At 41.4% G+C, this 60,948-nt stretch overlaps 1 protein-coding gene and 1 long non-coding RNA gene across 10 annotated transcripts; both read right to left on the reverse strand.

The window, feature by feature from the left end:
• Positions 1 to 17,087: 17,087 nt before the first annotated feature.
• Positions 17,088 to 21,842, reverse strand: LOC118565846. Of its 5 annotated transcripts, none has more exons than XR_004932650.1 (5): positions 21,099 to 21,842; positions 20,499 to 21,005; positions 19,725 to 19,859; positions 18,370 to 18,468; positions 17,088 to 18,279 (listed from the first exon to the last, which is right to left on the reverse strand). It is a non-coding gene; the product is annotated as an uncharacterized LOC118565846 (long non-coding RNA). The 5 variants fall into 5 exon arrangements; XR_004932652.1 differs by having other exon boundaries at positions 20,499 to 20,584; positions 21,077 to 21,842; XR_004932651.1 differs by having other exon boundaries at positions 20,499 to 20,668; positions 20,761 to 21,842.
• Positions 21,843 to 29,200: 7,358 nt separating this feature from the next.
• On the reverse strand, positions 29,201 to 46,672 carry LOC110367383. Of its 5 annotated transcripts, none has more exons than XM_036146880.1 (6): positions 46,584 to 46,672; positions 46,118 to 46,237; positions 35,894 to 36,014; positions 35,739 to 35,794; positions 35,129 to 35,491; positions 29,201 to 29,720 (listed from the first exon to the last, which is right to left on the reverse strand). In XM_036146880.1, the coding sequence occupies exons 4-6, from the start codon at positions 35,785 to 35,787 to the stop codon at positions 29,644 to 29,646; spliced, it is 489 nt and encodes a 162-aa protein (XP_036002773.1). In that variant the 5' UTR covers positions 35,788 to 35,794; positions 35,894 to 36,014; positions 46,118 to 46,237; positions 46,584 to 46,672; the 3' UTR covers positions 29,201 to 29,643. The 5 variants fall into 5 exon arrangements, 2 of the variants coding, with proteins under 2 accessions (XP_036002773.1, XP_036002772.1); XR_004932627.1 differs by lacking the exon at positions 29,201 to 29,720 and adding an exon at positions 31,719 to 32,207 and having other exon boundaries at positions 35,894 to 35,982; XR_004932629.1 differs by lacking the exon at positions 29,201 to 29,720 and adding an exon at positions 34,031 to 34,197.
• Between the last annotated feature and the right edge of the window lie 14,276 nt (positions 46,673 to 60,948).

The raw sequence follows: 60,948 nt of genomic DNA on the forward strand, positions 1-60,948 counted from the left end.
CACACATTTGCTCAGTTTTTCTGAAAATGTTTTGAAACCATATATAGGAGTCTTTGTCAATTCTGTTGGCTCACACTTGAGCTCTAAATAATAACAGCCCACATTATGTAGTTCCCCTACAGTATAAACATGCAAAGATTAAGCAGCTGGCTCATGCTGCACGCGGCACGGCGTCTCAAACAGAGCAGGTAGAACCGAGTACCTGAGTTGTATCATTAACTCAGGACAACACTCCACATCAACACTGAACCTGCATGCGTGAGACACAGACAAAAACGACGGTAATTATTTTAAACCGAATGCCTCCAATGAGGGGTTTCCCCCAGTCTGACATGGAAGGGTGTTCTTGCACAGCCTCAACATTAACCAAGGCGGTCCCCAAGTGAAAAAAAAGTTGAAGACCTCTATTCCAAACCATGACTTAACCAGACACAAAGTTAAGCAACATTATCACTTATTATCGTTATCACAAACTTACTTTGTGACGAGGATGAACACAACAGCAAACAAAACCAGACCCGTTCAGGGAAAAAAGCCAAAACCCATTTGTTCTCTCCTTCACCTGCAACGTCACCTGCCAACAGGAGCCTTCACTCACCTTCCCAGCCTGTCTCCAGATTGTGAGAAGGTTAGTAACCGAAGTTTCAGTGACTGTAACATCTCCTGACGCCTCCTTCTGGTCACTAACCTATTGTCTCCACTTCTTGTGGTTCCTGTCCCAGATGCTGGTGATTCACTCTCGGCCTGCAGCAGTTTACGTCTCAATAATCTGTTTGTTTTTTTAACGCTATCTGATCTTGTCTGGCTGAATTCTGGGTTTTCTGTTTCCGGTGTTTGCAGTGGTGGGCTGCATGGTCTTTGTGCTCCGTGGGGCTACTGGGTCTCAGGTTCCTGTCTGCTTGTTTCTGATGCCTGGAGGGGGAATGGTGGTGGTCACTGAGCACAACTCAAGTCTACACCACATTGGCTATATTGCTTCGTGGTTCTCTCCATCAGTATTCTTGTTGTTGCTGATGTTGTTTATGCCTGAGTTTTTTTTTTTTGTTTGTTTGTTACTTTTATCTTTTTGCAGGTGTTTGCAGTGTTCTCTCCCTTGTTACCCATGGTGGCTGTAAATAATTTCTATCTATAGCAGTCGATTGTCTGGTTCTCTTTTTTTTCCGACATGTTTTCTTATGTCTTTCCTTTCTCTCTTCCTCTGTTATTCCTCTTCCCATCTTCCTCTGTCATGTTTGCCATCAATTTGTACCCAATACCTTAAATGCAATAAAACAAATCAAGGTTTGGGCATCAAGGGTGGATTTGTAGGCAAAGTGTCCTTTGGATGCAAATATGTTTCGAATCTCTGCCTGCCTTGAAGCTGGAAATGACAAGGAAAAAATTAAACTACAGACAAATGTTTTCTGATCTACTCAGATTAATGCTGAATTGTTTACAGTTGAAGCAGAAATCTGGTTTTTAGCCTCACTGAGGGAAGATTGGGAGGGACAAGCCCATACAGAGAACTTTAAATTAGGAGATAGCTGCCAGGAAATAAAGGGGGGCTGCTAAACGAACCTTACAAGACGAGTATGAACTTCTTCACTTAGTTCCTCTACATGTGATGTTGAGGAGACAGAGGACACGTTCTGAAGAGTGTCAGAGGAAAAAACTCTCACTGAGAAGAAACGTCAGAATTAGGTGTTTTTATTACAGATAAAGGAATCATTTGGAGGTCAGAGGTCAGACTGGGTGTTTAGGGGAAAGTAGCATCACACAGTAAGAGAGTTCAATGATGCAGCGACAGAGAAGCTGACCTGCTGACAAACTTAACTTTTAGACTACTGAGCAAATGTTTGCTTTCTGATCAGCGGATTCACTTAAATAAAATAAAAGCATAAATATGCTCCAGTTTAAACTTGCCTCCTTCTCTAACTGTTGCAGATAAACATGAACTTGATGTTTTCCTTCTGGATCCTGATGCTGGTTTCACCAGAACTTCCTGATCATAGCTTCTGATTAACCAGATGTTTAAATCCAGTTTAATTGGGGCTAAAATATCCTTTGAAATGTTGCTGATGATCCCTGAAAGTCTTTCATTCTTGATCAACAGATTTGTTCTGTTTTCTTTCTTTTATTTCTAAACCAAATAACCAGCATTATATGAACCATAGCTGCTGTCAGTCCCAGTGGGAGGAAGAGGAAGATCCTTCCTCGTCTCTTTGGTTCTGGGATCAAAGTCTGTCTCTGAGTTTGGAGATGATCAGCAGCTGCTGTGAGACAAATCAAAAATATTTATTTCTACTTGATCATGTCCAAAATTGAGATACAGAAAGTATCATCTAGAAGATGGAGATGTTTGTTCATCAATACAGTTCTCAAGATTGTAACCATCAAAGACATTTTTATTTATATTATTTCTTCTCACCAGAGACGTTTAGTCGACATCTTCCAGAGTTGAAGCCATCATCAGTCTGAACATCACACAGATACAGACCAGAGTCTTCAGTCCTCAGTCTGGACACATGGAGTCTGATTCGTCCTTCTCTGAGGACGTCTTTGTCACTCTGGACTCGTCCTGAAAACTGTTCATCCTGAGACTCTGACACCTCAACACCATCATGGACCTGATACAGGACTAATTCTCTATGATCCGTGATCTGTTCACAGAGGATGAACAGATCTCTCCAGGGTCGATCAGGTGTGGTGGTGAAGGTCCACTCCAGAGTGATGCTGTGGTTCTCCTCTGCCTGATAGGAGCTCTGTGTCACATTCACTACAAATGTTGCTGCTGAGGAGACAGAGAGGGAAAGAGAGGAGCAGACACACTGAGAACTGGAACATGGGAGTCTTTAAACTACATCTCTAGAGCTTTCTGTCCCATGATGCTCTCTGTGCTGTCAGAGCTCTGCTTGATGCTCTTCAAGTCAAACTGCTTGATCAGATGCAGCTGGAGGATTGAAGTGTTCCCTTCACTGACAGACTTTTCACTGATTATTGATGGATTTAGACTGAACAAAGAGAAGATGGAAACTGACCACAGAGACATGAGTTGAGGATGATGAGCAGCAGGATCCTGCAGATCATCTTCTCCCTGTGAGAGGAGACAGAGGAGGAGAGTCAGCAACACATCAGCTGCAGCATCAGCAACACACAACCAGCAACATCTGAACTCCTAATATATCAGTCTGACCTTCAACCTCAGCTCCTTCAGATGGAAACTCCTGAATTCAGCTTCTCTGATGGCTCTGATGGAGATCTGTGTTCTCTGCAGATTTGAATCTGGAACAGTAAAATGTTCAGAGCAGAGATCAGTAACCTTTATGATCAAAAGAAAAACAAGAACAACAAGAAAAGTTTCTTCATTCTTAATTACATTTTTAAATCAGGTGAAAAACCTACATGATCTTTAATAATAATAACTTTTCACATTATATAAATCACTTTGTTGTATAACATTTGTTGCATTGCTAAATAATTACATATTATTTCTATTTCTAATTGCAAATTCAACCTAAAAATGAATCACTCATTTTGCCATGCAACTACTGCAGATTTGAATTACAGTATTTCTGAGTTGCTAAAACACATTTTTTGAAAATTTCTCTCGCTTTGCCAAAACCTTAAACACAAATCACCAAACTTAAGCTACACTGTCAAAACCTTTGACTTGTCTTGCTATATCAAACAATTGCTTCAGAACTACGTTATCTTTACCCAAAACCAAACACTGTTTTCAGATATCACACACATCCAGCTAATGCATAAACACTACAGAGAGGTCATTACACACTACAGAGATAAATGCAAAACACTGCACTCAAAGCAGAGCAGGGGAAAAATTTTATTTATTATGAAGTACTTGCACAATCCTGCACACAAATATAGTCACAAACAAAATATGCAGCAGATCGAGAGCAATGTCTTGGAATCATTCTGCCTTAGGATCACGCTTCTGGGCATGGTCAGGCCACAGGACCTCATCAACGTCACAGGCAATCCTGTCCCTTGCTAAACAACGGGGAAAGAATCCTTTAGCATGACAAATCCAACCTTGAATCGATTCCACTCCAATGTTGTCACATGCTGCATCCATTGACTGAAGGAGATTTTCCTGTGCATAAGGATTTCTGTCATAGACCTTCCACCTCCATGCAGAAAAAAAATTCTTCAATGGGATTAAGGAAGGGAGAGTATGATGGGAGGCACACATTTATAAAACGTGGGTTATTTTCAAACCACTCAGGTATTCTAGGACCACGGTGAAAGTTCACATTGTCCCAGATTACCACGTACATGGGATGCTCTGCCTGCTCATCACCTCTCTCTTCACGTCTCAGTAATGCTTCCTGTAGAGCATACAGAAACGTTATAAGATGGGCAGTGTTGTAAGGTCCTAAAGTCACATGGTGGTGAATAACCCCGTAGCTGCTGATGGCAGCACATATGGTCACGTTGCCACCACGCTGCCCTGGAAACTCTACAATGGCTCGTTGACCAATAATGTTGCGGCCTCTCCTTCTCCTCTTGGTGAGATTGAAGCCAGCTTCATCCAAGAAGATGCACTCATGAGGCTTCTCCATGTAATCCAGTTGAAACATTCTCTATAATACAGTTTTTATTGGTTGCTTTGACACAGCAGTCAACTCAAAACCCACATTTTTCGAAAAAGTTAACGCAGAGGTCTAAACAGTGGCACCAATGGTCAAAATTAAACATTTTGTTTGCAAAAGGCTCCAACTCTGCCAAAACATTTAAAATATGAACCAAAAGCAAAATTTGCCCTCAAACAACACAACTTGCACACAAATGTTTGAGCCCTTCCAATCATTCGTTAAACAAGGGGCAACAAAATACAAAACACCGCCCTCAATGTGAATCAGAGCAACATTGCTGGTTCATTGTATCCAAAGACTGTACGCAGCTTACATGTCACTGTCATTTGTAATCAAATTTGCCTTTTTGCAAAAAATGGATCCAGAAGCAAATATGTTGTGATGCAAATTTTATTGATTCTTCATTCTTTTTTTCCAGATAAACAAATGAAATATTCCAAAAAATGAAAGATTTCAACAGAAAATACTAGGGCTGTTTGTTCCTTCTAGTCCATTCTGTCCTGATGAATAGGCCACTTGGCCTCATCTACGTCACATTCAATATTTTCCGTTGTAATGCACCTAGGGAAAAATCTTCTTGCATGCCTGATCCATCCTTGACATGCCTCTGCATCTATATCTTGTGCAGCAGCAGTCATTGCATTGAGCAAGGGAATCTGCTCATAGGGGCGGTGATCATATACCTTCCATCTCCATGCACTGAAGAATTCCTCTATAGGAATAGATACAGATGTATATACTGTATAGCAGCAATACCTGCTGTCCCATCGAAAAACTCTTACAATGGATGCAACCGTGTTTCTATTGAGAAAAGTTTGGACTCTTTGTCCTGCACCTCTAAGTGAAAGGCCATGATTTACCACATGATCAATCACAGTTGCCCAAATTTCATCTGTAACTTCAGCCCTTCTAGCTACACTGCCACCTCATACATGGATTCCTCTTCCTCATAATCTTCTTCCCCTAAACCATCTACCTCTTACTCTGACTCTCATCTGCCTTAGACCATCCATGCTTGCAAAGAACAACACACAACATGGCACCTTTTACATAAAGCCTGGAAACTGACTGCAAATTGAAAAATTGTGTAAAGAAGTGTCAATCAGGTGTTTCAGTGATTTCATTCTGATCAAGAAGTTTCTAAGAGCTTGGAACATATGGTTTATGTTTTGCTACCACAGCTAAAGCAATGGAGCTTGGACTGCATGAATGACATCTGCGTTAACTGTTTTGCAAAAGGGCGGGGAAAATCAGTCAAACCAATGAAAATGGGTTAACTCATTTGCAGGAGGTGTCTTTTGCTCTGCAGAGATGGTGATGCTGAAAACTGAGAGGTTGCCAGTTTCTTCAAACAGGTCAAAGCAATCTATAAAAACTGTAATGAAAACAAGTTCATTTTTGATATAACGTAAATGACATAGCATTCCAGGCTTCATGACTCTGTATACATGTGCTGCATTACATTCAACACAGTAAAGATGTACAGTAACTCAATAGTGCTGTATAATCTCTGGACATTACGTATTACTTACTTGTACATATTGATATCGTAGCTCTTTTACCTTCTCAGAATTTCTCTCAAATGGTACTCTGTAGGCTTGTTTGAGACTTATCAGGTTGCGTTTCAGGACACGGTCAATTGTGGAGAGACTCACACTGTTGATTCCTTCAAAGTTCTCGTTGTCTTCCTCAACTCGCTGTTGTATTTCTCACAGACAAATGAGATTATTTTGAAGGACCATATTGACAATAATGGTCTCCTGCTGTTGTGAGAATATACCTCTCCTTCCACCGGCTTTCAATTCTAGCAAATAAAACATCTTGTTAGAATTGTACAGACAGACCTAATGCAATGTAACCAAATATGTAAAATACATAAAATATATATTTTTATGTAATACTATTATTAGTTTTACTGTAATACTGCTAGAAAAGGGCCAATTTTTAGAGATGTTACAGTAATTTACTAAGACATTCCACAACTGTACATACTGTACTGTAAGTTTGAGGGACCACAAATGATAGTACACTTACCGGTTGTGTTCTCTGAATGTCCTGACAATGGAGGCCACAGAGAACCTGCTTATATTTGGTTGAACACGTAGTCCTGCTTCCCTCATACTCATTCCATGAACCAGAACATGGTGTATGATTGTTGCTCTAATTTCATTGGAAATGATGGCTCTTGTTCTTCTTCCTCCTCCTCCTCCTCCTCCTCCTCCTCTGTCTCTTCCTCCCCTTCCTCCTTCTCTTCCTCTTCCTTCTCGTCCACATCCACTTCTACTTCCACCTTCTCTCCTGCCCTCCATTGTGAAAATCATACATGCCATTTGGATTTGACATGGCTTCATATCCCCATTACTGATTGGGTGCAACACATTACTGATTTGAAACAGGTGTGTTAAATTTTGAGTGCTTGTGTGTTACCGATGACAACAGTGTGATACTTGTATTTTACTTTTGGGGCTGTGTTGTGCCATTCTGAGTTGAAGTGCACCAAAATGCTACATGTGCTTTTTGAATGACAATGTGTTTACAGTTTTGCACAAAGAGCGATTCCGATTTGCTAGCTGTGTCTAACCACATGAGAAGTGTTTAAAGTTCTACAAACTGTGTGCTTCAATCAATAAAGTGGTTTGTACACTTGCAACTTTGGTTTTGCGAATTGATTTTAGTGTTTTAGCAACTCAGAAATACTGTAAAACACTGATATATTAAAGAATTATTTTTGTCCTTTGACAATGTATTTTGGGAAAAACTGGTTAGTTTTAGACTAAGAGCAACATATATGCCGGTGCCTGTTATTTTGCTATAACTTGTTTTACAGTTTTTATCGATTGCTTTGACGCTGCAGTCGACATAAAACCCACATTTTTCGAAACAGTTAACGCAGAGACCTAAACAGTGGCAACAATGGTCAAAATTACACATTCTGTTTGCAAAAGGCTCCAACTCTGTTAAAACATTTAAAATATGGACCAAAAGCTAATTTTTCCCTCAAACAACACAACCTGTACACAAATGTTTGAGCCTTTCCAATCATTCGTTACACAAGGGGCAACAAAATACAAAATACCACACTCAATGTGAATCAGTGCAGCATTGCTGGTCAAGACTGGTCAAGACTGTATGCAGCTTACTAGGTCATTTGTAGTCAAATTTGCCTTGCAAAAAATGGATCCAGAAGCAGATATGTTGTGATGCAAATTTTATTGACTCTTCATTCTTTTTTTCCAGATAAAAAAAAATGAAATATTCCAAAAAATGAAATATTCCAACAGAAGATACTAGAGCTGTCTGTCGCTTCTAGTCCATTCTGTCCTGACGAATTGGCCACATGGCCACATCTATGTCACATTCAATATTTTCCCTTGCAATGCACCTGGGGAAAAATCTTATTGCATGCCTGATCCATCCTTGACATGCCTCTGCATCTGTATCATGGGCAGCAGCAGTCATTGCATTGAGCAAGGGCATCTGCTCATAGGGGCTGTGATCATATACCTTCCATCTCCATGCAGTGAAGAATTCCTCTATAGGATTTAAAAATGGAGAGTATTGAGGAAGAAATTGCACCATCATCCTAGGGTGTTCCATAAACCACTCATGGAATATGACACCATCATTGGAAATACAAGTACACATAGTTATGTTGACGCCCCTCTGCCCTGGAACTGTAATGGTGGCTCTATGCCCAATGAGGTTCCTCCCACGCCGCCTCACTTTACAGAGGTTGAAGCCGGCTTCATCTACATAACTGAAAACATGACGTTCCCCCTCAGCTTCAAGCTCCATGATTCACTAAAGAACAAAATGAAAAAGCAAAATTACTTTTACGTACATAAAAGTAACCCGAGTTGACACTAAAGTAACTGCATGATGTGCCAAAGCATAAGAGTAGTACTGTAATGTTTCCTTACCTCCACATACTGGCATCTGGCCTCCTTCACAGCATCAGAGTTCCTCTGGAATGGAACTCTGTAGAGCTGTTTCATTGCCATATGGTTCCTTCTGAGGACACAGTTAATTGTGGTCTCACTCACAGTATTTATATTTCTAAATAACCCCTGATCTGCAATCACTGCTGCCCGAATTTTACGCAGCCTAATGTCGTTATTTGCCAGACCCATGTTCACAATGGCTGCCTCCTGGTCAACATAGAAAATTCTGAGTCTACCACCACCAGCCGGTAGCCTTTCAATTCTATAAAGAATACATGAAATGTGGAAAACAATTACATGAAATGTTGGTGAAGATTCTCAGTAATCCAGGTCATGGTCATTCCAAAAAAAGTAAAAAACAAAGCAACTGGACTTGTTTTCCGTAGTTGAAGACGTTTCGCTTCCTCTCCCGGAAGCTTTCTCAATTCAAAAAGTCTGGAGTAATGATGAGTAACAAGCTTTATACCATTACCAAACAAAGGCCTGTAATGGCTTAGACGTCTACGGAAAACAAGTCCAGTTGCTTTGTTTTTTACTTTTTTTGGAATTACATGAAATACTGTATATCACTGCAGATATATATGTATATACTGTATAGCAACATTACCTGTTCTCCAGATGCAACCGCGTTTCTGTTGAGAACAATTTGGACTCTTTGTCCAGCCTCTCTATGTGAAAGGCCATGATTTACTACGTGGTCAATCACAGTTGCCCAATGAAGGATATAGTTATCCTGGCAGGAATAGTGTTTAAGAAGTGTTTGCTGTTTGTTTTGCTGTATTCTGTGGGGAATAATAAATATGGGCGCTAGTATTCTAATAGAAACAGTGTTTGTGTTCTTATTTGTGTCTTGCCGATCTTTTCCGGACCTGAATAAAAATTTCATAAAACAAACACATACAAACAAAGGTCAGGCTTTACTATTGCAGTTTTTTACAGTCGCTAGGACCCATTTTTCAATACTTAAGTCACTTTTTCAAAACTCTTCACACAGTTCTCCAAACCAACTTTCAGCTTGGCACAGCAGTTCATTTCACATTCAAAATGCACTAAAACTACCAAATCACTTCATACATATCTCAAATCAACACATTCTTCCATAACACTAGCAAAGGTTGACAGCCAACAAACACACTTTTGTTGTGCCAGTTCATACGTGACAAAAAGCGGGCATCAATTCGGGACGTAACGGACTGCGTTACCCATGATGCAATGTGGTCAAAATGGCCACCAACTCATGTGGTCAAAATGGCCACCAACTCCCATCACGCAACACGGCAAAATGGCCGCCGATCAAGATAAGGTTGCTATGGTGATGGCTATAAAAGCCGATCACACACGACAATCTTCCTTCTTCCCTGGCTTTTAGCCAACCCGAGAAGACACAGCTGTCTCCGTTGGGGTAATCCCACGCCACGTGTTCGAGTTCCTCGCTGGACCGAGAGTTTTCGACGCAACGGTCATTCCCTGCTTTACATAACAGGAGGTCGACTAAAATAAGTACTTTTAAATTCCCTCTGATCAAAAGACTGAGAGACGCCGTATCTCCCAGTGATCGAAGAGGACCCCGCTTTTGTCTGGCCAACAAAGCGACTGTGAACCCGGAGGAAGAAACGAAGGAGCTTCTCCCCCGTCCCGCTGCAGCCTGCGGACAACTGCGCTCGTCAAGACGCGTCCAGAAAGCCACACTCGGAGCGCTCCGGACCAGCCCCGAGGCAACTCAAAGTAACGGGGTTTTTCCCCTTTTATTTCTGTCTCACCAACAGGGTGTTTAGAAGTGCCTGGGCAGGCGTAGAACTTTGTAGGTGTTGGTTAATGCTTTTATTCCACGACGAAGTTGGAATTATTTTGCTGAACATTTTCTTTGTATGTGCATGCATTTTACAATTGATTTTGCTGTGTTGATTTGTGATCCATCAAGAACCCCGCCGTGGGTTACTGCTTCATTTCTTTCCATCTCCTTCCCTGCTTTCCCCCCCTCTCTCTTTTCGCTTCTTCTTATCAATTTAATCTCTTTGTCCGAGCTCAAGTCGCGGGCTTTGCTTTAAACTCCCAGTTAGCTTCGCCCTCTCGAAGCGAGGCATTATCCCATCAGCGTAAGCGTGGTTACGTCATTAGGACCTCCCCTCATACGTCATCGTAGCAGCCATCTTGGGAGGGTGACGTATATCTGAACTGTAGGTAGCTTAGCTGAACTAGCTTTCGTAAGACATCAAAGCGTCCAGTGAGATTCCCGAAGCTGTTCTGTCTATCAATGCTGATACGTGAAATGCCGGTGTTTCGAGGGCGGTGTTAAACAACTGTGAGTTAAGTTAAGATCTGCTAACCGCTCTTTTTAATCCATTGTTTATTTTGTTTTGTTCTTTATTTCCACATATATATTTTGCATGTTTTAGTTTAGTAATGAGTAAGAATTCCAAAGTTGTTGAATCAGAGAATTACTGTAACAGGGAATTGCTTTTGGTTCAATAAAACCAACGACTGCGGAATAGACATTGTTTTGTGTTCAGTCCAATTCACAGTTGCCTTGGTATTCAGAATTCAGAGCTAACCTCCTTTGGAGTTAACATCTGATATTAATACAGAGACAATATCATTGGATGGTGATAAGGAATAAGGATTTAAACTCTAATTGCAGTTACATTGGGGTTCTCACAGCCTGCTGGATAAACCTCGTCGGCTAACAGTCCGACCTGATCATTTATTCCAGCATAAATTAGTTCATAACAGCAAATTAACTAATGCATTAGTGGTATAAATACTTATAAGCTTATAGCTAACATCACCACCATTTGAACTATATTTGTTATAGCGGAATTTTGAGTTGAATGATTTATTATTTAAATTATAATACCAAATTATAATTAATAATAATAATAATAAGCATATTCAACCAGCTTATGGCATAACACTTTGTCACCCACAAAACAATGACCTAAAAACACTAACAACATGTAGCATTATACAATCTCGGTTAATAATTCACTGCAATAGAGGTTACTGGAATGAATCAGACATGATGCAGAATGCTTCAATATATTTTATGTCTTTTATTTGTTTTTAGGAGTAATTCCAAAATACAAGAATTTGTATTCACATCATCCACTGATACAGATACAATATTAATGCTAATCTACTCGGTCTTCTCCATTTGGCCACAGGTTCTCATCCACATCACATCTTATGTCATCTAGGGCAATACACCTAGGAAAGAATCTTCTGGCATGCCTGATCCATCCCTGACAATCTTCTGCTGATATGTCCAGGCATCCAGCATTCATTGCGTCCAGGAGGGACATTTGATTATGTGGATGGTGGTCATAAACCTTCCACCTCCATGAGGAAAAGAATTCCTCTATGGGGTTGAGGAATGGAGAGTAAGGTGGGAGGACAAGTGACACCATTCTGGGATGGGCTGCAAACCACTCGGTGACTGCACGAGAGTGGTGAAATGCCACATTGTCCCATACAATTATAAATGTTGGTGGATTTCTTCTCTCTGCATCCCTTTCCTCACCTAGCACAACCCTTCCATAGAGATCATGCAGGAACGCAAGGAGACGTTCAGTGTTGTATGGCCCAATTAGTGGTTTGTGTAACAGCAGTCCATCAGTGGATATTGCTGCGCACATTGTGATGTTGGCACCCCTCTGGCCCGGGACATCCACTGTGGCTCTCTTCCCAATCACATTCCTTCCTCGTCGCCGTGTTTTGGCCAGGTTGAAACCTGCCTCATCCACAAAGATGAAAATGTGGGGCGTTTGCCTGCCTTCAATCTCCATGACTCTCTATAATAAATCCACAAGGCAACATAAGCTGTTACAGTAGTAAACATTACCTAAAAAAAATTTCTTTGTGTGTGTTTTGTTCAAAAACAGTTCTGTATTTTATTGTGATCTTACCTGGACATATTGGTTCCTGAGTTGCTTGACATGTTCAGAGTTCCTCTCAAAAGGCACAGTGTACAACTGTTTCATCCTTACCTGATGTTTTTTCAGGACTCTAGAAATAGTTGTGATGCTTACACTGAATATTTGCAAAAGTAATGTTGTCTGCCAAAACTGTGTCTCGAATCTCAGTGAGTTTTATGCTATTGTTTCTGATGACCATATCAACAATGGCAGTTTCCTGCACATCAGTGAGCATCCTTCCTCTCCCACCTGTGTGAGGTAACCGTTGACTCCTAAGCAGAAATGCAGAAGCAATTACACACAAGTCTATTTACTTCTGTAATGTGCAACTCAGTCAAATGCCCTTGCAGAATACAAGTTACCTGTTGGTTTGCCGGAAAACTCTAACAATAGATGCCACTGTTGAGCGTTGCAGATTTGGCTGCACTCTCTGACCAGCCTCTCTCATTGAGAGACCATGATTTACTACATGATCAATTACAGTAGCTCTGATCTCATCTGAAACTACAGCTCTTGGTCTTCCTCTTATTCTTCTTCCACCACGCATACGTATTCCTCGCCCCCTCCCAGCCCCTCTTCTTCCTCTTTCAGCCACTTCTCTGTTTCTGGCTGGGTCCATGTTTACATCACAATACAAAACTATTCAGCAGTTGTCTCCTTTTGTAATGAAATTGAAAGAGTAACACCTGTGTAGATGTTCATCTACAATGAGAATCAGCTGTGGTTGGTCCAATTGTCCACTTATTTTTATAGCATTTAATTTTAAGATGTAAAATATATTTCATTAAAATATTCCTGTAGAAATGTAGCAAATTGCTGTCTTATTCAGTTTTGTATTATGTTATTGTTTTGAACATAAGTTTAACAGTTTTGAAAACAGTATGTAAGCATGTGCAAATTGTCCTGTAGGTACACAGAGTTTTGGCGGTTGTTGTGTCGAAGTGAGAAAAGAATTAATGTAATTTGAAAGATGTAGTCATTGAATGCATTTTGTGCCAAAGCAATGATAAATGATCCACAGTTTAGCCCACATATACTTCTGTTGTGCTCACTGTGTGAAGAGTTTTGAAAAAGTGACCTAAGTATTGAGAAATGTGTCCTAGCGACTGTAAAAAACTGTAAATTCATATTCTAAACACAGTTCAGTTCAAAATAATTAAAGTGGTTAAGATCCAACATGGAGGCTTTAATGAGCTTCTATTCAGAGCAAAGGAGTGTTATTTGTTTTCAGCCACCAACTTCAAGACATTCTGAAAAATAATAATCTTGAACTTGATGGAGAATTTTAGCAAAATGATTTATTGTGAAACATTCCTGTTTCAATGGGTTAAACAGCTGGAAATGTGTTAAAACTGAAAGGGAACAAACCAGAACAGGTTCTGATGATGGCCGACGCTGCAAAGTCTTCCATGTCTTTTTTTGTTTTATGCTTTACTCCAAAATAATAACATATTAAAGTAAAATGGCAGGATAGGTGGCAAAATCAAGCAAAAGCAGAACAATGGCCCAATCTGCTGGGTGACTAATATAACTGCAGCACTTTACTGACAGCCAACAGGTTTAAATCAGAGGCAACCGGACTTTCACCCAGTTCTTTCTGAAGATGTTTGGACACCTATCCAGAGTCTTTGTCCGTCCTGGTGGATCACACTTGAGCAACCTGCAGTTAGTGCACTGATGTTTTTAAGGACATGGAGGCCCTTTCTTCTAGGCGCATTCACAGTCAGTGTCCTGAGTCGTTAGAAGCTATTGTTTGGTGGGAGGGAAGTACTTCGTCACCTGAATTCTGATAAGATGCTGATGTAATCTCTCTGGAACATGTTGGAGGACTGAGCTGTAAACACTGGGGAGTGATGGCTGTTATCTTTTGACCAAGATGTCTTCTTTTACCCCTCTTTCAAACCATCTGTTCTCCCTTCTGGAGACCATCTGGACATCATTGTCATCAAAATAGTCCCCTTTGTTCTTCAGGTGCAAGTGGACCGCTGAATCTTGCCCCAAGCTGCTGGCCTTACTGTGGTGTGCCTCTTTACTGACATTTCTGACAATTCAAATTAGGCAGCCCTAAATCAAGTATGCAAAATGTCATGTGTTAAATCAATATATACAATAATTACATCTCTGTATAGTCTCTTAGTATTTCTAATTTTAAAGAGAAGTGGACACAGGACATCAGCTGAGCAAGGTTCCCTTTTGATGTGAGTGAAAGTTGTTGTTTTTTTCTAAAGAATAATTTGTAAAATACTGGGTTAGACTGCCAACCTGTCCAGGGTGTACCCTGCCTCTCGCCCGGTGAACACTGGAGATAGGCACCAACAACCCCCGCGACCCCACAATGGACAACCGTGACAGAAAATAGATGGATGGATGGATACATTTGTAAAGTAAGATGTCTATTAAAGGAAGGGGGTAGAGTCACATAAGTCTATATATTTCAGCCTAGCTCCTATTTAAATAAATTAAGAGAAAATGTCCCATGGTGTATGAATGTCAAAGTTAATATATTATGAAAGGAGAAACAAACCCTGTGGGAAAACGAGGAAGCAAAAAACCTTTCACTTTCTATGAACTGTGGACAGATTGGTTGGAATGTGAAGCCTTAGCTTTACTGAATGTTTTGTGGGGGGCGGGGGGGGGGGGGGGGGGGGGGGGGGGGGTTGTGCATACCTCTGGCCATAGAACTGAAGGATGCAGAAATCTGATAAGTCACTCATCACTCCTAGTGGAAAATCTTATAAAACCATCAGGATATTCTTCACAACTCCTCCTAAGTCACACAGCGATTTGTTACTGATGCTGAGACTGTAATATATTGGGTTCTGTTTTGGTTTTATGTTTATTATTTGATCAATTGTCCTCTCTCCTGCTTTAGTTTTCTGTTTTGGGTTTGTTCTTGTTTGGTTTCTGCTATTGTTTATGTTCTTCTCAGTTTTTGAGTTCTGTCAGGATCTCTCACTGATGTCTGGTTTGATTTCCTATTGCACACACCAGCTTGGCTCCGCCCAGTTGCTCATTACCTTCCACATGTACATGCCAGTATTTAACCAGAGTTCAAGCCAGACATCAGTGCCAGATCTTCTCGTGTGCCAGTTGGTGAGTTGTATCCAGCACTTTCAGTTTGCCTGTTGATCCTGACCTGTTGCTCTCACGGATTTCTGAGCCAGCCTGTTTTTGTTCTGTTTGCTCCTGCCTGTTTTTGGACTTTTAGTTTTACCTGATCCCTGCTTGAGAGTCTGTTCATCTGTGAACCGTTTTTGACCAGTTTGACTCCTGAACCTGCCTGTCTCCTGTTTTTGTTTTTGATCAGCCTTTAATAAATCTAGTTATCTCACATTCTGCTTGTTTGGCTGAATTCTGGGTCCTCAGTCTCTGGATCATTACAGGGACAAAAACTAGACAAGAGATCGGGAAATTACAAATCTTCAACCGAGTGATCGTCGGCTGGATCAATAAACAACATGGATTTCATTTGTGATGATAAGAATTGACTGCATCCAGTTGCAGTTCCCCCAGGCTCATTACACTGAAACCATGGTGTTCTGTAATTGTACATTTCAGTAGTAATAAAAAGACTCTTGAAACAGAAACCTTATTTTAACATATTTAATCTAAAAGGCAGAGGGATGTTTATAGGTTCAGTACTGGACTCTCATATATAAAACAATCCAAGACAGCTTCAGGATTGGTTGATTCTTCTCATGTTGTCTTCAGGGACACGTGTCACCAAAAGAGCTTGGCTCCAGGGATTTTCACATGTTCATCCTGCCCCGGAGATAACTGTCCATTTGTTTATGCATGCCACACATCCTTGGCTTCATGAGCTATCTGCTGTATCTCTGGTAACTGCTTTCTGCAGCTCCAGCATCTGTAAACTCATAATCCTTAACAGTATAAAGACCAAAAATCTGTTATTACCAATTTTGACTCTTTGTCTCATTTGGAAACAAATGCCGTTCATGTTTTTAGTTTTGCAACAACCAGTCGTTATTTTGTTTTTAACTTAAGTTTCTATTTAATCGTTTCTAGAATTTAAATCCCAAACAGATTAAAAAACAAAGTTTTTCAACACAATAATAATACAGAAAGGAAAATCATTGGTTGCTGACTAAAAATTATTTGGGTGCCGCTGACACATTGACCTGTGCTACAGTTGGATTCACTAACATTTCTTGTTGCTATTATTGTTGTACACAACTGCTTTAAAACCAAAATCACTTATATTCTGTTTATAAACACTTATTCAATAAACTGAAATCTGACCAATGTAACAACAAAATAGAGCACACTTACAGTACATGACCTTTTCTTTTCCTGGGGTCCTCACATCATGTAATATATCCCTGGCTTAAGTCATAAACAACTCAGGTTCTTTCTTTCTGGTATAACAGGCTAACCTGTTCATAACATATGATCTGCACGGAGGAAGTGAAATGTCATATTTGTAAACACTTTATGTTTCATATCCCATCACCTTATTTGGAAAATCTCTTACATGCAAATGTGTATCAGCACACTCAATCTCTCAGGGACTGTCTGTTTAGATATCTATGCCAACTGCCGAATTCTGTAACTAAATTTATTGCACAACATTGTAAACTGCTGTATGGTTATTTGACTTGGGAATGAGTCCTTAAGCTGCTAAAGACTGTACACTCATGGAGAAATGTTACACATAATGACAATAAAGCTTCTTGATTCCTGATTCTTACTCAGCAACCCTCAACCTCAACATGAGTCTTGTCCATTGTGCATGTTGGTTCATTTACTTTTAAAAGTGGCCTGTTATACTCTTTTTAAATATTTAGAACAGGTCCATGGGGTATACCAAACATGTTCATTAAATTTTGTTTGCACAAAATCATTCTCAGATGATGAGATTTCCCCTCCTCAGATTCACTATTTTAAGGTAATTTAAAATGTGTTGTTTTTATTTTAGGTAAATAAGGTGTTACTGACTGCAACCCCCCAACTCAAAGTTTACACACTCCCACTTTATACACATGAAAATGGCTGCAAATAAAAGCGCAATGATACAGCCGTACACCTTTAATTCAGATTCTACCCAGGAGCAGAAGATATGAAAAACGATTTCTAAGTTCAGCAAACATTTCCTACATTTGCCGTCTGTTTAATGTTCCTAGATCGCTCACTTGATGGAAGTGGGACAAACTGTGCATTGCTCAGATGGGTGGGATCTGTGGCAACACGTCTGCCTTTGAATTTGTTCTCTACACCAGGGTATGAGGATAAAATGTGTTTTTCTTTTCTTCCAGCACTGGTCTGGCAGCTTCTTCTTGACGCGTCATCTGGGCAGAACATACTTTTGTGCTGTCTGATGTCCAATGGTAGGCCTGATAAGTCCTCTCAGCGGACTCCCATATTTTGTACATTTTAAATTAAATTAAATTAAATGATATTCAACTGGCCTGGACTAAGTAATGGCCTGTACATTCAGTCATTCACCACACATTCACAAGCTGATGGCTACAATGTAGCCACCATGTCATTAAATCATATCAAGAAGATGTAAACGTCTCTATGATGTACGCAGGAGAACTTCACCCAGATCAGAATCCTCCAAATCCTCATGATGCCCATGACTTTATTTGTTCTACATATCATTGCTAGTTAAGTTTTATCCTCTTCAATATATATGTAATCATCTCCACATAGTACAAGTAAATCCTAAAATTTACAAATGCATCTATATAACATTAGATAGAAAAAATTAATTGTCGCAGGTATATTGCACACAGAAGAGAAACTGAAATATATGCAGAAATCAGCCTTGTTTCTGACGACGAGTAGTTCTCAGTGACCAGGGTGGCTCACCTATGTGCCAACAAAGAAAAGCTGTGAGATTGTCTCTAAAAACCTTGTAATGAAGATGAAATGCCAGGAAGTGGTGTGTTTGTGACTCACTGATCTAACCCATGGATTAAGGAGTGACAACGTGGATCAGGAACAGAAGGAAACCGACCAAGGGTGGAACCCACAATAATAAGCAGCAACAAAAATGGGCTGTGAAGAAGAAGAAGAAGGAAAAGAAAACAAGCAAGAAATCCACTGCATTAACAACACTTATGTTGTTTTGTAATTCTGCCAATCATTCTGCATGATAATTCCTGTTTATTTCCCATTTTTATCTCCCATCCAGTTCTCTATCAGCATTATTGAGCCTTTTACTTAGTATCAGATTCTTTAGCTTTCCATCTGTTCCACCATCCATTTCATGTTTTGCCAGATTCTACCTTTGCGGGTTTAATTCTCTGGATATCGTTAAATTTTATAGTTTTGAATATCTTCTAGTTTTTTCTTTATTAAATCTTCATCTTTACTATGATCCTCCTGTTGTTCTCTTTATATTTAGGCCCTACAGCTACTCAATCAAACTTTACATAAACAGCTTGAAATAACACAGAATGAAATAAAAAATAATTACATTACTGTTTGATGGGCTCACATATCAATTTCTATATAAATAAAATTCTTATGATAAAATTTCATAGGAAAAAATACTTTTTTTACACAGTACAAAGTCAAATATATAATTTGGCAATTATCAATAAAATATTATTTTGTTTAAGCAACATTTTTTTTTTCGTCTTCTGGTTTGTATGAAGATTATGTTAACACAAATGAATTAGTTTAAAGCTAATTTGACCTTTTCCCAAATTTCTCTATCCCTGGTTGTTAATCATACATAATCACACTGAACTATGATATAACGGCTTCATTCCATTGGTTGTTGATTTAATTTATTTGTTCCTTTTAAAATAGTTTATCCGTTTTGCCTATTCTTTACATTTTCACTTAGCAGTTTGGTTGAATTCTTACTAGCTTAGTTAGTTTGTTGACTGAAGTATTCTAACAAGAACTGAAGTATTTTGTTATTATATTGTATTTTGGAAAGAAGTTGTGTGTTTGTATTCTGTATACGTGTGCAGGGCTTGCTGTTTGAGAATCACAAGTTCACTTCCTCGTTTATTGTTATATATTACCACGGCAAAAATTTATTCAAATAACAATAAGGAGTGTGACTAAGAGTTGTTTTGTGGTTATTTCCTGATACTCAGTTGTTTCACAATTTGGTCATTTTTATTAAAATACTAACTGTTTGAGACCCATTTATTGTTCAATGCTATGTCACCTCAGGTGGGCGCAATTTTTTATTTTAATCTTTCAAACTTCAGATTTTACTGTATATAAGACAAAGGGAAAAAGTAATCGTAATTATGTTATTGTTATTACATTGTAATAGGAAAATTGAGGCATACCAGTGCTGCGTTCACCCCTTTTAAATCTCCAAAATTCAACGGTTATTCTCCTCAAAATGAAGAGGCAGCCCATGATTGTGATGGCGAAAACCAGCACAAAGACAATTATGTTAAGCCAGAACTCCATGGAGGAATCTGCTGGGAAAACAGAACACAAGGAGGACATGTAACAACCATTTGGTTTCTATTTCTATAGTGCAAAGCCAACCAGACAATCTCCATCCTATAGCTTGATATTAAAAAAATTTAGATCCATATTCTATTATGTTGTAAAACACCTAAACCACACTGGTCCCTCGTGCGATCTCAAGGACAATCAAAAGAAATGTGTCAAGACATCAGTAAGGTAACTGCAAGTCTGTGTTGCAGACCAGGTCCTATATGACCCAAATCATTCATTGAAATTAATTCAGAATACTTCTTGGCCATGAAGCCACAATGTTATATAATGTTTTGCAAGGCTGGGCGAAATAATGAAACCGAAAGCAGTTTGTTTAACTAAACTCAGGACAGCAGGATCTGGTTGCTCTGAAACAAAAACATGAAAGTCAAATAATACTAGACACATTATATTACAAACAATTCAATAATTATTAAAATACAATTTATTAAACTAACCCGCCACATCATCACATCCATGTGCAACTGAACGAAAATCGAACACCTTCTTAAAAACTGCTGTGGCCACATTACAATATTCATAAATACAAAACATAAAAGGCACTGGTAGTCAATTTTAAGAAACCACACAACAATAAATAAGTGATCTCTTACCACAAGGTCCAACGACAGAGATGCAATCACCAGAGTTCTGACAAACATCTCTGATCACGTCATGCCTGGTCCTTTATGTTCTTCTCCTTCAGTCAGACGGGTGGAGAAACAATAGGTACCACGGGTTAATTCCCTCCTCTTCAAAGTGCATCAGCAACAATAACAATGAACTGAGAAATGCAAAGACTGCAGTTCATTCTTTAACTTTCAAAAGCACAGATTAGCCAATTGAAATGGTTGGAATGCTGCTGAGCACTCCTACCAGGTGATCTGTGGAGTTCCATTGTCTGTGCGTACAGTAAGTCGTCCTCCTGTGAAGGATGGCACAGTGTTGCACCTCGTTCAAAGTTAATTACGCAAAGGTAACATTCTGACTGGGTTCCACAAAATCATTAGGGATAGCTGCTTGTACAGTTTCAGTTCAGTTTCCTGTAATTGCATGGGATCCAACATCTTCGATCTTATTTCGACCTTTCACGGATTAGTTTCTGGTGTACACCACATCACCTTGTAAAAAGAAAAAAATCAGGGGTATCCCCATTAACTTTAGCATTTCAATACTGTTGTGTTCTTCTCACCTCATATGCAACACCAACATACTTTTGATGTTCCATCACCCAATCTTCCATGGACAGATCAAGATGCTCCCCTTCGACTCCCACCAAGAAATCCACTCTAGGCCAAAAAAATCAAACAGTATCGAGTCACCAGTCATTGCCTGTTGGACAGTGGCATTATATGCATAAGTGGTCTGAAAAGGGTGCCAAGGCCAATGCCATGTCTGCTTTGGCTGCAAAGCTCGTAACAGCTGATTAAGTGTGTGGTTAAATCGCTCACGCTTACCATTTTAACTCCCCTATGGATGATATGGTTTGTTAAGATTCTTCTCAATCTATAGATTTTACGGAGCTGTTGAATCAGTGTGGTTTCTCTTTTGGAATAATGGATCTTAAACCGGATGGACCGGAAAAACCAGAAAATTGGAGTTGTTCTGTAATTTGGTGGGGAACAACAGAGAGAAGGTCCATTGACAATGACGTTTGGAGCAGTCGCAGAGAATTTGGAACTGTTCTTATTAATTGACATAACAGTGTAGTTGCTCTGTTGGTTGGACATGAACGGAGCGGAGCAAGCATGGAGGATGTGGTGCCTGGGGGTTAGTTTTTACAATCTCTGCTACTCACAACAAACTCAGTAACTTTTTACAAACATGCAAAGGGTTGTCCCGCCTGAATTGCTCTATTGTGGAATAGTAAATTAATTTATAATCTAATCTTATGAGGGTGAGATGGTCTAATATGACCCATAAACTTTTGTTAGAAGCGTAATATGTTCACTTTCTGTCAAGCTTGTGAATCTGAACAAAGCAGTGACTGCTCTGAGTGATTCCTTTTACCATTTCCTCTGTACAAAACTGTCGTACCTCTGGGAATGATATCTGTTTCTCCAAGCAAACTGAAAATCCCAAGACAAGCCATTAATATACACACGCCTGTCACTTCCAGTCCGGATCATCTTAACAGACTCATAGAACAACACATAGCGCAATGAAACTGATGGTGAAGGAGACAGGAAAGGAACAGGGTACAGCAGGGAAGACACTGAAAACAGTGCATATAGACTCAAAATTTGCACCTGCAGTCAGTTTCAGGTTTAATAAACAGCTTTGTGGAAAGTAAGAATTAGTATTTGCATATCTTCCCACGAAAAATTTGCACTGTTTGGTCAGTAGTGTATGCTATGCAAATTCATGAAGGCACACATCCAAAAATGTTTGCATGTGTTGTTCCGCTTACTTTACACATGCAAATTGCTTTGCACCTTAATATGGCGATCAGCTTTGTACACGCTAATTAATTTGCACATGTTTTACTACGTACAAACCTTTTGAAGATCAGGCCCTAAATGTGACCTAAGCCACGCTGGTTGCCTAAAATAATTGTCTACAACCGGAAATGTAGTTGCCTGAACTGAATGAATCGGTGAACTAATCTATTGAACAAATAATTTTTAGTGTATTGTGTAGTTATTCAGTACACTCAAAAGAGGGGCCATCGGTGTTGCTAGAAACTTGTTGAACTGAGCTGTGCTGTCTGGCCAGCAGAACACTGCACACTAAAGAATACCTTTGGACTAATATGCTTAAATAAGTTGCAGTGGGTTTTGGAAACTTCAGTAATAGTAAATAGGTGGTATATAATATATTATTAGTTGTAGGCTATGAATATATAAAAAAAACAGTAAAACCAAAATTAAAAAAACTCACCCTCAGTGCACCCTGCGAATTCCCAGTACCCTTAGTATTTGCTCATACTGCCTATAGGGCTGTTAAGTCGTGACGTATTTACCACTGCTTCCAGGTCCAAGCCGACCGAATCTGTCGTTAAATAGATCGGGGACAAAAAACAACAACTCCAGCTTTCATTTTATCGTTTCCTATGGAATGAGAAGGAGATAAGGGGATAGCTGCATATGATAAGACAAGTTATTCTCCAGGTAATTGTTAAAATGGTTTTGCTGACTCGCCACATTAGATTTAAGCTAACAGCTAGATTTTGCTAACAACAGTACATTTGACGTTAACATTTTACATTGTAAAGCATAAAAACAAGTTTGAGACTTAACCATAAGAATAAACCACAATGTCATGTACAGCTGATGTGGACCTGGAAGTTCACCCGTGACGTCAGAGTTAACAACCGGGTAGCCAGGGCTGCTTCTGATGCCACGCCCACTCCTTTATGCACTCTTTTTGACAATCACTTGGGTGGGGTACCAACAGGTGCCATTGATTACATCTGTTTTTTTACTTGAATGTAATTTACAGATGCCTGAAGGTGACGTGTTCATTTGTTTTAATGTCAGACAGGTAGAAAAAGGACAAATAAATATATAACAATCGACTTTCACATTGAAGCCACTTTTCTGACAAAAATCCCACAGTTATTCGTACAAAAAGAAATAAAAAGTGAATGAATTTGCTGTAAAGTGGGGAGGACGAGGATTTGTCTTTACCTACAAAAAACGATTTGCTCCAGCATCATTAAACAGCTAATACTTTTGATTTAAGGGAAGAACTCACCAAAACAAGAAGGAAAAGTGATTTTCCATGGGTATGACAAACGGCTCAAACACTAGTTCTTGTAAAGATTTTTTAGGTTAAAAAATTGCTCTCTTTTCCAGCATGTTTTATGCAGCATCTGTCTGTAAAAGATGCCTGCTAATATCCACAAAATAACAACATAACTGTAGTGTAGTTAAACCATCACCAACACAACATGTGGAAAACAGGAAAGACTTGTGCAACCATTAGAATTAATTTAAAGTGTTATTGTTACACTGTTGCTTGGAGGAAAATACTGATGCATTCTTTGAAATTAAAGGAGAAATTATATGGAAATGTATTTATTTATTTATGCTTTTGTCACAAGTGGTCATTTTCGACTGTGGAACAATACAGGATGCCTGGGCTTATGACAGAGCAGGATGCTAGTTTGTTCAATCTCCAAGCTAATGACCTCAGATAACCCTCACTAAACAAATAATGTTGGTATTTACTTTATAAAATAAAGTTGGAGCAGGTCTTGCTGTCATTACTATTTTTTATTCGGCTTACCAGACCTAGATAGTGATGACTTACATTTGCTCAGTTTAATTTACCTGAATACATTTTATAAAGAGTACATCCACGAGTTTTACTGCTCCATACTTTTGTACCTCTACATGAGTAATATTATTTTAAAGTAACACTGCTACCACCAGAGGGCAATCTTTAGCTACTAACTAACCAGTGTTAAGCATTATTATCAGATTTGTGTATTTTAAATAGCCTTCGTCAACTTTTGGCTGTGTCTTCTGTTGTTTTGTGTTTGCTTTTTTACTTCGGAGCTTTCTTTCATGTCTCTGGATGTTGTATAGGACAAAAACTAAAACTATTTTTTCGGTTCAACAAGCCTGAACACAAGTGAAAGAGCAAAGGTTTTAAAAATGATGAAAAATGCCCTCTAACAGAACTGAAGAGATATTTTATACTTGTACTCCAACTTGTCTTATATCTTGACCTACTGCTGCTATTCTACAGCAACGTTCTTTCCTCTGTATGTTTTATTTTCTTACGTTTTGTTCAAGTACAGCATTGAATTGTCTTGTTACTGAAATTTGCTACAAATAAACTTGCCTTTTGTATTTTTAAATATATCACAGTCTTTTCAACTGAAACAAACATATTTATACCTGTAAGTATAAGGGCAACACACTCTGTGTAAAACTTGCAACTAAAACAAATGTAAAGAATCGACTATTTCCACACACAAAGACTCAATAACCAATTTATCTTTAACTGTTAGATTTACTACAAATATTTTAACAGCTGAATACCTGCCTGCCTCGTTGTATATTATTTCATCTTCCAAAATAATTATTGTTAGTTTGTGAGGTTGACTGCCTCATTGTTTGTTTTAGTTCTAACTTCTTCCTTTTGACATTTCCCATTTATGTTAACTGTCTCTTCCGCAATTTAAAGAAAAATTAGATCGATCCATTTACCAATTGTGATGTTTGGAACAAAACTAGTGTTTGCAAGAATTTTCATAGCACTTTACTTTGTTGTTGTTTTTATCAATGAGTCTGCATTTTGTGAGAAGCCTGGTCTCTGAATGTATCTGTTATATTTTTGTCTAAGGTTGCATTCTCTAAATTTAAAATCAAGCTGTTTTTTGTACCTATTATGTGTCGAACTGTAAAGATGTTTCTTCACTTTTTGAAAGATTTAGAAATTCATTGATCTGACTTTAGAAAATGTACATTTATAACAGCAACTCTCGAAAAATAACATCTTACCTACAGGTATCACCGAAGGTTTGGTTCAGGTCTAGAAGTGAATGAGAATCAGGCTCCTAGGGAAATGTTGCTCTTTCACCAGTTCTAGACTTGTGTGATTTTTATTTCTTTTTCTTTTTTTGTAGGATAACGATGTTTACCTTTTATTATCAGATGATTAATGCAAATATCTCTTTGACGTCATCAGAAGAGTGAACTTTGTGTGAGAGGCAAACAAAATGTAACTATTCATACCAGAGACAACGTGTTTTCTGATGTTGATGAAAAAAATTGTGTGCCTTGATGAATCTGATGGGCCTTTTCCACCACTGTTCCGGTTCCCCAACAAGATTTTGAACCAGTGCTGTCTTTCCACCGAAGAGAACGAGTTCCAGGACAAAAAACTAAATGTACACAGCTGCAATGCCACTGACAGGATGGAAAACTACCAGGAAAATTGCTTCAACTATCGAATTATGATAAAGATTATTTATTTCAAAATGGGACTGCTGGGAAAAGTAAGCTCAAACCAAAAAGTAATTTTCTCGCTTCAGTGCTCTCCTCTTCCTCCTGGATATCTGTGATTTTATTTGACTTCTATACTCAGACTGACAGTAATTCTGTGGTTAGCTCTGATTTATTTGGTGTACCAATATATTTTAGAACATTTTGTGTTAGACGGAAACCTTGGCTGGGGCAGTGGTGGGCACAACTAACCAAAATGGTAGCTTTGCAAACTCATATTAACAAATATTAGCTTTGCAGCCATTGAACTGCAGATAAATAAGGAAATTTGAGAAACCAAACATGAGCTGCTGTGTGATAACCACCGGCTGTCAGTCTGTGTCACACGTCTTCAGACAAAAGGTGCCGCACCTACACACACACACGTCTCATGACGAAAGTGTGCAGCGCTGCATGGTTTGGGGTGTAGCTGTTTTAATTTGGGATAAATGACTTTTAAACTTCAACTTTTACATGGCAGTGGAAGATTTTGAGAATATTCTATCCCTCTGTGCCCAGATGGCTGCATTTAGAAAAAAAAGGGTGTGTGTGAGTCTGGAAGCAACAAGCCTGGGAGACATTGCTGAGCATTTCTGGAGTCCCATTTCCCCTTTGTTGTGCAATTATGCATGCTTTGAGTTATTTAATGTTTAATAACTCAGTCTGGTAAATATTTGCTCAATCTGGCGTTCTTTTAACAGAAAACTCTGCAAACATTTGGAATGAGTGTCACAGTTGGGTTTTCCATGATGACCTGGAACCAACAAACAGAGGCATTATTACAGTAAAGGCTGTTTGTTGACAAAGAGAATGATAGATTATGGTGAAGAGTGATGCGAGGTAGTGGCTAACCGGGGAGGCTCTGGTCACAGACTGTGGGGCAGCTGTGTTTTGTTGAGCAGCTGGCCTCGTATACATGGTGTGTATACGAGGCCAGCTAACAGTTTGCCACTAACCATTCAGTAGATCCAATTTTGTTATATTTTTAGCTGGTCCAGTCCTGTTAATGCAGTTCTCAATATGGGGTAAATGAAATAAATTTAAATCCAATTTATTTATAAAGTTTACCCAAATTGCTGTTCAAATATAAAAAATAAATAAAAAATAATATGGATATGAATAAAACAATAAAAGCAAATCAGCTCACACACTAATCAGTCGAACACTAATTGAAATGCGTTTTAAAAAGTGACTTAAAACAGGAAGCGAATAAGTCTGCCTGATATTTAAAGGCAACGAGTTCCCTTTGGGAGCCAAAACTGAAAAGGCTCAATTCCCTAAAAGTTTCTTCCTAGTTTTTGGGACGGCTTAAACTAGAAAGGGTCTACTTGGGAGTGACTAAAGTCTTTGTGGAGGCAACTGGTAGCTGGCTTTCTTTCAGGGATCTTAGAGAAAATGGAGTTTGAATAGATTGATGATTGATGACAATTCAAGGACAGCTTATTTCCTTTTCTAAAAACAAAGAGAAAATCCGCTCATGGGGGGGGGGGGTTATTATAGAAACTCTACGCAGAAAAAAACAATATATTTTTAGAGAACAAACCAATACTCTGGTTAAAAAAATATTGTTTCAGTTGCTCCTTCTTCTGTTAATCATAGCTAATCTTTAACAGCCTAAAGTCTGTTAGTGATCAACGAGGAGACAGATGGTGACTCTTTGCCAGTCCTTTAGAGGAAACCTAAAAACAGCAGATGGAGACATAAAAACTCACCTCACCTCACACATATAAATAAGGGATGACTGTTCATAAAAATAGTTGTCTTTATCTGACTCCATTTATCTGGGATGCTTAATTCACGACAAAGGAAAACCTGAGGAAGCATTGAGGAGCTCATGTTTAAGATGCTGATTGACTGCTTTTTCTCTGAATACAAACCAGTCCAGCAGGTGTGCTGATGCTGATGAGAAACAGACAGTCAAGCAGGAATTCAGACGTTATCTTTGCTTTTAGTAAAATACTCAACAGATCTGGTCCACAAACTGTTTGATGAACCCACAAGGTTAAAAACCTCTGTTACCCTACCTTAATTTGTGTTAACCATGGGAAATTATTATTCACGTATTTATTCTCATTTGACAAAAAATTAATTGTTTAATAAGCAAAGTTTAAGCAAAACCTGAACAAGGGGAAATACAAAAAGACTCCTGCAATTGAATCTAAAAGGAGCTGCAGGATCATTACTCTTCACCAGAAGATTACCTATAATGGTATTCCCAGCCAGTTCTTCAGTGGTAGTGGGTTTCTGTGTGACTATCAGTGTTGTATAAAGTACTGAACTTTCATAGTCAAGTAAAAGTATAGGTACCTCTCCAAAATAAAAAAGTAAAAGTCCAAGTCACTGACTAAAATGTTACTTGAGTAAAAGTCTTAAAGTATCTAAAATGTCTTGTACTTATGTATGAAAATTACTGTAACAATAGATGTACTCAAGTATTGTAATGACAAGTATAAGTAAAAAGTAAAAGAAGGCAAATGCAGTTTGAATGACATGTTTTATATTTTGGTGAACTTTGAAAGTCAAATTCACTTAAAATAATATAAACAACAAAGTGCAGGAGAAATTTAGACCAAGTGTAGACAGAAAATACAACCTTTTTGTAAGCTTTCAGTTTTCCTTCTTCAAGTACGGTCAGTGCTATGCTCTTTAAAATTGTACACAACCAAGTGCAGGCAAAGGGGGTGTATACTAAGAACATGGTTAAGTGATAAACCAGGCTTAGTTAACCTACAGGAAGTGGTAAACTTGCTAATAGGTACACCTGCAGCAGGCCAGCTGACAGCTTTGCTAGGGCCCGGGACAACGGGACAACACAATCTTTTTGTGCCCCCCCCCCCCCCCTCCCCCCCCCCCTACACCTGCCACCAACACACCACACACACACACACACACACACCTAAAAAGTCAACTTAACTGTACACTTCACGCCCTGGAAATCTCTGCATTTTATATTGGATATTTCCAACCCATCTATTGAATTTAGTGCACTAGATGATCTTTTCTTCATCAGAGAACAGCAAGCAATGCAGCCAAAATATGGCCTTTTTTGACCTGCTGTATATTAGCCAGTCCCTAACAATTTTCCCCTTCCATTGCAGGAGGTAGAATATAAGAGATAAGATAGGCTTTTTTGACCTCACATTGGAGAAATTCGCATCCGCAAAGTAATCAATAATCAAAAGAAGGAGCCAAAAGGAGGAAAAGGTGCATCAGGTATATACAGTGTGACCACATATATACAGTGGATCAAAAAATAAAAATGCAAATAAAAATACAAAAAGGAAATAAAGCAGAGATTTAGGATGTCTTATGTACATTTACGGTGACTTGTATACATATGTATTGACGTACATTAAAGTGGTAATAACAGCAGAAGTCACTTCTTTTAAGGATTATTGCACAGTGTATTAAATAGAATTGCACATTAGTTATTACCGTTATAGTTACAGTTGTAGTGCAGCATTGTAAAGTCTGATATGTTCGATACAACAATATGTTAGATACAAATGTTACAAATGTTGATACAAAAACAAATATGTTAGATACTTTGGGAATTCTCTGCCCTCTGAATCTCTGAGGAGGGCTTCCTTTTGCCATTAAACGCACAACATTCATTCGATCAGAATCAGTCATTGTTGGTGGCCATAAGGCGGGATCATTGAAATTAACGCTGTGATCTGTCTCTAAGTGTCACACACTTCAGGCACGGATGGACTCAGAAACAGAGCAGTTGGCACGGTTAGATGGTAATTATTGGCTACTCTTGGTCAGGCAGGCAAGGGTCATATCCGTGGCGTCAGTCAGGGTTGGGGCTATCCAGGAATCAGTCGTCGGGCAGGCAGGAGGTCGTCACCAGATAGTCCAAGGCAGCGGGCGAGGGTTCAGGAAAATCGGACGAGACTGGACAAGGGAGAGAAACAGGCAGGTTAGGAGAGGGAACAAACTAGGCTAGTCAAAGCTTGACGTTTTAACGGACAGATGGCCTGAAAGTGTTTACCACTAGGGGTTAGACAACAATCTGACACCGAACAAGTGGATGCTCCGCCCTTATATAGGACCCACTGCTGATCAGAGGACAACCTGCAGGTGTGAGGGTCACAGCAGCTGATGTGACACTGAGCCACTATGCTCAGACTATCTATCTGATCGGGCAGTAAGCCCCTCCTCCTGCACTGTCTCTGTTATCGCTGCCATCGCTGCCATATACACATATATATATATATATATATATATATATATATATAATATATATATATATATATATATATATATATATATATAGTTACTCTAATAGTAAATATTTTTCACACAAATATTTTCTGAAAAATTACTTCTGCCTTTATTTTAATGATCAAAGTGTCAGTTATGCCTCCCCCGTGCCTGCAGGGATCATTTAGTTAAGAAAATTAGGACTCCCGCTGCGAAATTCTGTTCCCTCTGTGTCGGGAGCGCGCAATGCAGCCAGAGAGGCAGGTATGGCCGTTTTCACTGCGCTTCTAATTGATTTCTCAGTAAAACAACTCATATAATCATGTCAAGGTTGTAACATTCAGTTTGAACATTGAATCCTAACTCCCTCCCCCGCTCTTACCAACTACAGCAAAGTACAGTAAGTCCTCTCCTCCTGTCATTTTCTGCACCTACCTCTTATGGAATGTTAACTCATCTCTCTTCTCTGTAGCCAAACCCAAAGTGGATTATGTAAATGCAAAGCCTACCTTGGCGGATTTCACTCCTTTTATTGAATCTTTGTTAATTAACCTTCTTCACTTCAACTAGTCTCTTGTGTGATTCTGCATGTGGGTCAGGAAATTGCCTCAGCAGGCCTGCTGACTCAGCTAAGAGCTAACCCATACAGACCAACACTTCCGAGCCTCATTCTGGCCAAGCAAGATCCCTCACCAACGAACTTGAAGAAGAATCGCTGCGTGCGAGGTGGACAGCTCAGTAGTGACTTTCACACAATGATGGTTAGACGGCGGGGTCCCCGATAAAGCGGTAGGATTGGAGGAGCACATGCTGTACCGGGCAGATCGAACGGCGGATGCTAAAAAACAAAAACAAGGGAGGAGGTCTGGCGATTCTATTTCCACAACTCCTGGTGCACTTCGGCAAAAATAATTATAACATTCTGCTCACATGACCTGGAGTACCTTGCAATTAAGTGTAGACCATTTAAACTGTCCAGACTCTAGACAGTTGAGCTCTGTGATAATCACTGTGGCGTACATGCAGCCGAGAGCTAACGCTAAGCTAGCTCTTTAGGGACTCTACTGCTTTGTTACAGGCCAAATCAACAGTGATCCAGAAGTGGCTATAATAACGGCTGGGGACTTTAACCATGTTAATTTAAAGTCTGTGCTCCCCAAGTTTCATAAATTCATTAAATTCCCAACCAGAGACAATAGTACATTAGATCAAGTTTACTGTATCATCCAGGAGCATACAAAGCTGTTGCAGCCCCACACTTTGTTCTTCAGATTACATCACGATGGACCTGATTCCTGCCTGTCTGCAGAACCAGACCAGTGATAAAAAACCATTCAGGTTCTGACAGAAGAGGCCTGCTCAGGTCTACAGGACTATTTTAGAAACACTGACTGCGATCTATTTAAAGAGGGCGCTGATATAGCTACACATCATCTGTGCTCTCCCTGCAGCTCTCGACGGTCCCGCCTGTCTGAAATCCTCCATTAGACTTAGACTTAGACTTTCTTTATTGTCATTTTGTATACACAGAGTGCATACAGAACGAAATTTAGTTTTCACACAGCTCAGAAATATTGCAGTAACTCTACAGGATACCTTGCAGTGAATTACAGTACAAGATAAAGTGCAGTGATCAATCGCAGTCACTTACAGGATAAATTTCAATTTACTTCCGGTTAAAGTGCAGCAGTGAACAGTAGGCAGTTGAAATGTAAACAATGTAAACCAAATGAATATGCAGTAGGGTGCAGCAGTGATTATTGTGCTTGTCCCCAAGAAACCAATCATCCCCTGCCTCAATGATTATCGTTCCATCGCTCTGACCCCCGTCATCATGAAGTGCTTCCAGAGGATCCTCCTAAAGTACATCAAAGATGCCATCCCTGCTGGCCTGGACAGCCTGCTGTTTGCCCACAGGGAGAATCGCTTCAGAATCCAGTATGAAGCCATCAGGCCAGCAGCGGCCCAGTGGACCTTCAGGGTTTTGTGAAAGTGCTGAAATAAAGGTTGATTCCTGCTGAGATTTTCTGAACCAGGAGCTGAAGAGAAGTTTGATAATCAGAGCTGCTGCTGCTGCTGCTGCTGTCAGTCCCAGTGCAGCATAGAGGCCGGTCCTTCCTCGACCTCCTGGTTCTGGATCCAGAGCCGGTCTCTGAGGCTGGGAGACATCAGCAGCTGCTGGAGGACAAAAGATGAAGAGGATTTATGCTCTCATCATCATCATCATCATTGTTGTGCAATTATACACTGTTAAAAGTTATTTAATGTTTCATAAATAACTCTCTGTCTGTTAAGTATTGTCTGGTGAGGATCAGCTCTTAAGCTGATATCAAGACAATGGTTGAAAGGGATGAATTCGAGCACTAGCGATCTTTTAACAGCAAAACCTGCACACACATAGAATAAAGGAGTGACAGCTTCTTTTCAAGTTCAAGAATTTAATAACAGAAATAAATTGAACATCCAGAGAACATCACTATGCAGGGGCGGTTCTAGACAGGGGCCAACAGGGGCCCATGCCCCTGTAGAAATGGTCCTGGCCCCTGTTATGGCCCCTGTACTAAAGACATAAGATTAAATACACTTCTCATAATTATTTGCAATGGCAAAGAAACCATAACTGATTGGTTACTTTGACCAATTTTATTTTTTTACCTATACAGTTTTACTCTAAGAAGAGTTTAAAAATTAAGATGTTTCACGTTTAGCTTTAGCCGTATTGAGTTGGGGGCAAGTTTTCAACTGCTAGATCAGGGGTCTGAAACCTGCAGTTCCAAAACCACAAGTGGCTCACTTAATATTATTACACAGTTAAATATTGCCATTTTATTGTTTCATTTTTTGTTCTGTGCCCCTGTGAAAAAAACACTGGCCCCACCTTGGCCCCCCTGGTAAATTTGGTCTAGAACCGCCACTGTCACTATGTAATGCTGTTTACCTGAATTAACACAATATTTCGATTAATAAATCCTCTCTACTAGGCTAGTGAAACTTAACTAAACTACTAAGCAAAATGAAGATAAAAAGAAGCTAAGCTAAGGAACTATTTACATGCAAAAACAAACAAAAGACAAAACAAAAGTGGTTGGTCATAATCAGAATACTTCAGTGAATCCTGGTTCACTGCGGATCTGATTAACAAAAACATGGAATGGAGTTAAAACATTTGCCATGTATTTCAATCCATTCACAATGCAAAGCCCAAGTTGAACAAAACATTATTTGTTAAAATAATATTCTGAGGACCGGTTTGTCCTGTAAAATCATTTAAACCCTTACGACCGAGTTTGTTAATGCGATTCTCCCTCCGGGCGCATAGGGTCGCTGTGGCAACTCGGTGGCTAAGAGGTTACAACATAAAGTTGCCGAAATTGCCTTGAAAACCGGCATTAATATACCATATTGATGCGGGAATAAGGCTCATAACACCATCGGAGGATGGCAGAGCAGAGTAGTTACGCTTTACGCTTTAAAACGGACTCCTTTTTAGGGGTCCGAAACCGGATGTTAGCAAGGCTAATATCGTGTTAGCTAGCGCGACCTACCGGTTAGCCCTTTTGTTCTAAACACCACGGTTTACAAACATTTCCCAATAAACCTTTTACTTCACCCTCAGCCCGCTGCCCAAACCTGTCCTTTTCAGTTCTGTTCAGTTTGGCCATTCACGGAAGGGGCGTTGAAGGAGGAAGTTGTTGGTTAGCGCTAGCGGGCTACCGCTTGGCTCTTGGCAGCTAGCGTTAGCCTTGCAGCAGCATGTGGCTAACGGCGTGGTCTGGGTTGGAGGCCTGGTCCTCCAGGCAGACTCTGACCCCGGTTGCAGTCACAATTTAAGCGGATCTCTCCTCGGCATGGGGACGTTGCTTCTGTGCCGGCTTTTCAGCTCTGCGTTGCCTGGAACCAGCTCCGTCTGTGGTGCGCTGAGAAAGCAGAACAAAGCTGGCATAGACGGATTCCTACACTTCGGCATCTGTTTTAAGCAGAAGTGAGAGACTTATCTTTGAATCGACTGGCAGTTTCTCCCTATGCCGGGGAGGAACTGAGTTTCAGAAGGGTTCATTCTCACCCAGCTCGGGGCCTGCTCCAGGCCCCATGCATGGCTCCTGAGGGAGGAGGGACCTCCCCCAGAGGAGTGCTGGTCGTCCAAGGGTGGAGGAGTGTGTCCCAGCAGCTTGGAGTCAGGAGAAGAGACAAAGAGAAGTGGGCAGAGGTGTGCTGTGTCTTTTATCTGTAAGGAGGTGGTCACAGCTGACCTCCTGCCGAGAAGAAGGGACGAGCGAGAGAGGGGGAGAGGAAGGCTTCTCCTGGCCCCCCCTTATCCTTTGCAGAAGGAGTGGACTTTCTTTGTTGAATCATCCACTGTTCAGGATTCAATCTGAGATCACTATCATGGCATAACATCATCATCATCAGCAGCAGCAGCAGCAGCAGCAGCAGCTGTTAGCTCTCCATCATCTTCTGCCAGAGAAACTGTGGTTCTGTCTCTAGTGGATCTGGTTCTGGTTCAGCTGCAGCTCTGAATTTAGTGTGAACAGCAGAATAAAGCGTGGTGAAAAATCAGTTCCCTGATCTAAAAGCACTAAAGCAACGTCCCCCAGAGACACAATAAAGCTGAACAGCCTCAGTTCTCCAGAACTACTGCAACATGGAGGCTTTCTATCAATCCATGGACTCTCTGTAGGGCTGCAGGCTGGAGCAGCTGCTAGCACTGCTGCCTGGCTACAAGCAGGTCCTTGGTTCAAATCCCTGTCTGGGTGCTGTGTTCAGGTTCTCCCTGTGCAGTTGTGGAGACTCCAGCTTCCCTTCATACAAAACATCCATGTTAGGTTGACTAGACCCACATCTCCCCTTAAACCCTGCAGATCAGAACCAGCAACCCGACACCATCACCCTGCATTGAAGGATTTACAGAGAACGGATCAGTAGCTGCAGGAAAGATGGGAATTTTATCACTTTCCAGCTATTGCTGGTTGTAGATGAAGAACTTGCTACAACAGTTCTGAAAACTTGTTGCATTTCATCATAAAGGAATAAAGTTCTGTTCAGTTTAATCTCAGCAGCAACAACATGTTTCAGCTTCAGTTGATGTTATATAAACTCACCAGAGACGTTGAGTTGACATCTTCCAGAGTTGAAGCCACCATCAGTCTCCACATCACACAGATATAGTCCAGAGTCTTCACTCCTCAGTCTGGACACATGGAGTCTGATTCGTCCTTCTCTGAGGACGTCTTTGTCACTCTGGACTCGTCCTGAAAACTGTTCATCCTGAGACTCTGACACCTCAACACCATCATGGACCTGATAAAGGACTGATTCCCTATGCTCTGTGATCAGTTCACAGAGGATAAACAGCTCTCTCCAGGGTCCATCAGGTGTGGTGGTGAAGGTCCACTCCAGAGTGATGCTGTGGTTCTCCTCTGCCTGATAGGAGCTCTGTGTCACATTCACTACAAATGTTGCTGCTGAGGAGACAGAGAGGGAAAGAGAGGAGCAGACACACTGAGAACTGGAACATGGGAGTCTTTAAACTACATCTCTAGAGCTTTCTGTCCCATGATGCTCTCTGTGCTGTCAGAGCTCTGCTTGATGCTCTTCAAGTCAAACTGCTTGATCAGATGCAGCTGGAGGATTGAAGTGTTCCCTTCACTGACAGACTTTTCACTGATTATTGATGGATTTAGACTGAACAAAGAGAAGATGGAAACTGACCACAGAGACATGAGTTGAGGATGATGAGCAGCAGGATCCTGCAGATCATCTTCTCCCTGTGAGAGGAGACAGAGGAGGAGAGTCAGCAACACATCAGCTCCAGCATCAGCAACACACAACCAGCAACATCTGAACTCCTAATATATCAGTCAGACCTTCAACCTCAGCTCCTTCAGATGGAAACTCCTGAATTCAGCTTCTGTGATGGCTCTGATGGAGATTTGTGTTCACTGCAGGTTTGAATCTGGAACAGTAAAATGTCCATAGCGAAGCAACCTTTAAGGTCCAAAGAAAAAAAAGTTTCTTCATTCCTAAATACATTTTAAAATCAGGTGAAAAACCTACGGTACACAATATTTCACATTATATAATGTTATGCCACTATGACGTGACAAACTACAACTCCCAGCATGCAACATAGTTGGGACTACAACTGCTCGGAGCCATCTCCAGTTATCACAGAGGTGGTGACTGTCCACAGATCAAATTACACCTGGGCATAAAACAACAGCGAAAAAGAGATCTTCCTCCTTCTGTGCTGCACGTTCAGCTGAATTTCAGCATTGTCTGCATGCGGAGGGCCTGTGATCGGATTCCTGGCAGGAACAAGTTTTGCAGCATCACCTGTTTTCCCCTGTATGATATCACAAGGGAGGTCTCAACTTAAAATTAACGTTAATTTTAATTTCAAGTGGAAGATTCCGCATCACAAATTTTCCGAGCAATCGGGGTGCACAGTCTTGTCCACACCAACCCCCGGCTGAGATCCAAAGACACTGAGCAGTACAGCTCTGATCTAATTTTTAGGAGCCACGCCAAAAAAAGAGATCTTTTTCTCTTTTTCCACCTTTAAGGTGATATGTTGTGCCTAGGCACAACATATTAGAAATAGTTTTAATGTGTAAGTACTCCGGAGGGATTTTGTTTGAACTGTGCTAAATTTTTCCAATGTGTGATTACGTTATAAGGGAATTGTGCTGTTTTGATTTGTGTTGGTAAGAAACGAGCCACGTCGATCGGCTGAGTTTAGAACTTCACACTTCTTCTCCCTCCTGTCTCTCTCTTTCTGAGTTTCATGCTTTGGGCTTTCTGAGTTTTCCCGTGGTTTGTCGAAGTCTTTGTCTTGACTGGTTACCGCCCTTCGTCAAAGTCCGCCTTCATGTTAGGCTTGTAAGTTAGCCTCTGAGCTCAAATGACATAAGGGCCGGAGAACATACGTCGTCAGAGCTGCCATCTTATGCAGGATGCTGAGTAGTCCTGAGGCCCTTCGGCTGTTGTGAAGTCACTCGTGGCTAACTGATTAGCTAAAGTTAGCTGATCGCCACCTTGAATCCCAAATTAGAACCGGTTAGAAGCTAACTGTTGCATGAACTAACACAGCCGGTGGCTAGTTTGCCAGAAGTGTGTTCCCCATCTTATCTTCAGACCTGTTTGTGTATTCCAGCTTTATCTACCTCAGAGCTATTTATCCAGAATCCTGTCAATGTTGTTACCTAAAAGTGCTGACATGTTGATTGTGATAGTCAGTGTTGAAACCAATAGAATTCCTAATCTATTTCTAATTGTTGCTACTTCTCAATTATTCCATTTTGACTGACTATTTTCATTTGTTTTCGTTTTCATGTTTATTTAGTAGCGAGTAGTGTTTCTAGTACTGTTATTAAGTAGAATAATTACTGTAACAAGGAATTATCAAGTTGATATATAACTAGCTAAATCACAGGGGTTTATGGTTATTTTGAATCAGATATTCAATGGTCTCTAAGATCCATCCATCTATCATTCCATCCATTGTCTTCCGCTTATCCGGGGTCCGGTCCAGTCCTAGGTCCTAGCATGGTCCTTTCAGACTCAATGTCCCCCACCTCCCTCGGGACGTGTTCAAAGCTCTCCCGGAGGTGAGAGTTAAAGCTCCGTCTGACGGGGGACTCTGCCAGATGTTCCCAGCAGACCCTCACAATACGTTTGGGCCTGCCAGGTCTGACCGGCTTCCTCCCCCGCCATCGGAGCCAGCTCACCACCAGGTAGTGGTCAGTGGAGAGCTCCGCCCCTCTCTTCACCCGAGTGTCCAAGACATGCGGTTGCAGGTCAGATGAAACAACAACAAAGTTGATCATTGAACTACGGCCTAGGGTGTCATGGTGCCAAGAGCACATATGGACACCCTTATGCTTGAACATGGTGTTCGTGATGGATAATCCAAGACGAGCGCAGAATTCCAACAACAGAACACCACTCGAGTTAAGATCAGGTTGGCCATTCCTCCCAACCACGCCCCTACAGGTCCCACTGTCATTGCCCACGTGAGCGTTGACGTCGCCCAGCAAAACTAAGGAGTCCCCAGGAGGGGCACTCTACAGTACCCCCTCCAAGGACTCCAAAAAGTGTGGGTAATCTGAACTGCTGTTTGGCGCATAAGCATAAACAACAGTCAGAACCTGTCCCCCAACACGAATGCGGAGGGAGGCCACCCTCTCTCTCACCGGGGTGAACCCCAACATGCAAGCACCAAGATGAAGGGCAACAAGTATGCCCACTCCAGCTCGGCACCTCTCACCAGGGGCAACTCCAGAGTGGAAGAATGTCCAACCCCTCTCAAGTAGCCAGAGCCATGCGTCGAGGTGAGTCCAGCTATCTCTAGTCAGAACCTCTTAACCTTGCACACTAGCTCAGGCTCCTTCCCCACCAGAGCGGTAACATTCCACGTCCCAAGAGCCAGCTTCTGCAGCTGAGGATTGGAACGCCAAGGTCCCCGCCCTCTACTGCCACCCATTGCACAATGCACCCGATCCCTTTGGCTCCTCCGATAGGTGGTGAGCCCATTGGAATGGGGACCCATGTCTCCTCTTCCTGCTGAGCCCGGCCGCGCTCCATGGGCAAAAGCCCGGCCACCAGCTCGCCAACGTGCCCCATCTCCAGGCCTTGCTCCAGAGTGGGCCCCAGTGACCCGCGACCGGGCGAGGGAACATGAGATCCATTTATGTAATTCATCATAAGGGGCTTTTCTGACTGCTCTTTGTCTGGTCCCTCACCTAGGACCTGTCTGCCTTGGGTGACCCTACTAGGGGCATAAAGCCCCTGACAGCATAGCTCCTAGGGTCATTGGGACACACCACCTTACCGTGGTGGTCTCTAAGAGTAACCGAATTATCTCCTTTTGGGGTAATAACTGAACATAATGAGACATTTTCATTGCCCTGTGGTGAATGAGTAATGGTTAAAACTCCAATTGCAATTATAACTAAAGTTGTCAATGTTTGCTGGACAAGTCTAACCCAATCTACGACCAGTTAGACACTTTTTCCCCAGGCTAAATAAGTTAATAACTATTAATAACCCAATTGTTAGTGCTTATCATTACAGGCTCATTGCCCTTGATAACAGCCATTTTAAATTAATTTAATTATAGCTATCCTTTGATTTGGATGATATATTATAAATTATAATTGACAATTATAATTCAGAATATTCATAATCAAACTGGTATAATTGCATAACAGTATGGCCTCTCTTCATGGGCTCTTCAAATGACAAACAGTTTCTGAATTAAATAAACACAATTGAGATTTTGAAGGATATGATTTTCAGAACCTTACTAAGAAGTGCTATTTAATCATTATTCACTAAGAAACACATTTCCATTGAATAGATACGTGTGTTTGTGGTTGTTGGGGCCGCTAGTATAATTGTGGGGTTAACAATTGATTCCTAACTTGAAGCTCCGTGCTCTCCCAAAGCATACAGCATCATCTAGCTGGAGTGCCTCCAGTGTGCCACTGGTAACTACAACTGCAGCTGGTTTTGTGTTGTTCCTTTTCTGTTTGAAAGAGAGTGGCTCTACTTATATCTGGTGTACGTTGTATGTAATTGCAGTTTAGTTTTTACTATCATTCTTTGCCACTCTTGAGCGTTTCCAAAACATTTAGCTGTTTTCCTCCACATGTGTAAAGCATCTGTAAATAATCTACAAAACTACAAACATTATACTACAACATTATAGCCTTATTTACTCTCCGAAAAGTCACCCACAGGTAGTATTCTGGGGACGTTAAAACGGCATATTAAACGTTCTTAAACATAGGAGTTGTAAGTTGCAGGGCTGATAGTTACCCTGCGCCGTCGATTTGTGGTAGAGTGTATGTCTTAGTGTATGTTGCTGCTTACAATTAGCTAAAACTTATTTAACAGGTTTAGCAATTGTTGTGGCTTAGTGCTAAGCTAAACTACATTTGTTTGTTATCCATAGCTGTGAAGAGAATGGAAAGCACAGATTCTCCAGAAGCAGGAGCTGAATGTCAGGGGTTTTCCTATGGGAAAGAGGCCCGGGTTGTTATTGGCTCATTACTTCAATTAACTAAGAATGAACATGACCCTCTGGACAATTATAGCATCGGAGCTTGTGAGGAAAGGATTCAGGAATTGGTTAACGCCATTAAAAACAAGCCAAAAGATGTATTAGTAGCAGATGTGCTAGGTGAGCTCACTGTGTTGTACCAGCAAAGGTTAAAGCTAGAGACTGACCTGCGTATCAGACAGACTGACTGACATGCGTGTCAAAGCTGAGGAGAGGGCCATGGACCGAAAAAAAGGAGCCCCCTAACCCACAGAGAGAAGATTCTAAAGAAGAGGTTCAGAAGGAGGAGTATAGGAATCTCACCTGGGGGGACAGTGAATGAAGTGGTCCCTCAGGTGTCTCCTGACTGGAGTATAGGCGTAATGGGTCAGGATAGATTACAGAAGGAAATGCCTAAACAACCTAAGGTGGCAGAGATGACCAGTGCGTGTGGTGTAAATCATAGGACAGCACAGGCTTCCAATCTAACCCCTAGCACCATCTGCTATGACATGTCCCCCCCATCAAGGCGACGGGACCACCATTCCTGGGACACAGGTGAACCCCACTGCCCTGAACTGCATCCACGGACAAGAGTTTATGGTATACAGGAGCCACCGGCGTCCCATGAATGGCCGCTGATGTCTTTTAGGAGGTCAGAACAGGAGCCCTTCCCCTACCAATGTTACAGTAGGCAGAAATTTTTAGAGGATGACTCAGATGGACCAGTGCCAATCCATGAACAGGGATTGCGGACACGTCAACTTGAGTCTCTGGCCTGAGACATAGAACGTTTTGATCCCAGCTGCTGTGCCATAAAAGCCATGATAAAAATGAAGTCAGACTGAATTCTGAACAAATCCAAAGGGGGTTGTAAGCAAAAAGAATTTCACACTTCCGGGCAGAGACAGCCCCTCACAGCAGGGATGCCTGGTATGAGAGCAAACTACACCTCTCAGCTCCCTTCAATATCCACTTCTTCCTGAATCTGCTCCGGAGGACAGGGCCTGCACTGGCCGAGACCGCTCAGCCAGCAATGCCCTGCGAGCCACATGGGACTCAGACTCAGACTCTTCACACCTCTTCCCAGAGTTCCCGAGGAGAGAGAGTCCCTCTGGACAAGCCAGCCAGGCATGGGGCCTCATGGGGCCCGAAAGACCCACAAGCCAGAACAGGGGAGAAATCTCTCTTTGTCCGGAGGACCCGACTGGGTTCGGAGATCTGTAGATTAGAATCAGAGCTAGGTTTGCAGTCTAACTTCTGCGCAACCAGCCACTGAAGTAAAGAATGCCAAAGCAGCTTTGTTTGTTTTCCTCAGCTGTTAAAGGAAAAGCTGACTCAAGACGACGCGGATCAGTCACCTTCCCTCACCAGACAAGCTGAGAGCTCAGAGATGTAGGCAGGACGTCGGGCCAGCCTACCCTCGACCATGTGTTGGCTAGCCGCAGAGCCGCTAGCTCGCTGATGAAAGAACCAGGGTTTTCCTTGGACCACTGCTCTCCTTGGATGGCAAAGTGAACTGAACTCACACAAGGCACCGACCGGTTTGGCAGAGGACAAACAGGGAAAGCTAACTGGAATTTGGAAACTTTTGTGATGCGGTTACATTGTGTTTTTAAACACATGGGACTGAGTAACATAGTTCCCGTTAGCATGTTGATACCATGCCATTGCCGATGTAATTCGAGTGTGTTTTTATGGTTATAACAAACGTTATCTCCGCAAGAGTTGTATACACTGATGGGATATTCATGTTTGCGTTATCCAGTCTACTGCTGGCGGTGGTCAGAGGGCCCGGTGGCGCCGGTGCATGGCAGCCTCGCCTCTGTCAGTCTGCCCCAGGGCAGCTGTAGCTACTAACATAGCTCACCACCGTCAGGGTGTGAATGTGTGTGTGAATGGGTGAATGACTGAACTGTAGTGTAAAGCGCTTTGGAGGTCGTCAAGACTAGTTAAAGCGCCATACAAGTACAAGCCATTTACCATTACTCATTACGACTAAATTAAAGCCGAAGTTTTTTAAAGTCAGCGCCGAAAGGCCGTTAGCCTAAAAGCTATTTAGCTCCCGAACTTCTGGGTTCTGGATAGGCACGAAAAAGGCTTGTTTATTTCTTTCCGCCATCGTTCGATACTGCTATGAGCTTTATTATTGCATTGATATATTGATGTCGATTTAAAGGTGTTTTGTATAACATTAGAAGTAACCAATTTTAGCAACCGCTCGCTATAGCGACCCCTAGCCTCCCGGAGGTATAATCGCATTAGTAAAATCAAGCGTTCCTAAAGTTTACAGATTCGTACTGAGAAAATCTTTCTTAAAAATGTTACTTCTCAGGATTGCATTATGAATGCGCTGAAACACATACCAAATGCTCTAAATTAGTTGAGCTAATTTAAGCTCATTCCATGTTCTTTAAGATGAACTCTTTAACTCGTAAAATGTTATTTCATCAAATAATGTTTTGTTTAACTCAGGATTTACATTGTGGTTTGCCAAATGTTGTTCTAAATTAGTTAAGCTAATCTAACTCCATTCCATGTTCTTTAAGTCAGATCGTCAGTGAACCAGAGTTCACTGAATTATTTTGATGATGATCAACCACTTTGATTCCTAAACACGTTTTGTCTTTTGTGTCTTTTGCATGTACATAGTTCCTTACCTTAGCTTCTTTTTATCTTCATTTTGCTTAGTAGTTTTAGTTAAGTTAACAGACAGAGAGTTCTTTATTAAACATAAAATAACTTTAAACAGTGTATAATTGCACAACACAGCAATACTGAGTTAGAGCGCTGTCTTTTAGACTTACACAGTCCCTCTGCATGGAAAAAGTTGAGGCTTATCTGGAAAACCACATCCAGAAGTGTCCATGTTTTCATAGAAAGCCTTCCCTCAGCTACCTGAGACAATTATTCATCCCTTTGTCAGGCTTTAAGGGAAGAATACTCTGTGTTCACGGATCCAGTCTCCACGACTCTTGGAGTTTTAGCTATTCAGCAAAAGCGAAATGAGGCACCAAAGGGGTATTACTGTCGCTTGAGAGCTGCTTGTTTTCAGGGAAGCAATTCCTTCCTTAGAGGAAGACCATACTTTAAAATCTTTGCTCCTCCATAATCTTCACACAAAAGCATGCAATATGAGGTCACTATGTATTGTAGAATCAGAACACTCATGGCAGAAATCAGGACGTAGCATCGGAAACATGTATTCACCCCGACAAGGGAGCCTATAGTGGCAAAAGGGTTCTACAGATTCAAGCAGAACCAGAAAAGAGTTTAGGTCTGGAGGGACAGGAGATGCCCCCTCCAAATCTAAGACTAAGTACGGGTTCAAGAAATAGCAGGGTTTCGGACTGCAGGAGAAGAGAGTCTCCCAAGATAGGAGAGGTCCACATGATAGGAAAGGGGGTGAAGGGTTTCAAAAACGGCACAAGTCAGACCAAACCTGATATAGTAGGCAAACTGACCAATCAGGGAAGCAGAAAAGAAAACAAGACAATAAAGGCTGGAACCTACGCATGGAGGAGTCAATGAGAAAGGAGATGGAATTGACTTTCCGCAGGTTGTTAGCCAAACCAGCACGTCAGTTTGCGTCTCCATCCCAGCTACCATCCAATTCCACCGACTCGCCAAAGAAGCCAGGCCTGAAAACCCCGTCAGCATGACTAACCATGGACCAGGTTCGTGCTTCTAAGTGAAGCTGGGAAAACATGTCTCCGACTCACAGAACACAGCCCTCTTCTCCCTGTACCCCAACAGCTGCACCTCCAGTCATCAGTCTGTCAAGCTCCTGAAGTTCACGGACAACACCACTCTCATCGGACTTATCTCTGATGGTGACGAGTCCGCCTACAGGTGGGAGGCTGACCATCTGGTGACCTGGTGCAGGGAGAACAACCTGGAGCTCAACGCTGTAAAAACAGTGGAGATGGTTGTGGACTTCAGGAAGAACTCAGCCCCAGCTACCCCAATCACCCTCTGTGACTCCACCATCAACACTGTGGAGTCTTTCCGCTTCCTGGGAACTATCATCTCCTAGGACCTAAAGTTGGAGCTCCCTCAACAAAAAAACCCAGCAGAGGATGTACTTCCTGCGGCAGCTGAAGAAATTCAACCTGCCAAGGACAATGATGGTGCAGTTCTACTCCTCCATCATTGAGTCCATCCTCACCTCCTCCATCACCATCTGGTACGTTGGTGCCACCGCTATGGACATGGGCAGACTGCAGCGTGTCATCCGGTCTGCAGAGAAGGTGATTGGCTGCAATCTTCCATCTCTCCAGGACTTGTACTCCTACAGGACTCTGAGGCGTGCAGGGAAGATTATGGCTGATCCTTCGCACCCCGGTCACAAACTATTTCAGGCACTTTCCTCTGGCAGAAGGCTGCGGTCCATCAGGACCAAAACCTCACGCCACCCATCTGCTACCGACCTTATCAACAAAGCCCAGAGCCGCTTGACACTGCCTCTCCCCCGGACTTACAAGCTTCTGCGTTACATTAACGCAGTCTACAGTGTAGCTTCTATATATATATATCTATTCTATTTCATTTTATTTTGTCTGCACCATCAACACCAAGTCAAATTCCTTGTAAGTGCAAACCTACTTGGCAATAAACTTGATTCTGATTCTGATTCTAAAGGGGTTTACCTGATTGAATGGCGAAGCCAACCAAAAGGTCACCAACCTTTCGAAACCCCATCAGCAGGCAATCAGATAACCCCTTTTCCAAGGTTCCTAGGTGAATTAAACAACTGCAAAAACGCTTCCCGCCTATACTGCTCAACTGCTATAGGAGGACGTGTAACAGCAAGTGCTCTCTTAGACATTTAGATTTAAAGGGAGGCAATAAATTTTGAAAAATAATAATTCTGGACTTGATGGAAAACTTTATCAAAATCATTTAATGCATAAACTCATAAACCTAAACATCAAACGTTCCCCTTTCAATGGGTTGAACAGTTGTAAATATGTTAAAGCTGACAAGGAACATTGCATATATCAGGAAACTAAAGTTTCTATTTAATCGTTTCTATAGTTTGAATCCCCAAACAAATTAAAAACTGACATTTTTCAACACCAGAATGACACAGAAACGAAAATCATTGGTCCAAGACCGAAAATCATTTTTGTGCCGCTGACACATTGACCTGTGCTACAGTTGGATTCACTAACATTTCTTGTTGCTATTATTTTTGTACACAACTTGCCGTAGTTTACACAGTTCTGGGTTTTTGTATGTGTTTGTTTCGTTACATTCTGCCTGCTTTCCTTTGTTGCTCTCTCTCGCCAACGGTTGCCACTAGCTCTCTCTCTTCAGTTTCCTTCCCATCTCCTTCTCCACACCTGTGTCCAATTAACCAATCTACCCCTGCCTTTGTTCCAGCTTCTTTCCTCCCAGTAAATAAGCTCCTCTCATTTCTCCGCTCCCCTTAAATCACTTAAGAAAAAACACTTCTATTCAAACTAAAATCTGAGCAACCCCACAATAGAGCACACTTACACGTCATCCTATTTCCTGGGGGTCCTCACATCATCTAATATATTCCTGGTTTAAGTCATAAAGAACTGAGGTTCTTTCTTTCAGGTATAACAGACTAATCTGGTCATAACATATCATACGCACTGAGGAAGTGAAATGTTCCAGTAAAATTTTAAACACCTTGTGTTTCACATCAATTTTTTCAAGCCTCAATCTCACTCACAGTACTCACTTTCATCAAGATAAGCCGTATCCTCATGTTTGTCAATTCATTTTTTAGAATAGTTAAAGGTGAAAATTGAGTTGTGGGTCTATTTTCTTTTAGAATTAATCAGAATAAATTCTGCGTTGAGCTCAGGAAATAAACCCAGCTGTTGAAATTAAAGCTGTTTAACGTTTAGTTAATTAAAACAGCTCCTCAGATTATGCTGTCTCCTGGTCTCTGGGGTGTCTCTAAGGATCATCTTTACAGACAAACCGAGGACCTGGAGATAAAAACACTGGAAGCAAACGCTCTGAAACGCCACGGTGAGACAAATTTCTGGAAGTCAGCAGTGATACTGACAACATATTCTCAGTGGAGCTGAGTCCTGCAGTCAGCAGAAGACCTCTGCAGGAGGAAGATGTTTCTCATGGTTGGTCTTCATCGGGAGCTTGATGAGCGGTCTGGTTTCCTCATCTTGATCTGCACATGATATTAAAGTGGATGCAAACAGAAAATGAAAGAAATCAGACCAGTAGCTGTGACTGGAACAAACAGAATCATTTTGTGGTTTTAAAACCAAGTACAGCTCAGTTAAACATGTTTATTTCTTACAATAGGACATTGGGGCTCAGACATATTTTTTTTCTGCTTTTATCGTCTGCTTTTAAGCTGACGATTGATGCTCATTTAAGGATAATTTATTTTGTTTTCTACAAACAAAACAGAAAAACCCATCATGGGGAAAACCCACAAAAATGGTAGAAAATATACAAACAAAGGAAAAAAAGAGAGTCTTTATATGTTTAGAGAATAAAATAATACTTACTGTGGTTGTTAAAAATTTCAGTTGCTCCTTCTTTAAATTATAAATAATATATACGAGCATCAAGTCCGCTGGTGGTTATCTGGTTAAATGTGATAATGTGCCAGTCTTTGTCTGTAAATGGGTGTTGCAGCTGCAGGAGGCGGAGCTGTAGCTAAGGGCTTTCAAGGGGAAATACATTATCTGAAATCTCCCTTATAAGCCAGGCCAACAATGACCTTAACGACTCTCTGTTACAAAGGGTTTCGGTTTAATTTGCATGTTATCTAAGCCATACTAGGCCTTTTTGGGCAATAGTATAAAAACTTGGAAATCCACACCACTCCAGACATTTGAATTCAGAAAGCTTTTTGGATAGGAAGCGAAACGTCTTTAAATTTCAGGAAAAAAAAGTCCAGTTGTTTTGTTTAAGTTTTTTTGGTATGTTATCTTTGCTTTCAGTAAAATACTCAACAGATTTCAATCAGCTCCACAAAATACTTTTATAATGGGGTTAAAAACCTCTCTGACTCTGTTTTAATGTGGTTTAAACATTTACAAATGGTTATTCACTTCCACATTTTTGTTCTCCAAAAGATAAACGATTTAATACGCAAATGTTAAGCAAATACAAAATGATACCTGCAGCCTTTTTCCGCCTTGTGTGTGTGTGTGTGTGTGTGTGTGTGTGTGTGTGTGTGTGTGTGTGGTTGCAGGGTGAGGGAAGGGCTAGTGTGTGTCTCCATCAGCCATGGGAGGAGAGGCAGATCCTGCTGCACAGGGCTCCAGTCCATCACAAAGAAACATAGAGACACACCGGCCGCCAGTCGTGTACAAACACTTCTGTCCCGTTTAAATCTACAAAGGATTAGAAAAAGGTCTGCCTGTGTCAAACAACGGAGATTAGATTTTAATGATTGTTTAAACCTTAAAGACATCAACTTCCTTGTAATTTAGATCCAACAAATACTTTACTTGTTTCCTGGCCTAATACGTAAAAGGACAAGTTATAATATTATTTTTTTTACAATCACGAACATAAATTATATGTGGTTCTTAATGGCACTGAATTCACCTACTCTGGATCCTGATTAAATAATAAGGTAAGACTATCAGCAAAAACATTTTAGGTAATTTTCTCATGAATAGCTTCACTAATAAAACAGGGTTAATTCTAGTTAATAGTTTATAGAGAGTCAGCGACACATTAGCTGCAACGTCTCTCTCAGAAGGAATATAGTATATTTTAACGATAAAGTGAGTTGGTTCAAACTCCATCCATTTTCTATACCCTTTTATCCATCATGGGAGGTGCCTATCTCCAGCGGTCATTGAGAAAGAGGGGTCCACCCATAGACAGAGTAGACGTGTAGTTGGGCGGGTTCTGCCTATGCTGCGATGCGTCAGAGCGTCCGCCATCTTAAATGTGGCAAATCTGCAGTTACTCAGTCACTTAAACAGAATCAGAGGGACTTTAATCTCAGAACATACTTGTATTCGTAATATTTTTATTTTTGCAATATTACAATGTTATGCCATAAGCTGGTTGAATATGCTTATTATTATTATTAATTATAATTTGGTATTATAATTTAAATAATAAATCATTCAACTCAAATTTCCGCTATAACAAATATAGTTCAAATGGTGGTGATGTTAGCTATAAGCTTGTAAGTATTTATACCGCTAATACATTAGTTAATTTGCTGTTATGAACTCATTTATGCTGGAATAAATGATCAGGTCGGACTGTTAACCGACCAGGTTTATCCAGCAGGCTGTGAGAACCCCAATGTAACTGCAATTAGAGTTTAAATCCTTATTCCTTATCACCATCCAATGATATTGTCTCTGTATTAATATCAGATGTTAGCTCCAAAGGAGGTTAGCTCTGATTTCTGAATAACCATGTAACTGTGAATTGGACTGAACACAAAACAATGTCTATTCCGCAGTCGTTGGTTTTATTGAACCAAAAGCAATTCCCTGTTACAGTAATTCTCTGATTCAAACAACTTTGGAATTCTTACTCATTACTAAACTAAAACATGCAAAATATATGTGGAAATAAAGAACAAACAAAAATAAACAATGGATTAAAATGAGCGGTTAGCAGATCTTAACTTAACTCAAAGTTGTTTAACACCGCCCTCGAAACACCGGCATTTCACGTATCAGCATTGATAGACAGAACAGCTTCGGGAATCTCACTGGACGCTTTGATGTCTTACCAAAAGCTAGTTCAGCTAAGCTCCCTACAGTCCAGATCACGTCACCCTCCCAAGATGGCTGCTACGATGACGTATGAGGGGAGGTCCTAATGACGTAACCACGCTTACGCTGATGGGATAATGCCTCGCTTCGAGGGGCGCAGCTAACTGGGAGTTTAAAGCAAAGCCCGCGACTTGAGCTCGGACAAAAAGATTAAATTGATAAGAAGACGCGAAAAGAGAGAGGGGGGAAAGCAGGGAAAAAGATGAAAAGAAATAAAGCGGTAACCCACGGCGGGGTTCTTGATGGATCACAAATCAACACAGCAAATCAATTGTAAAATGCATGCACATACAAAGAAAATGTTCAGCAAAATAATTCCAACTTCGTCGTGGAATGAAAGCATTAACCAACACCTACAAAGTTCTACGCCTGCCCAGGCACTTCTAAACACCCTGTTGGTGAAACAGAAATAAAAGGGGAGACCCCGTTACTTTGAGGTGCCTCGGGGCTGGTCCGGAGCGCTCCGAGTAGTGGCTTTCTGGACGCGCCTTGACGAGCGCAGATGTCCGCAGGCTGCAGCGGGACGGGGAAGAAAAAAAACTCCTTCGTTTCTTCCTCCGGGTTCGGTCGCTTTGTTGGCCAGACAAAGCGGGGTCCTCTTCGATCACTGGGAAATACGGCGTCTCTCAGTCTTTTGATCAGAGGGAATTTAAAAGTACTTATTTAAGTCGACCTCCTGTTATAAAAAGCAGGGAATAACCGTTGCGTCGAAAAATCTCGGTCCAGCGAGCAATCGAACACGTGGCGTGGGAATCACCCCAACGGAAACAGCTGTGTGTGTGTCTTCTCGGGTTGGCTAAAAGCCAGGGAAGAAGGGAGATTGTCGTGTGTGATCGGCTTTTATAGCCATCACCATAGCAACCTTATCTTGATCGGCGGCCATTTTGCCGTGTTGCGTGATGGGAGTTGGTGGCCATTTTGACCGCATTGCATCATGGGTAACGCAGTCCGTTACGTCCCGAATTGATGCCCGCTTTCTGTCACGTCTGAACTGGCACAACATACCCCCCTTTAGCTTTGAAGAGTGGGATGCTGGTCACAGTCTTTAAAGCTACAACCAAGTCCATTCTGGCGTGACGAAAATCCGTTGTGCATGAGTGGAACAACCTAATAGTCTTTCTAGTAGTCCATTGGGATTCATGCAGTTCAGTTCATGATCCAAGAGGAGGAAAAACAAAGCATTCATTGTGCCTGGGTCAGTGACCTAGCCTGGGCAGGACTAAGCTATAGCTAGTCATTTCTATTGGCTAATAAGGCAAATGTGACCACGGAAATATAACCCCCCTTTGCTGAAGCAGGGCTCGGTTTAGTGGTCGTGTGGGTTGTAACTGGCTACAGGTTAAGCAGCCTTGTACATACTCCTGGGTGTCCTGGGCCGTTGAAGGCCGGGACGTCACCTGTTGGGGAGTTTTCAGATTAGCTTTGCAGCTTCTGTGTCCTCCTACTGGTGAGTCATGGACGTGTGTCAATGTGATCCCAAGTTCGTTTGAATCTTTGGGCTGAATGGGCTGAAACTCATAAAACAGCTCCTTAAGTGCTGTTTCCTCTGTTTCAGTGGTCAGTGCATCAGCTTTTTCCAGCTGTTGCATGATTTCTGTTTCGAAGCCAGGGCAGGGCTCAGTGGGTGAGTCCCAATTCTCTGGTTGATTTGGTGCTGGTTCTGTTGGGTTGGTTGCTGTCGCATACACCAACAGGTTTCCTTCAGCTTCAAGCGTAGCACCACAAATGGATCCAGCAGGCCGAGCTTCATGTCGCCTGATTTGGATCATGCTGGAAGGAAAAGTAAACACGGTGTCTGGAGAGTCCTGTCTGCCGGTCAAGGATAAGGGCAGGTCTCCGATGACGGGAATGCTCAGCTCAAAGTCGTGGAAAGAGCTTTCGATGAGCACCCCAAGAGGTTTCTTCGCCACCACTTGGATCGGCATGTGGGTTGGATTCTCCACTAAAAGGTAAGCTAAGCGGTTGTTCAGCTCAAGCAGGGGTGTGCCCCGGATGACCAGGTTGGATTCCTGGAAATAAGAAAGGGGTTGAAAGAAAACCTGCGTGCTCTGCATTTGTTGTCCTTTCAGGATGGCTAATCTAATAGGTACACCTGCAGTCTGTGGTGGTATTAGCATGTTTGTCTCGCTAGCCACCTGGCAAACCTGTGGGATGGTTTGCCCTGATCGCATGGCTTCAGGGGTGCCCAGGAAGGAACTTGGGGTCACGTGAGCTTGGGCCCACAGGACCTGGTTACAAGTGTCCAGCTGTGCACCCAGCCGTACCAGAAGATCAGCACCAACAAATACTGGAGGATGTAAATTCTCCACAATGCTGAAAGGATGAGAGAGCTGTCTTGTGCCAATCTGTGCATAAAGTATGCACACCCCCGTTGCTTTCAGAAGCCGGCGAGGCCAGTCTGCTGAGAGCAAGTAGTGGCTGTGTTTTGTTTCAGCCAGATGGGGCTTTTCACGGCACAGAGAGTTGTACAGATCTCTGCTGATCGCAGATTTCTCTGACCAAAGAGCCAGCAGCACGTCTGGCATGAATGTGCTTTCCAGGTGCACACCTTCAGCCACTCTGGGGTTATAGGGTTCAACTCCAGAGTGTTTAAGTGAGCAGAGGAAAGGTGTGTGGCTGCAGAGAGAAGTTCTCTGATCGCTGAGAAGCGGTGGTGTGTCAGAGGATTTGGAAATCGGCTCTGTTGAAGGCAGAAATGGTGCTAAAAGTTCTTTGGGCTCCTCGGAGCATGTCACCTGGTTGATAGGGACGGCCAGTCCACTTCCAGAAGTGAGGGGCTTGGGAGTCCCCACTTGGGCCCAAAGATGACCATGATAGCAGTCAATGAGTGGGGCTAACCTGTTCAACAGATCCTGACCCACAAGAAAAGGTTCTGTGTCCAAAGTACATATGTAGATGGGGTGCACCAGGGTCATGTCACGGAAAGTGATGTCTAACCACGCCCGTTTGGTGATGCATGACTGATCCTGAGTGTAGCTAGTGATGCCCACGTTACAGGTCTCCACCTGGAACGGTTTCCCAAGAGACACCATAGCTCTGGTCACCTCATCAAACAAATCTGAGCACATTAGACTGATCTCGGAACCCGTGTCTAAAAGAGCATTTGCAGTTACACATCCTCCGATAACTGTTGAGCAGTATAAGCGGTGTGCATTTTCATGATGGTTTAGCTCACCTAAAAACCTTAGAAAAGGGGCTTTCTGATCACCTGCTGATGGGATCTTAGAAGGTTGTTGGTGAATTTTCGGTTGGTCCCCCCCCTTAATCAAATAAACTCTGTTAGAAGGGGAAGCCTGGTCTACGCCTAGTCATGCTGGCGGGGGTTTTGGGCCTGGCTTACCTGGAGGGTCGACAGGATTGGATGATGGCTGGGACGGCTGCGGCGAGATCTGACACACTGTTTCGGCGAGCGACCTGCGAAAAGTCTCCTCCATCTCCTTTCTCATTGACTCCTCCATGCGCAGGTTCCAGCCTTTGTTGTCATGTGTGCTTTTCGGCTTTCCTGGCCTGTCAGTTTGCTTACCGTCTCGGGCTGGATCCGGCCTGTGCCATTTTTGAAACCTCTCACCTTCCATGCTGCCATGTTGACCTCTCCTATCCTGGGAAGCTTTCTTCTGCTGCGGCTCAAAACCATGTTGCTTCTTAGGACCAAATCTAGTTTTAGGTTTGAAGGGAGGCATCTCATGTCCCTCCAGACCTAAACTCTTTTCTGGTTCGGCTTGAATCTGCAGAACCTTTTTATCACTATCGGCTCCTTTGTTGGGCCGGACACGTGTTTCCCATGCCACCTGCGCGTATTTCCTGATTTCCTGCATGGTAAGTTTCTTGGTTCTACAATGCATGGTAACCTCATAACGCACGCTTTCATGAAGATTATGGAGGAACAAAGATTTGAAAGTGTGGCCTTCCTCCAAGCCGGGAGCATTTCGTCCCTGAAAGTAAGCAGCCCGCAAGCGACGGTAGTACTCTTTTGGTGCTTCAGTTCTCTTTTGCTGAATTGCAAAAGCTCCAAGAGTTGCAGAAGCTGGGTCTGTAAACACAGAATATTCTTCTCTTAAAGCCTGACAAAGAGCTGAATAACGGTCACGTGTAGCTGGAGGGAGGCTTTCTATGAAAACATGGACACTTCTGGACGTGGTTTTCCAGATAAGCTTCAACTTTTCTCGAGCTGAGGGGCTATATAAGTCTAGCAGACAGCGCTCTACCTCTCTGAGATAGTCATCAATGGTGGATTCTGTATTGCTAGGATCAAAACGCTCTATGTCTCGGGCCAGGGACTCAAGTTGACGCGTCCGCAGTCCCTGTTCAGGGATCGGAGCTGGTCCATCTGAGTCCTCTCCTGACGACTCTTGCCTGCGGTAACCACGATAGGAGGGAGGCTCCAGTTCTGACCACCTACCTGGCGGAGGCGGCCGTTCGTGGGACGCCGGGGGACCATCCCTGTCATGAACTCTTGTCTGTGGACGCAGTTCAGAGGAGTGGGGTTCACCTGTGTCCCAGGAACGGTGCTCTCGTCGCCCTGGTGGGGGGAAAAGATCATAGCGGGCCGTGTCAGGGGTCAGGTGGGACGCAGGTGTTTTCCCATGATTTACATCATGTGGATCAGTCCTGATTGCCACCCTAAGTTGTTTAGGCATTTCTTTCCGTATCACACTGCTATATCTGTCCTGACCTTCGCTTACCCTTCGCTCAGAAGGTGTCTGGGGGCCCAGTTCATCCAATGTCCTCCAGGTGTGATCTCCATGTTTTCCTTTGGAGTTCTCACACTCAGATCCTTCTGTCTGCAAGCTAATGCGATCCTCCTCTCGCTCCTCTGTGAGATGACAGCTGCCCTGAACACTTCTCTGTTCTAGCTCCCTAACTCTTTCCTCAGCTGCGATCCGCATCTCAACCTCTCTGTTACGCAGATCGGTCTCTAGCGTTAACCTTCGGTGGTATAACGCAGTTAATTCACCCAAAACATCTGCTACCAATCTATGTTTAGGTTTGCTCTGGACCTCCTCCACCAATTCCTGAATTCTCCTCTCACAGTCCTTTATGTTGAACTGATTCAGACGGGTTTGTTCGTCCGGTGTCATTTTAAGCAGTGAGCTAATGACATCCTGGGCCTCCATTCCAATGGAATGGTTTGGACCTTCAGCTCCTTCAGACCTAAACACTGAGGAATCTTCACTATCCATTCTGTGTCAGCTATGGATAACAACACAACAAGTAACAACACTGTAGTTTAGCTCAGCGCTAAACGACAGACAACAAATAACAACGCTGTATTTTAGCTTAGCACTAAGCAACAACGCATACACTTTAATTTAGCTCAGCGCTAAACAACAACTGCTAACAACAACTGTTAAGTGGCTTCACTTTAACTGTTAACAGCAAACACGCACTATGACTCACTTTACCGCAGGGAGTGGGTTCGATTACGTGCGTTTAATTAGGCTGCGCAGGGGAAAATCAACCCTGTGACTTACAACTCCTATGTTTTAGGAACGGTTAATATGCTTGTTTAACTTTGAGAATATTAACTTTGAGTGACATGGACCACTAACCTTTCGGACAGTAATTAAGTGATAAAGCTGTGGCTTTGTTTGTGATGTAAGTTATTTCAGAACAGGTGCTCTACACATGTGTGGAAAATAGCAAAGTGTTTTGGAGCTTCAGAGGTGGCAAAGAATGACAGTTGAAAACCGCTAAATTGCAACCTTAGTTTCAAAATCACAGCTCAATTTTGACCACTTATGGTGAGCAGAAGGGGATAAGGGAGGAAAGAAAAGAAAAATTTTCAAAATAAAATAATAATAAAAGTAAGTAAAAAAAAAATTTCAAAAAGGGAAAAAAATTAAGATATGATAATAAGTTGGGGAAAAATTAATAAAATAAAATTAAAGTGTCAAAAGGGCGTAACCATAAGGCAAGTTTAAAGAAACTGACTTTCAAAACGGTCCCTCCGGGACACTGAGCGATTTAAGCTGTCTTTAAAACCGTGACTGCAACTACCTATCCTGACCACCAGATGGAGGCAGGGTGCCCTTCACTTTGGGAAGACTGAGCCGTAATTACACACAATGTCCAGCCGATGGGGAATCGTGTCCCTCTTTCAAACAATTATGCTGCAATTACAAACACCGTCCACCAGATGGAGGCAAGGTCTCTCTTTTCAAAGCAGAACACGACACAGACTCGGATTGACAAGTAGCAGACGCTGGCTGCTGTCTATTTCAATCTAGCTGACTTCTAGTCCAGAAATCAATATTCAAACCTCAGGTTAACAACCTCAAACCACCACAAACACGTATATATTTAGTAATGATACCTCCTTAATCAATTATGACTGAATAGCCCTTTTGGCAAGGTGAGCAGTCAAAATGCTGGAATATGGATTGTGTTCATTAAATTCATAAGTTGCTGGTTATTCGATTTAGTCTAAAGGAACGCCAATAAGTAGACTCCGCCCACCCAGGGAAAAGCCAATTTATGTTATGCCATAAGCTGGTTGAATATGCTTATTATTATTATTAATTATAATTTGGTATTATAATTTAAATAATAAATCATTCAACTCAAATTTCCGCTATAACAAATATAGTTCAAATGGTGGTGATGTTAGCTATAAGCTTGTAAGTATTTATACCGCTAATACATTAGTTAATTTGCTGTTATGAACTGATTTATGCTGGAATAAATGATCAGGTCGGACTGTTAACCGACCAGGTTTATCCAGCAGGCTGTGAGAACCCCAATGTAACTGCAATTAGAGTTTAAATCCTTATTCCTTATCACCATCCAATGATATTGTCTCTGTATTAATATCAGATGTTAACTCCAAAGGAGGTTAGCTCTGATTTCTGAATAACCATGTAACTGTGAATTGGACTGAACACAAAACAATGTCTATTCCGCAGTCGTTGGTTTTATTGAACCAAAAGCAATTCCCTGTTACAGTAATTCTCTGATTCAAACAACTTTGGAATTCTTACTCATTACTAAACTAAAACATGCAAAATATATGTGGAAATAAAGAACAAACAAAAATAAACAATGGATTAAAATGAGCGGTTAGCAGATCTTAACTTAACTCAAAGTTGTTTAACACCGCCCTCGAAACACCGGCATTTCACGTATCAGCATTGATAGACAGAACAGCTTCGGGAATCTCACTGGACGCTTTGATGTCTTACCAAAAGCTAGTTCAGCTAAGCTCCCTACAGTCCAGATCACGTCACCCTCCCAAGATGGCTGCTACGGTGACGTATGAGGGGAGGTCCTAATGACGTAACCACGCTTACGCTGATGGGATAATGCCTCGCTTCGAGGGGCGCAGCTAACTGGGAGTTTAAAGCAAAGCCCGTGACTTGAGCTCGGACAAAAAGATTAAATTGATAAGAAGACGCGAAAAGAGAGAGGGGGGAAAGCAGGGAAAAAGATGAAAAGAAATAAAGCGGTAACCCACGGCGGGGTTCTTGATGGATCACAAATCAACACAGCAAATCAATTGTAAAATGTATGCACATACAAAGAAAATGTTCAGCAAAATAATTCCAACTTCGTCGTGGAATGAAAGCATTAACCAACACCTACAAAGTTCTACGCCTGCCCAGGCACTTCTAAACACCCTGTTGGTGAAACAGAAATAAAAGGGGAGACCCCGTTACTTTGAGGTGCCTCGGGGCTGGTCCGGAGCGCTCCGAGTAGTGGCTTTCTGGACGCGCCTTGACGAGCGCAGATGTCCGCAGGCTGCAGCGGGACGGGGAAGAAAAAAAACTCCTTCGTTTCTTCCTCCGGGTTCGGTCGCTTTGTTGGCCAGACAAAGCGGGGTCCTCTTCGATCACTGGGAAATACGGCGTCTCTCAGTCTTTTGATCAGAGGGAATTTAAAAGTACTTATTTAAGTCGACCTCCTGTTATAAAAAGCAGGGAATAACCGTTGCGTCGAAAAATCTCGGTCCAGCGAGCAATCGAACACGTGGCGTGGGAATCACCCCAACGGAAACAGCTGTGTGTGTGTCTTCTCGGGTTGGCTAAAAGCCAGGGAAGAAGGGAGATTGTCGTGTGTGATCGGCTTTTATAGCCATCACCATAGCAACCTTATCTTGATCGGCGGCCATTTTGCCGTGTTGCGTGATGGGAGTTGGTGGCCATTTTGACCGCATTGCATCATGGGTAACGCAGTCCGTTACATCCCGAATTGATGCCCGCTTTCTGTCACGTCTGAACTGGCACAACAACAAGTTTATTTTCGTATCCCTCTAGCTTCATTCTCCTGAATTTATTCTCGTAAAGAATAAAAATAATTAAAATAATCTAACCTAGTCCTATTACTCCAGGAGTGAAATAATTCTGCAAACTGTGAACATTCTGGAAATGTTCCCTCTTAATTCTCATAATATGACGTTTTTCTCATAACATTACCACTTTTATGTTGTTGTTTTTTTTTTTTTTTTTACTTTATTGTCCTAGGTCTTTATTTTTCTCATATTAGTAATTTTACCTCTTTAACACTCCCCTAAAAAGTCTGTTCCTAAAGTTTTACATGTGACACGGTGTTGTGAAATAAGACCACAATGTTTAGATTTAACAAATTAATCCTTATATTCATAACATATACACACACAAATATATATATATATATATATAGCCCGAATACATTTCCATGCAGCACAGGAATGAGGCATCTTCTCTGATCCACGTTCACAATAACAGAACCTGACTTTTTTCTGCCACACACAATATGGCGGTGACGTTGACGTGCGAACTTGCGGCCAACGACGCGTCTACGTATATGACAGTTTGCCAGTCCATCACAGGGCAACAAAGAGGCACACAGGACAAACAACCATTCACACATTCACTCACATCTAAGGGAATTTAGTGTAACCATTCAACCCATGGACTTCAGAGAGCCCAAGCATGCACAGGGAGAACATGCAAACATGTAGAAAGACCCCAAGTCAAAGCTGGGGTTCAAACCCAGGACCTTCTTGCTGCAAGGCAACAGCACTACCAACCCTTCATTCATAAAAGCACATTTTATGTATCAGACAGAAATGTTGTCTTTAATAGCCAAATTACAAAGGGAGCGTTGCTGTGCAGAAAATATTTCTGTTACAAAAACATCACGACTGCCACCTGCTGGTGATAAACTAATACAGCAATTCACCCCGTTCCCCCACCATGGGGAAATGGGGTCAAGAACAACAACGAACCCATGCAAAGAGATACAAAAAAAGTACAGACGGCAATAAACAGCAGCAAGGACAGGGAATGAAACTGCAGATGCCGGTGGACAACACAGCTTCTTCATTACAAGTGCATAAATGTGTGTGATAACATGCAAACTATGTGCTGTGGATCTTACATGAACTGTGCATGGCGACGGTGCAGAGAGAAACCAGCCATCACAAGCGAGCAGAGAGGACCCCAGGACCCCAGCAGCCCCACAGAGGCCAGGCAGCCCACCACAGCGACACTGTTTATAGACCCAGAGGACAGGAGAGGAGATCTTGGGATGGAGCCCCCACAGCCATGGAGCAGAGGCCCCCAGGAACCAGGGGCAACGGCCCTACCAACCCTTCCTTAGCTTAGTTCTAAGCTGTTCAGCAAAGTGCTGTGCATGCTTACGAATATATTTTCTTTATTTTTGTCTTCTCCTTCGCAGCTTGATACAGTAATGCCTGTCTTTCTGATGATAGTGTATAAAATCTATTTGACAGGACACATAAATAAATTATGTTAGTTGCTTTCTTGACATAATTGTTTAGCTGTTACCTTGCAAAATAACTAAAATTAACTTTCCTGTCCAAATAATGTGGAGTCAGCCCCCACCGTTGCTACAAACTGCAGGCCACATTGAGTCACATTTCTGCATAAAATGCACCAATGCTTTCTGTCAATTCAATCTGTAATAAATAAAACAGACTGAATTTTAATGCAGTTCAAACATTTGCTTGAACTGCATCAAATGTTTTTTTGTTTTGTTTTATGTTTTGTTTGTTTCGTTAATTTCCTGGCTTTGTGTTTTTAATTAAATTGAGGCCAGCAGTTTGTGCAAAATAGGCCTCCTTTAGGCAACTACATTGAAAGTTCAGAAATAAAAGTGCTTTTCACTGTGTTTTAATTGAAGTCACAGGCTAATATATTTCTTTATGAGAACATATTAAGCCTTCAAATCCAAATGCTAATTACTTATAAAACGCATTTAAAAAACACAAGTCACCTAAAGTGTTGCATAAATATATTATAAAATAAAAGATAAAACAAAAAAACTAATAAGACAGACATGAATAAAATAAAAAAGGAAAAATAGCTTACACTGAGTCGAATGTAAGCTACTTCTCATGTAAAAATGTAATTTGTCTGTTTAATATTTTTAAGGCAATGAGTTCCAAAGTCTGGGAGCCAAAACCAAAAAGCCTGATCCCCTCAAAGTTTCTTCCTAGTTTTTGGGACGACTAAAACTAGGAAGGGTCTACTTGGGATTAACTGAAGTCTTTGTGGAGGCAACTGATAGCTGGCTTTGATTTTATTTATTTTTTTTCTTTGTTCTCATGGCTCTTTCCTTTTCTAAAAACAAATAGAAAATCCAATCATGAGGAAAAAAAATTGTAGAAACTTTACAAAGAAAAAAAACTATATATTTTTAGAGAACAAACTAATACTCTGGTTAAAAATATATTGTTTCAGTTGCTCCTTCTTCTGTTCTTTAGTCATAGCTAATCTTTAACAGTCCAAGGTCCGTTAGTGAACACCTGTCCTGGAAAAAGTGATAAGGAGACAGATGGTGACTCTATGCCAGTCTGTTATAGGAAACCTACAAACAGCAGATGGAGACTTATTAATGAACTAAGGCATGCCTGTTCATTAAAACAGTCGTCTTTATTTAACTCCATTCATCTGGGACGCTTAATTCACAACAAATGGAAACCTGAGGAAGCATTTAGGAGCTCATGTTTGAGATGCTGGAACACCTGCTGCTTTTTCTCTGAATACAAACCAGTCCAGCAGGTGTGCTGATGCTGATGACAAACAGACGAGACGACAGTCAAGCAGAAATTCAGACGTCATCTTTGCTCCCAGTAAAACACTTAACAGATTTTAATCTGGTCCACAAACTGTTTGATGAAACAACATTAAAAAATCTTTCATTTGTTTTGAACATGGGAAATGATTATCCATGTATGCACGCTCATTTGACTAAAGATTAATAAGCAAAGTTTAAGCAAACCTTAAAATAGGGAAATACAAAAAGACACTTGCTATCACATCTAAACCAGACAGATGCTTCCTTCTGGCCTACAAGGCGATGTAGCTGCTAGGACTGTTGCCTCGTAGCAAGAAGGTCTTGGGTTCTAATCTCGACTGACCCTTTCTGTGTGAATGTTCTCCACATACATGCAGGGGTTCCCTTTAGAAACATGCAGGTGAAAAAGCTGCTAAACTTTAGGTCTGAATGTTGACCGGTGGATGGACGTCATGCCCATCAAACCATCAAAACTTTATTTATAAAGCATGTTATAAACAGCTGGCACTGACCAAAGTGCTGAACAGGAATGATTAAAAAATATTAATATTTTAACAAATGAAATGATTAAAAGTAAAAATAATCTAATTAAAAGTAGTACCATGAAATACAACACTGAGAAGAGGAAATTAAAAATACGCTGCCCTCTTCCTTGCAGTCTGTAACCTCTGAGCTGGAACACAGCATGATGACAGAGTAACAGAGACACAATAAACATCTATGTTGTAAAAATCTTTATTCAGTGAATGATTATACATAAAAAAGTGTTAAAGAAGAACATCAGAGTGAGAATACTATCCAACAACCATGACTTTCTGAGGATTATTAACCTGCTTTATCAATTGTGTTACATCTCACCCAGCTGCAGAGGTGTCAAGTAACTAAGTACAAATTCTTTATTACATTACTTAAACAGAAATGTTGATTATTTATACTTTACTCGAGTAATTATAATTATGTCTTAACATACTTTTTACTTCTACTCCTTACATTTTTATGCATTTATCTGTACTTTCTACTCCTTATATTTTGAAAATTGCCTCATTACTTCAATTTTTATATCAGCTTGTTTATGTTCTGGCTTGTCATAAAATAAATA

The sequence above is a fragment of the Fundulus heteroclitus genome, chromosome 14 (genome assembly GCF_011125445.2).
Source record: "Fundulus heteroclitus isolate FHET01 chromosome 14, MU-UCD_Fhet_4.1, whole genome shotgun sequence".
Lineage (NCBI taxonomy): Eukaryota > Metazoa > Chordata > Actinopteri > Cyprinodontiformes > Fundulidae > Fundulus > Fundulus heteroclitus.

Bases quoted from the DNA above. Each gene is read 5' to 3' on its own strand.
- LOC110367383 (XM_036146879.1), bottom strand. From the start codon at position 35,787: ATGATCTGCAGGATCCTGCTGCTCATCATCCTCAACTCATGTCTCTGT. The intron at 35,492-35,738 runs GTCAGTTTCCAT...CTGTCTCCTCAG, and splicing joins CCTCAACTCATGTCTCTGTG to CAGCAACATTTGTAGTGAAT. The intron at 32,208-35,128 runs GTGAGTTTATAT...TTTGTCCTCCAG, and splicing joins ATGTCAACTCAACGTCTCTG to CAGCTGCTGATGTCTCCCAG.